This window comes from Rattus rattus, chromosome 6 (genome assembly GCF_011064425.1).
Source record: "Rattus rattus isolate New Zealand chromosome 6, Rrattus_CSIRO_v1, whole genome shotgun sequence".
NCBI classification, from domain to species: Eukaryota; Metazoa; Chordata; class Mammalia; order Rodentia; family Muridae; genus Rattus; species Rattus rattus.
The window spans coordinates 7,439,243-7,511,331 of record NC_046159.1 but is presented as its reverse complement, the minus strand read 5'-3'; the positions used below and the strand labels follow the sequence as shown (position 1 = coordinate 7,511,331).

The 72,089-nt window shown below is 38.7% G+C and overlaps 1 protein-coding gene across 1 annotated transcript; it reads left to right on the top strand.

The window, feature by feature from the left end:
- The first annotated feature begins 17,169 nt into the window (after positions 1–17,169).
- On the top strand, positions 17,170–61,831 carry LOC116903124 (solute carrier organic anion transporter family member 1A1). Its single transcript, XM_032905476.1, has 14 exons — positions 17,170–17,229; positions 22,132–22,273; positions 25,459–25,591; positions 29,122–29,228; positions 29,688–29,834; positions 32,687–32,785; positions 43,610–43,831; positions 47,796–47,960; positions 49,026–49,221; positions 51,063–51,228; positions 54,060–54,232; positions 57,326–57,390; positions 58,824–58,941; positions 61,612–61,831. Exons 1-14 carry the CDS (start codon positions 17,170–17,172, stop codon positions 61,829–61,831), a joined length of 2,013 nt encoding a protein of 670 aa, XP_032761367.1.
- The last annotated feature ends 10,258 nt before the right edge of the window (positions 61,832–72,089 follow it).

The window sequence follows — 72,089 nt, the reverse complement described above, 5'->3', positions numbered from 1 at the left end:
GTTTGTGAGCAGACATCCCATCATATATCTTTAAAATAAAACCAATGAAAGTGGTTAGCAGTTGTGGTGAATTTTGCCTAAGAATGGTTGTGGTGTGCTCCCACCCCTCATGTGGATGCTAAAGAGGGGGAGATATCACACTTTTTCACTCTGCTTTATTAAAAGTACAGTGTGCTGTTTTCATGAGCATTGATGATTGACGTGGATTTATCTGTATGCTCTGTGATCCTGGGAGCAGACGAAATTGTTTAAACAACTCTCTGCTAACAAAGTGACACGTGGATCACTGTGTGCACATTTCTCATTTAGGTTCAATGTAACATGATTCGAAAACACAGGTTTTGCTGAATCAATGAAACAGATATTGTTTTTCCTTGTTTTCATCTTTAAAGTGCATCCGAAAGATATGTTTTCCGTGTAAAAGGTTGTCTGTCACATTAGAGAAAATTTATTAACATTTAATCCGTTTCCAAGTTCCTGGCTTTCTGTGCTTTATTCACAGTCAAGAGACTTGTTTGTAAAACTTCTCTAACACACCAAAAGTGTTTTGAAAGGGATCTTAAAGATGGTGGTTAAAATTACCCCGATGATTACTTAGTGCATAGTGTACATGGAAAGAACTATCCAGTGATCTTCTGAGGGGTGATTTCAGTTTCTTTTGGAAAAAATGAAGACTAGATATTTAGAATGGTTTTATTTTAGTCCACTAAAGAAAGTGAAGACACGTTTTAAATGGGAGTGACTTCTCTCTTTCTGATGGGCAGGGTGTGTAAGTGTTCCATTTTTGAGGAGAAAGGTATCTTGGCAGTTAAGTGCCAAGGATTACCTCAAAGTCATACTGCACAGTAAACATTGCAAATGGATTTATTAGGGCTTTTATACCCCATTTTGTGTTTACTATAATTACAAACACAGCGTACAGGACAGGGCATGAGTAAGTTATCACTAGACCAGTTTATGCTGAAATGGGGCATCAAAGTCCTTGGGACAAATTTTACTTTCATAAGCAATAGATAATTGGAGCTTCTCTGAATTTGGATTCATTTCTAGGGACTGGTAAAACTGTAGTAGCAACTACTTAAAAGTTTGGTTAGAAATCTTTTTGATTGGTTATTGAAGAAATCTAGACAAGAAGTTTATTGGTAGGGTATGACTGCCAATTAAGAAAGGAGGAAGTGGGGTTAAGAAGAGAAATTTCCAAATACATATTGGACTTGTAAGACTCTAAGTGAGTCTTAACTACCAGGAGAGCTCCCAAGTGAGACATAAGAATGGAGTTCAGTGCAAATGCAAGAGGTTTGTTTTCAGGTGAGTGACTAGAAGGCAACCCTGAATGGCTATAACAAGCAGTTTTTCTACTTTTTAGGGATACAGGTTACACCAGCAAGGTTACAGTTAAAACTTATTGGCTAAGCATATTGATCTTTGAATCTATTGATTAGCAAGCATGGGCAGAGTGTGAATGCATTCGAATTCTATCTGGGACCAGAGGGTCAGGTGACTATCAGTCAGTACATTCTGTGGGTTTTTCAGAATATCCCTGTTCCTCCCAGCTGTGGGTGGAGAATGGAAGTAAGCCTAGGCTTGACCAGAGGCAGGAAACTGGAAACTGGAAACTGGTCTAGCCTTTCCCCAAAGTAGGTGGGTGTAAGACTGACGAAAGCCCCTAGGGTCCTTCAGACTATCAATGATCCACTGGTCAGAGGCACAGAGGAGCTGTTTCTGAAATGTTTTTGGAATTCTGTCTGGAGTTGTCAGATCTTGTCTTACTATATCATATTGGTTATGATAGGAGCAACATTCCTCCCTGAAGAAGAAACAAAGGCTACCTACCTCTACTCTAAATCTAATCTCCACTGGCTTTGTAGTACGACAGATACCAGTGAGTCTATTTTACTGTAGTGTAAGAATGGTCTGAGCCACCCATTGGAGATCCCAGATTTACTTTTATGAAATCTGATGGTAATGAGAGGTGAGGTGAGCAAGTCTAGTAGTCCAGTGAGTGAGGCTATAAATTATGGTCATGAGTTTGACTCAGAAAATTAGTTACTTTTGTTTGCCTGCTATAATTGTTATATCTCTGTAGCTTCTGGCTCTTCTGAAAACCTAGACCTAGCTGTGGAAGCTTCTAGCCTCTGTAAAATCTAATGCAGGCCTAGATGTTTTCTGCCTTTGAGACTTGCTTTCTGTGCTCTTACTGGCTGCTTCAACCCAACTGTTTTGGCTCAAAACACTTGTGTAAGCTGACTAATTCGGTGCGACTTTTCTGTCTCTTTGACACTCCTGAGTGTCTCTGCTTGGCCTCAAACTAACATAGGCAATCTGTTCTAATCTTCTGTCTCTTTCTCATATTCTGGTTCTTTTCCTCTTTCCTGTGACTAGATTTTTCTCTCTTCAACCTGTCTTTGTAAACGTCTCCCTATAAAACTGCCTCTTTCCCTCTCTGTACTGCTCTCTTAAGTAGCATTTCCTTCCTCTTTCTTCTGGTTGGGCATATCCTATTCTGTCAAATCTTTCTCTGATTCATAACTTTGTCTGCTACTCTACTGTATATCACTTTCAAACCTGGGCACTTTCTTCTACAAAGTAACTACCTTCATTGTTTCAGACTAGAGGTGTATACTAAGGTTCTGTCTGTATTCCAGCTAGAGGGATTAAAGGTGTGTGCTAAGGGCTGAGCTACAACATAGCTAGAAACAGTTGGCTTTTTTTTTTTTAGTAAATAACACAATGTTGGCATTCACAGTATGATCAAATAACCTTCAAAATTTGGAGTGACTCAACCAGCACTCTCCAAAGTGACCAGGCAGAGTGTTTATTCAGTAGTTGATATGCAACTAGAATGGCCCAGATTGTTCTGTAATATTTTCAGGACAAATGTGGGTAACCAATTTAAATTTGTGGCCACATTTAAGAGTTTTTTTATTTTCTCAGAAAAAAATGGGGAGTTGCAGGGGTCTTAATTGACTTTTGACAGCCTGATATAGAGGAATTTCCAGATGTTTTTATGACAGATAGTTGGTGAGAGACAGAGGTCTCTTGGATATTACACATCCATATGTAATATCTACCCAAGACAGGTATAGATAGGAAGAAACAGAAGAGAGGAGAGAGCAAGTTTAGTTATCAAATCAGCAACTTATTCAAATCAGTTTGAATTGGTGAATTGTACACGTGGCTGAAAGGTGAATATGGCATCCTCTATTACTACTACCTGGAGAGACCTTAGAAAGGAAGTAATGCTTGAAGACTCTTGTATGTTAGAAGAGAGAACAGTTGATGAGGAGAGAAGGCAACAACAGGTGACTCAAAGGTTAACTTCTTTGATTCACATATAAGACACTCAGTTACGGGGTTGGGGATTTAGCTCAGTGATAGAGCACTTGCCTAGGAAGTGCAAGACCCTAGGTTCGGTCCCCAGCCCTGAAAAAAAAAAAAAACCAAAAAAAAAAAAAAAAAAACCAAGACACTCAAGTTACAGACAATGGTACATCCTTATATATGAATGCATGAAGGTATAGTTTTAATAACTTATTAAACAAGCATTGTTTTTAAATTCTATCTTTCATATAGAATTCAGTGACCGAAAAGCCCAGAGATAAATTTTGTACTCTGGACATTACAACAGCCATAGCAAGTGGATGCTGGCAGCTGGCAGCACCAGCAGAGAAAGCAAAACAAAATGAAAAAACACAGAACATAGAAAGCTCACACACTAAAAGAAGACCAGTCAGAAACAAAACATGTAGTGGCTACCATCATTCATATATTCAACTAACCATTCATTCAACCTGATTGATTTTCATCTTATGTGAGTCACATCTCTAGTGACTCACAGAAATGAAAGTTTTACAGCTATAAGAAGAAAGATACCCTGGCAGTTGAAAGCCAAGGAGTACCATAAAGTTTCAATGTACAACAAACCTCACATAAGAGATTTATTGGGAAGGATGAACCCAGGAGGGTGGTTTCTTGTGCTCAGGAGAGAGGTAACAGAAAACTGAGCAGAAGACAGGGTTTCTAATAGAATTTCTTTGGGGTGGAGCATTCAGGGTGGGAATTGGTGGGATTGCAAGTTGAGCTTGGAATTATTATTCTGTAGGATGGGGGTGGGGTCCAGGTCTTAGGACAGTTAGACTATTCAGATGGTAGGACCTTATGTTTGGAGATTCCTGGTGGAAGGGCCTGGTCACTCTCATGTTTCAAGGGACTTATAGGCTGACTCTACCCAGCTCAGGCATGGGCAAGGAGAAACAGAAGAAAGAGAAGGCTAGTGCAAAATTGTACTATGGATTATAAAAATAGAGGCAGGTGAGGGAAGTTGAGAATTTGATGTTTCTTCTATATGTGGTGTAGATTTAAATTATGAGCTGTCTCTGTGCTAAAAATCTCCCCATTGTACCATTCTTACCAACATCAGTATCATGTCCTCTCAGGAAGTTAAGTGAATTTGGATTTATATGTGGGAGCCTTGAGTCTGGCACTTTTACTTGTCAGGCTGTTCAGAACTGCCAAGATAGGTTTTATAATTTTCATTTATATCTTGTGAATTTACAGTCCTATTTACAGAATAAATAAGTTGTACCTCAATTTACATGGCACCGTTCTATCTTGCTGTAGCATGTCTGTCTTTCTGTCTGTCTGTTTGCCTGCCTGCCTCTATCTATCTATCTATCTATCTATCTATCTATCTATCTATCTATCTATCTATAGTAAATTTTAGCTTTCCCAGGAGAAGCATAGTTTCCTAGAGGTCTGGGTCCAAGCAACATTCTCTGGTGACTGAGTCTTTTCTCACTTTTCTATAGAACAGCATAGCTTGTTTGGTAGATCGTGGTGACTTACCCAGTGATAGTCACATAGTAAGTGTTCATTAAGTATTTTTTGGAACTACAGGGTAGTAACAAGAACTGGGTTAATATATAAACACTGAGTGGTGACTAGGATTTGGAACTCTGATAAATATTTAAAATGCTCTATAAATTTAGAGATATTCCAGATCACTTGTTAACTGGATGTGTTCAAAGGATTTTCATAAATCAGTGCTGTGGAGACACCTGAGATATCATCCAGGTATTTTGAGATAAATTGTATAGAGTAAATATGAAAAAAATCCTACTTTCAAGATGAAAAGCTGAATAGAGCTTGCCCCTTTTCTCCATTGCATATAAATACTTGAAATTACATATTACCTATACACAGATAGACATGTCTGTCCATACTTAATATGTAGGCCATTAATACCAATATTCCTCAAACTATTCCATAAGATAGAAACAGAAGGAACACTGCCCTATTCTTTCTATGAAGTGACAATTACTCTAATACTGAAACCACACAAGGACACAACATAAAAAGAGGACTCCAGGCCAATTTCTCTTATGGATATTGATGTAAAAATACTCAATAAAATTCTAGCAAACTGAATCCAAGAACACATCAAAACCACCATTCATCAAGATTAAGTACCCTTTAACCCAGAGATGAAAGATTGTTTCAATATATGAAAAGTCATTAAGGTAACCCATTATATAAACAAACTAAAAGAAAAAAAACCACATGATCATCTCATTAGATGCTGAGAGCATTTGACAAAATTCTATGTCCCTTCATGTTAAAAGTATTGAAGAGATCAGGAATTCAAGGCCCAAAGCTAAAAATAATAAAAGCAATTTACTGCAAACCAACAACCAATATCAAATTAATTGGAGAGATACTTGAATCAATCCCACTAAAATTGGAGACAAGACAAAGATGACCAATCTCCACATATCTATTCAATATAGTACTTGAAGTTCTAGGTATAGCAATAAGAAAACAAAAAGAGATCAAGGGAATAAAAATTTACAAGGAAGAAATAATGGTATCACTATTTGCAGATGATAGAATAGTGTACATAAAAAACCCCAAAATTCTACCAGAGAATTTCTAAAGCTGATAAACAATTTCAGCAAAGTGGTCAGATATAAAATTAATTCAAATAAGCAGTCTTCCTTTATATGAATGATAAACGGGATGAGAAAGAAATTAGGGCAACAACTCGCTTCACACTAGCCAAAAATAAGGTAAAATATCTTGGGGGTAACTCTAACCAAACCAATGAAAGATCTGTATGACAAGAACTTCAAGCCTTTCAAGAGAGAAATAGAAGATCTCAGAAAATGGAGAGATCTCCCATGCTCATGGATTGGCAGTATTAACATAGTAGAAATGGCCATTCCATTAAAGGCAATCTATATATTCAACACAATCCCCATCAAAATCCCAACACAATTCTTCAAAGACTTGGAAAGAACAATTTTTAAATTAATTTGGAAAGGCAAAAAACACAGATTAGCAAAAACAATTCTTTTTTTCCTCCATCTTTATTAAATTGGGTATAACTTATTTACATTTCAATTGTTATTCCCTTTTCGCGGTTTCCAGACCAACATCCCCCTAAACCCTCCCTCTCCTCTTCTACATCGGTATTCCCCTCCCCATCCTCCCCCCATTACCTCCCTCCCCGCAATAATTCAATTCACTGGGGGTTCAGTCTTGGCTGGAACAAGGGCTCTTCCACTGGTGCTCTTACTAGGCTATTCATTGCTACCTATGAATTTGGAGCCCAGGGTCAGTACATGTATAGTCTTTGGGTAGTGGCTTAGTCCCTGGAAGCTCTGGTTGGTTGGCATTGTTGTTCATATGGGTCTCAAGCCCCTTCAGCTCTTTCAGTCCTTTCTCTGATTCCTTCAACAGGAGTCCCGTTCTCAGTTCAGTGGTTTGCTGCTGGCATTTGCCTATGTATTTGCCGTATTCTGGCTGTGTCTCTCAGGAGAGATCTACATCCAGTTCCTGTCAGCCTGCACTTCTTTACTTCATCCATCTTATCTAGTTTGGTGGCTGTATATGTATGGGTCACATGTGGGGCAGGCTCTGAGTGGGCATTCCTTCAGCCTCTGTTCTAAACTTTGCCTCCTTATTCCCTCCCAAGGATATTGTTGTTCCCCTTATAAAGAAGGAGTGAAGCATTCGCATTTTGGTCATTCTTCTTCAGTTTCATGTGTTCTGTGCATCTAGGGTAATTCGAGCATTTGGGCTAATAGCCACTTATTAATGAGTGCATACCATGTGTGTTTTTCTGTGATTATTGGGTTACCTCACTCAGGATATTTTTCAGTTCCATCCATTTGCCTATAAATTTCATAAAGTCATTGTTTTTGATAGCTGAGTAGTATTCCATTGTGTAGATGTACCACATTTTCTGTATCCATTCCTCTGTTGACCGGCATCTGGGTTCTTTCCAGCTTCTGGCTATTATAAATAAGGCTGCTATGAACATAGTGGAGTACGTGTCTTTTTTTATATGTTGGGGCATCTTTTGGGTACATGCCCAAGAGAGGTATAGCTGGGTCCTCAGGTAGTGCAATGTCCAATTTTCTGAGGAACCTCCAGACTGATTTCCAAAATGGTTGTACTAGTCTACAGTCCCACCAACAATGGAAGAGTATTCCTCTTTCTCCACATCCTTGCCAGCATCTGCTGTCGCTAGAGTATTTGATCTTAGTCATTCTGACTGGTGTGAGGTGGAATCTCAGGATTGGTTTGATTTGCATTTCCCTTATGACTAAAGATGTTGAACATTTCTTTACGTGGTTCTCAGCCATTGGCATTCCTCAGCTGTGAATTCCTTGTTTAGCTCCAAACCCCATTTTTAATAGGGTTATTTGTCTCCCTGCAGTCTAACCGTGAGTTCTTTGTATATTTTGGATATAAGCCCTCTATCAGTTGTAGGATTGTTAAAGATCTTTTCCCAATCTGTTGGCTACCGTTTTGTCCTAATGACAGTGCCCTGTGCCTGGCAGAAGCTTTGTAGTTTTATGAGATCCCATTTGTCGACTCTTGATGTTAGAGCATAAGCCATTAGTGTTTTATTCAGGAAATTTTTCTCCAGTGCCCATGTGTTTGAGATTCTTCCCCACTTTTTCTTCTATTAGTTTGAGTGTATCTGGTTTGATGTGGAGGTCCTTGATCCACTTGGACTTAAGTTTTATACAGGGTGATAAGCATGGATCAATCTGCATTCTTCTACATGCTGACCTCCAGTTGAACCAGCACTATTTGCTGAAAATGTTATCTTTTTTTCATTGGATGGTTTTGGCTCCTTTGTCAAAAATCAAGTGACCATAGGTGTGTGGGTTCATTTCTGGGTCTTCAATTCTATTTCACTGGTCTATCTGCCTGTCTCTGTACCAATATCTTACAGTTTTTATCACTATTGCTCTGTAATACTGCTTGAGTTCAGGGATAGTGATTCCCCCTGAAGTCCTTTTATTGTTGAGGATAGTTTTAGCTATCTTGAGTTTTTGTTATTCCAGAGAAATTTGCAAATTGTTCTGTGTAACTCTATGAAGAATTGGATTGGAATTTTGATTGGGATTGCTTTGAATCTGTAGATTGCTTTTGGTAAAATGGCTGGTTTTACTGTATTAATCCTGCTAATCCTTGAGAATGGGAGATCTTTCCATTTTCTGAGATCTTCAATTTCTTTCTTCAGAGACTTAAAGTTCTTATCATACAGATCTTTCACTTGCTTGGTTAAAGTCACACCAAGGGAAACTATAATTACTACAGAATTGATCTTTGGTGCCTCTTTTCACTCTGCTCCAGCAAATAATGAATTTTGGTTTTTTTGGCTAATAAAACTACTGCCATTTGACTTCACTACCTTCCCTTGTTCCACAGTAAATTTGATAATTATAGCCATTCTTGCCAATAGTTTTCAGTTCACTTTTCAATCCAATACTGAGATGATTATGGGCACTCTATGTTTAGAATTCATTGGCCAAAAAGGTACTTGAAGACAATGAAGCATTTCTTAGACAAGGACACAATGATCAGTCATTTTGCCTTTAAAAAATGAAAAAAAAAAAAACCCTCAACAAACCCCTATACGAAATACCCGTCTCCGCAAACCCAAGCAAACCCCTAGCACATAGTCACTATAGACCAGAGTAAAGTTATACCACCTGTTGGAATATCACCCTGTTCCTAACTGATTCTGAATTTATGTGGTCCTCACTATCTTTAAAAAAAACCCAAAAGGAACAACTTGACACAGGAGAGAGACTACAAAGAATTTTGTAGTTAAAAGCTTCTTTTACATATTTTTCCTTTACTTATTGTATTCTACAGCAAAGTGTATATAAAACATATTGAAATTTTGGGGGGTGGTTCAGTAGGTAAAGACAATTGCTACCAAGCCTAGTGACTTGAATTCTACACTTAGAACCCACACAGTCAAAGTGCAAAGCTAATTCCCATGAGTTGTTCTGTAACTTCCAAACACAAGTTGTGTCCACACACTCTCTATATATTTTAGACAGTAATAAAAAATGTGATATATAAGTAAATTTTATTATTCTGTTTAAAAATATACTGTATTAGAATGTTACCTTTGAATGAAAATAATAACCATCTTTTTATATAACATTAAATAAAATAAACACTCTGATATGTAAAGGGGGAAAAAAAGTCACACCAAGGTATTTTATATTATTTGGGACTATGATGAAGGGTGTTGTTTCCCTAATTTCTTTCTCGGCTTGTTTCTCTTTTGTTTAGAGGAAGGTTACTGATTTATTTGAGTTAATTTTATACCCAGCCAATTTGCTGAAGGTGTTTATCAGGTTTAGTAGTTCTCTGGTGGAACTTTTGGGATCACTTAAATATTCTATCATATCATCTGCAAATAGTGATATTTTGACTTCTTCCTTTCCAATCTGTATCCCTTTGATCTCCTTTTGTTGTCTGATTGGTCTGGCTAGGACTTTGAGAAGTATATTGAATAAGTAGGGAGAGAGTGGGCAGCCTTGTCTAGTCCCTGATTTTAGTGGGATTGTTTCAAGTTTCTTTCAATTTAATTTGATATTGGCTATTGGTTTGTGATATGTTGCTTTTATTATGTTTAGGTATGGGCTTTGAATTCATGATTCTCCAAGACTTTTAGCATGAAGGAGTGTTGGATTTTATCCAAAGCTTTTTCAGCTCCTAATGAGATGCTCATGTGATGTTTGTCTTTTAGTTTGTTTATATAGTAGATTATGTTGATGGTTTTCCTTATATTAAACCATCCCTGCATACCTGGGATGAAGCCTACTTGATCATGAAGGATGATTGTTTTGATGTGCTCTTGGATTCGGTTTGCAAGAATTTTATTGAGTATTTTTGTGTTAATATTCATAAGAGAAATTGGTCTTAAGTTCTCTTTCTTTGCTGGGTCTTTGTGTGGTTTAGGTATAAGAGTAAATGCAGCTTCATAGAAGGAATTTAGTAGCACTACATCTGTTTCAATTTTGTGGAAGAGTTTGGATAGTATTGGTATGAGATATTCTTTGATGGTCTGATAGAATTCTGCACTGAATCCATCTGGACCTGGGCTCTTTTTGGTTGGGAGACTTTTAATGACCGCTTCTATTTCTTTAGGAGTTATGGGGCTGTTTAAATGGTTTATCCGTTCCTGACTTTAGTTTTTTACCTGGTATCTGTCTAGGAAATTGTCCATTTCCTGCAGATTTTCAAGTTTTGTTGAATAATGGCTTTTGTAATAGGATCTGATGATTTTTTGAACTTCCTCTGATTCTGTTGTTATGTCTCCCCTTTCATTTCTGATTTTGTTAATTTGGACACACTCTCTGTGTCCTCTCGTTAGTCTGGTTAAGGGTTTATCTATCTTGGTGATTTTCTCAAAGAACCAGCTTTTGGTTCTGTTGATTCTTTGTATAGACTTTTTTCTTTCTACTTGGTTGATTTCAACTCTGAGTTTGATTATTTCCTGCCTTCTACTCCTCCTGGATGTATTTGCTTCTTTTTGTTCTAGAGCTTTTAGGTGTGCTGTCAAGCTGCTGATGTGTGCTCTCTCTTGTTTCTTTCTGCAGGCACTCAGAGCTATGAGTTTTCCTCCTAGCACAACTTTCATTGTGTCCCATAAGTTTGGGTATGTTGTACCTTTATTTTCATTAAATTCTAAGAAGTCTTTAATTTCTTTCTTTATTTCTTCCTTGACCAGCTTATCATTGAGTAGAGCATTGTTCAACTTCCATGTATATGTGGTTGTTCTTTCCTTATTGTTATTGAAGACCAGCTTTAGCCTTTGATGGTCTGATAGGATGCATGGGATTATTTCTATCTTTCTGTATCTGTTGAGACCTGTTTTATGACTGATTATATGGTCAATTTTGGAGAAAGTACCATGAGGTGGTGAGAAGAAGGTGTATCTTTTTGTTTTAGGATAGAATGTTCTATAAATATCTGTTAAGTCCATTTGGTTCATGACTTCTCTTAGTCTGTTTATGTCTCTGTTTATTTTCTGTTTCCATGAGCTGTCCATTGATGAGAGTGGGGTGTTGAAATCTCCTACTATTATTGTATGAGTTGCAATGTGTGCTTTGAGCCTCGGTAATTTTTTTTATGTATGTAGGTGCCCATGTATTTGAAGCATAGATATTTAGGATTAAGAGTTAATCTTGCTGGATTTTTCCTTTGGTGTATATGAAGTTTCTTTCCTTATCTTTTTTGATGACTTTTGGTTGAAAATCAATTTTATTTGATATTAGAATGGCTACTCCAGCTTGCTTCTTCAGACCATTTGCTTGGAAAGTTGTTTTCCAGCCTTTTACTCTGAGGTAGTGTCTGTCTTTTTCTCTGAGGTGTGTTTCCTGTAGGCAGCAAAATGCTGGGTCCTCATTGCATATCCAGTTTGTTAATCTGTGTCTTTTTATTGGGGAATTGAGACCATTCATGTTGAGAGAGATTAAGGAATAGTGATTGTTGCTTCCTGTTATATTTGTATTTGGATGTGAGATTATGTTTTTATGCTTGTCTTCTTTTTATTTTGTTACAAAACGATTAGTTCTTGCTTTTTCTAGGGTGTATCCTGCCTCTTTGTGTTGGGCTTTACCATTTATTATCCTTTGTTGGGCTGGATTTGTAGAAAGATATTGTGTAAATTTGGTTTTGTCATGGAATATCTTGGTTTCTCCATCTATGTTAATTGAGAGTTTTGCTGGATACAGTAACCTAGGCTGGCATTTGTGTTCTCTTAGGGTCTGTATGACATCTGTCCAGAATCTTCTGGTTTTCATAGTCTCTGGTGAGAAGTCTGTTGTAATTCTGATAGGTCTGCCTTTATATGTTACTTGATCATTTTCCCTTACTGCTTTTAGTATTTTTTCTTTGTTTTGTGCATTTGGTGTTTTTACTATTATGTGACAAGAGCAGTTTCTTTTCTGGTCCAATCTATTTGGAGTTCTGTAGGTTTCTTGTATGTTTATGGGTATCTCTTTCTTTAGGTTAGGTAAGTTTTCGTCTATGATTTTGTTGAAGATATTTATTGGTCCTTTGAGTTAGGAGTCTTCACTCTCTTCTATACCTATTATCCTTAGGTTTGATCTCCTCATTGTGTCCTGGATTTCCTGTATGTTTTGAGCCAGTAGCTTTTTCTGTTTTACATTATCTTTGACAGTTGTGTCGATGATTTCTATGGAATCTTCTGTTCCTGAGATTCTCTCTTTTATCTCTTGTATTCTGTTGGTGATGCTTGTCTCTATGGCTCCTTGTCTCTTCCTTTGATTTTTCTATATCCAGGGTTGTATCCCTTTTTGCTTTTTTTATTGCTTCTATTTCCATTTTTAATTCCTTCACCTGTTTGATTATGTTTTCCTGTAATTCTTTCAGGGATTTTTGTGTTTCCTCTCTAAAGGCTTCTCCTTGTTTCTTTGTGTTTTCCTGCATTTCTCCACGGGAGATCTTTATGTCTTTCTTGAAGTCCTCCATCATCATGATCAAATGTGATTTTAAATCTAGATCTTGCTTTTCTGGTGTGTTTGGATGTTCAGTCTTTGCTTTGGTGGGAGAGTTGGGCTCCGATGATGCCATGTAGTCTTGGTTTCTGTTGCTTGGGTTCCTGTGCTTGCCTCTCGCCATCAGGTTGTCTCTGGTGTTACCTTGTTCTCCTCTTTTTGAAAGTGGCTAGACCGTCCTATAGGCCTGTGTATCAGGAGTGCTGTAGACCTTTTCCTGTTTTCTTTCAGCTAGTTATGGGAACAGAGTGTTCTGCTTTCAGACGTGTAGTCATTCCTGTCTACTGGTCTTCAGCTGTTCCTGTGGGCGTGTGTCCTGAGTCTACCAGGCAGGTCACTTGGAATAGAAAAGTTGCTCTTACCTCTGGTCTTGGGCCTGAATTCGGTCTTCTGTGCTGGGTTTCAGCTCTTTGTGAGGGCAGCCACCGGATGGGCCTGCCCCACCTTCTCCTGGGTCCCTGTGCACAGGTGGCCCAGATGATGCTAGGTGTTTTAATCTAGAGTCAGAAATGTAGGCAGAGAGTAGTCTCCTCTGGCTTTCCAGAAATGTCTGCCTCTCCAAAGGTCTAGCTCTTCCTCCCAAAGGATTTGGGTGCACAGAGCTGTTTGGCCAGGTCCCTTCAGATCTGGGCACTGTCTGGACCACAGGGCTCCTGTAGCTTGAGTGCCCCTATCTTCCTGTCCCCAGAGGCCCTATACAGTTTCCTCTTGGGCCATGGATGTGGGCAAGGGTGGGAAATACTGGAAGTCTCTCCTCTTCAGTCTCAGGAATGCCCACCTGTCTGGCCGATAAGCTCTCTCTCCCACAGGGTTTGGGAGCAGGAAGCTGTGGGCCGGGATCAGCTAGGTTCCGTAAAAACAATCCTTAACAATAAAATAACTGCTAGGGGAATCACCATCCCTGACCTAAAACTATACTACAGTGCAATAGTGATAATAACTGTATAGTATTGGTACAAAGACAGACATGTTGATCAATGGAATAGAATTGAAGGTCCAGAAAAAAATCACACCCTATGGACACTTGATCTTTGACCAAGAAGCCAAAAATATACAAGGAAGATGAAAAAGCATCTTCAATAAATGGTGGTGGTCTAACTGGCTGTCTGTATACAGAAAAATGAAAATAGACCCATATTTGTCACCTTGCACAAAACTCAAGTTCAAGTGGTTCAAGGCCCTCAACATAAAACTAGATACACTGAAACTAATAGAAGAGAAAGTGTACCACCTTCCATCAATCAGAATGGCTAAGATCAAAACCCCAGGTGACAGCACAAGTTGGTGAGGATGTGGAGAAAGAGGAACTTCTCCACATCCATCCATTTCCCTCCTTTGCTGGTGGGATTGCAAACCAGTACTACCACTCTGGAAATCAATCTGAAGGTTCCTCAGAAAATTAGAAATAGATCCACCTGAAGACCCAGCTATCTTGGGAGTATACCCAAAAGATGTCCCACCATGCCACAGGGACACATGTTCCACTATGTTCATAGCAGCCTTGCTTGTAGTAGCCAGAAGCTGGAAACAACCCATATGTCCCACAACAGAGTAATGGATACAGAAAATATTTTTCATTTACACAATGGAATTCTACTCAGCTATTAAGAAAGAGGATATCCTGAGTTTTGCAGGCAAATGGATGGAAAATATCATCTTGGTAGGGTAACTCAGATCCAAAAGGACATGCATGGTATATACTCACTAATAAGTGAACATTAGTCAAAAATGTACAGAATACCCAAGATACAGTCCACAGAACTCAAAAAGGTTAAGAAACTGAAGGGGCCAAGAAAGCATGCCTAAATCCCACTTGGGAGAGAGAAGAAAGTAATCACAGGAGGTGGGACAAATGGTGGGGGACTTGGATGAGAAAGGGGACAGGGAGGGGAAGAGAAGAACATGAGCAAGGAATGGGTGGGGGGAAAGGACTGACACCCTGGGGGCCAGCAGGAAGAATGGAAACAGGCAACCTCAGGAAGTAGGAGTTGCTGGGACCCTCCAGAATGTACCAGAGACAAGAGAGGCGAGAGATTCTCAGGACTCAAAGGGAGTCTCAAAAGGACTCAAAAGGACCTTAGATGAAATGCCCTACAGTGGGGAAAAGGAACTTATAGATTCCATCTCCAGCCGAAAGACCAAGCATCAAGTGAGGGATGGGGTTGCTATCCCACAGTCAAAACTCTGATCCATAAATGTTCCTGTCTGAAAGAATTGCAAGGACGAAAATGAAAAAGAGCCTGAGGAAAAGGAAGTTCAGTGACCGGCCCAAAGTGGGATCCAGCTCAAGGGGAGGCCTCAAGGCATGACACTATTACTGAGGCTATGGAGCACTCACAAAAAGGGACTTATCACGACTGCCTTCAGGAAGACCCAACAAACAGCTGAAAGAGTCGGATGCAGATGTTTGCACCCAACCAATGGACAGAAGCTGCAGACGCGTATGGCTGAAATAGGGAAAAGCTGGCGGAAGCTGAGGAGGAGGGCAACCCTGTAAGAGGACCAGCAGTCTCAACTAACCTGAACCTACAAGATGTCTCAGACACTGGACCACCAACCAGGCAGCATACACCAGCTGAGATGAGGCTCCCAACACATATGCAGCAGAGGACTGCTGGGTCTGGGTTTTGTCAGAGAAGATACACCTAACCCTCAAGAGACTGGAGGCTCCAGGGAGTTTAGAGGTTTCCTGGGGTGGAGAGTGAAGAGGTGGGGACATCTTTGTGGAGATTGAAGGTGGGGGATGGGATGTGGAACAGTCAGAGAGTAGACTGGGAGGGGTATAAAACCTGGAATGTAAAACAAAAAAAATAAAATTAGAAAAGTGTAGGTCACAAATAACCATGTAGAGTTCTCTATTTAGGTGTCTGGTCATTTTGTAACCCCTACATTTTTCAAACCTGAATTGCTAGATTCTGCCCCAGATCATAGACTTATTTGTTGTTTTCATGTAGGTTGTTTTTATGATTAAAATGATTCTCTGTCTCCCAGGTTTCTGTGAATCAACATTGCCCCAGAAAGTGTTTCTCTTTCTGAGACTCCAGAGAAGTCTTGGAATGAAAAGAAACAAGGAAGGAAGCCTAGGCTTCTGTGAGGCAGAGGTTTAGTAAATCACAACAAATGTTGTCCCATTTGTAAAGGCAGGAGTCCTGAAGTGAGTTAATCACCTGGGGCTCACGTGCTTTTGCTAAAGAATTGAGAAGCCTGGTTTTAACCACATTGTCATTAGCTTAAGGTCAGAGTTTAACTAGCTCTAAGGGTATCTTTAACATTGCTAAAAGAATCGGCATAGTGTTTTTTTGTCTTTACATTTTCAGTGGAAATCAAACAAATCCAATTCTATCCTGTGCAGTTATTTATAAGGTTTGTCAGAGTAAATAAAAACAAATAGCAAAAAAAAAAAAAAAAAAAAAAATCAAAACAAAAATTCCCTAGGTATTTTTTAAAACATTTCAGGTTAAATTATTCCTATGTGTGTGTGTGTGTGTGTGTGTGTGTGTGTGTGTGTGTGTGTGTGTGTGTGTGTGTGTGTGTGAAGATGCATAGTACAGAAACCAGAAGTCCATGCGAATATCTTCCTATAGAATGTTCTAGTTTATGTTTTATGATGGGGTCTCTTCACTCAACATGTAATTAGAGGGCCCAATCGGCATACTGCACTGATCCCGTTCTTCAGGTCCTCCCAGTGAAGGGCTTACAGGCACATGCAGAAAAGCCCCAATTTTTTACTTGCCTGCTAAGAATTCAGTCAGGGCATCAAGCATAAGAATCAAACACTTTACCACTGAACCACCTCCCTCTCTGTGCTGTACAGTTTTATTGGAACTTGACGTTCACTAGAATAATTTGGGAAGAGGAAAATCAGTTGGAAAAATGTCCCAATGAGATTGCCCTATGGTCTAGCATGTAGTGCATTTTTTTTTCTTTATAATTGATATGTGAGGGCCTAGCTCATGGTAGGTGGGTCTCTGTTTGGTAGGTGGTCCTGAGTTATATAAGCAGACTGACAGGAAGCAGTGTTCCTCCTTGGCTTCTGCATTGGCTCCAGCATCCAGGTTACTGTTTTGGGCTCCTGTCCCAACTTCCCTAAGAGATGAACTTAATATAAAACTGTGAGCTAAAATAAACCCTTTCCTTTTAGTTTCCCTTTGGCCCTGGTATTTTGTCACACCAATAGAAACTCTGACTAAGACACCCTATCCCTAGGAGAGATTTTTTTGAATGGCTTGTTACAGTTCAGAAAATTATTTAACAACTTTCTCCTTTCTTAGAAAGACAGCAAAGCAAAGACTTTTAAAGTGAAGAAGCTGGAAACAATCAGAAGAACACCATGGAAGAAATAGAGAAAAAGATTGCAACACAAGAGGGTAGATTCTTTTCCAAGATCAAGGTATGGCTGTTTCTATGTATTCATGCATATACTCTGGAAAGCCATTTGAAACAAGCATCGAACGTGCTTGTAACATTGCTCAGCTCACACAAAATTTTCCAACACAAATGCTCCTTCACTCAATGTGCTGCTAATTCCTTGCCTTAGAAATGGTTGACTTTATAATGAGGGATGTCTAACCAGTATTATTCATTCAGGAAACAGAATAATTCAGGGCTGCACTTCTCAACTGCTGAGTTCTCAACTTATGGGTCGGATGACCCTTTCACAGGGGTTGCATATCAGTTATCCTGCATATCAGATATTTAAATTACAGCTCATAGAAGTAGCAAAATGAGAGTTAGAAAGTAACGATAAATTTATGATTGGAGTCAGCACAAGAAGAAGAACCGTATTGCATGGTCACAGCATTAGGAAGGTTGAGAACCACTACTGTAGAAGTCCTTAAAGAAGAATGGGGTTTAAAATGTTTTAGATGAGTATTACGTTGTGGTCGGATTTAGTCTTAAGTCAGAGGCTAGCCCAGTGCTCAGCTTCAGAGTCCTGACAGAAGGTGAAGGGTTGTAGCTAGAAATCAGCTCCACAATGCAAGTGCTTTGTTCATTACTATGAAAAGATGGCTCCATGACCTGGCTAGAAAAAAATATTTTCTTCAAGCTTTGGCAACATAACAATCATTGTTTGTAAGAAAGTAGCCCATTCTGCTGGCTGCTTTGGTGGTTTTCAGTATTTTAGAAAGAGCTATTGTTCTCATAGCTCCAGAGGTATCTTTACGTCACAGAATGTGAACTTATATTAACCCAAGAAATTCAAGCATTGGTTAAGTTTCTAGAGAGTTTCTCAAAATGTTCCTCTCTAAGATGTTGCCTCTTAAATCATCCTATTAAAAGCTCATTTTGTCTTTACTTACACATAGTGGAATTTGCATCTTAATGTAAAAGAGGCTTCAGACTCAGCCCAGGGAAAGTGTTTTCACTTGCAATGATGTACTGATAATAGGAAGCCAACCACGGTCAAGGCTCAGGTCAACCTTTAGTTCGTACAGCTTCAGAGGAGCCCAGGTCCTTTGGCTCCTAACCTTCCCAGAGGCTTACTCGGCGTGCCATTTTGGACAGTTTATAAAACCTGTTTATACTTCAGTGTTGTACATTTGAAAAGGGTAATGGTAATCCTATATTTTAAGATTTAAACATTCTTTCTGAGTCCTCACTATGTATGTGTCTGTCTCTCTGTCTGTCTCTGTTACTGTTTTTGTGTGTGCTCACTTTTCCAGGGTTGTCCTACACTGCTGGTATGAAGGATTAAACCCAGGCACTTACACACAGCAGGCAACTTCTCTTCTCCTGCTCTGTACCTCCGTTAAGATGTTTAAAGCATCTTAGAAAGGCTTAAAACACCTTTAAGATGCCTTAATATCTTTACATTTATGTTTTATTTTAGATATGTGGATGCTTTGCTCCCATGTATGTTGGTACACCATTTTTCATTTCTTGTATTTTTGAAGGACAGAAGGTTTTAGATCACCTGAGACTAGAGTTGCAGGTGACTGTGAACTACCATGTGGGCACTTGGAACATAATACAAGTTTTCAACAAGAGCGGCCATTGCTTCTAACTACTGAGCAACAACTCTAGCTTCAAATCTTAGGATAATGATGAGTATTGTGATTACTAGACCGTATTTGGAGAGAGAGGTCATCAGATATCATTATAAACAGTAGTGCTGGATGTTTGTCTTTGTTATTTCTTTCATGGAAACCATATTTATTTATTTATATATTTTTTCTTTTATTGGATATTTTAAATTTACATTTCAAATGTTATTTCCTTTCCTGGTTTCCCAGACATAAGCCCCCTATCCCATCCTCCTCCCCTTCTTCTATAAAGTTGTTTCCCCTCTACTTTCACCCCCACCTGACATTCCCCTACACAGAGGAACACTCCTCCATTGTTGGTGGGATTGCAAGTTGGTACAACCACTCTGAAAATCAGTCTGTCAGTTCCTCAGAAAATTTTGCATTGCACTACCTGAGGACCCAGCTATTCCTCTCCTGGGCATATACCAAAAAGATGCTCCAACATACAGCAAAGACACATGCTCCACTATGTTCATAGCAGTCTTATTCATAATAGCTAGAAGCTGGAAAGAACCCAGATGCCCTTCAATAGAGGAATGGATACAGAAAATGTTAACTGTATTAATGAGGGTTTCTATTACTGTGAAGAGACACCATGATAAGTGCAAATCTTATTAAAAACATTTAATTGGGCTGGCTTACTGGTTCAGTTTTAGTCCACCATGACAATATTGGTGGCATGCAGGCAGATGTGGTGATAGAAAACAAGCTAAGAATCATACATCAAGAGTGATGGGCAGCAGGAAAATTATGTACTGGGCTGGCTTGAACTTCTGAAACCCAAAGCCCATTCCTACTGACACATTTCACCCAACAAGGCCACATCTACTCCAATAGTGTTAGTTCCTGGTGGCCAAGAATTCAAATCTATGATCTTTTGAGGTCTGTTCCTGTTCAAACCACCACAGTTACTCTGGAGTTTAATAATTGTACAAATTGGTGTAAATGTTATGGGAAAATGTTCACACCATGAGTATATAAGACAATATTTAGAGGTAACTTGTTCAAAAATAATTAGACTCTTCTTTGACTTTAGATCTATCTAGAAAGCTGGGGTGGTAAAAAAATCTACTCTGTCAGACTGAAACTTCTTCTTGATAGATACGTCATCATTAGGAAAGGTCTCCCAGGACAAGGAAAACATGGCCTTCATAGCCTCCAAGCAAGCATGCCCTATTGACCTCACCAGGTGCCAATGGATAGTTGTAACCCAGTGTGACCAGACAGATAGCCCTGGTTTAGCTACATGAGTCAACAAAACCAAACCAAAACTCGTGAAGCTTGGAAAAAGACTGTTAGTAACAAAAAGACGTTGATGGGCAAGAGAGAGAAAAAGTTCCATGTATGTATGAAATCAACAGAGTAAATTTAATCAATAAAAATTACTAAAGCAAAGACAGGAACATTTATCAAGGGGATGGGATAGATAACTTGATCAGTAATGTATTTGCATTTGAGGCAGGAGGGCTTGTGTTCAGTCACCAAGTCTATATGGAAAATAGGGATGGCAATGTATAGCTCTAATCTCAGCTTGGAGGGACGGAGTCAGACAAATAGCCGGTGAGCCAGCCTTGCCTTCTAGGTGAATTGTAGGCAGGTGAGACTCAAGGTTTTAAAACAATGTACAAATGTTGAGGAATTTTTCCGAGGTTGTCTTCTGGTCTCCCCATGTACATATTCATACATTAACTCATCCCACATGAGTGTGCAAACACACACAAAGACAGGATGAAAGAAAAAGAGAGAAAAAAAGTAAAACTCCCTTAGAAAGCAGGAGAAGACTGCTCTAAAGGAGTTTGCTGCAGACTCTAGAGTCTTGAGGTAAAAAGTCAGTAGGATTAGATTTTTAAATACAGATGTTACACGGCAGTAGACCTGAATGACTATATCCACTGGTTTCTTTTATTTTCTGCCCAGAGAAAAAGTACTTTAGAGGAAGCACAGAGGAATAAAATGTTTAGCTTTTTGCTTCAAAATATAAATAGAATAAATGATCTCCCCAAATATGAGTTTTTAAAAATTGGTAGACCTTGATTATAATTATACGATCTGAAATATAAAACATGAAAATTATCCCCTCTAAGGGATTTACAGTGAGATGAAGGAACATCTCTGCAAATTGCATTTGGAATCAGAAAACAAATGTCTGTACTTTTGACCTACATTAGTTACTAGTTGTTCGCATTTCACACCCAACTCTTCCTTGTCTTCTTCCTTCCTTCCTTCCTTCCTTCCTTCCTTCCTTCCTTCCTTCCTTCCATCCTTCTTTCCTTCCATCCTTCCTTCCTTCCTTCCTTCCTTTCTATCTCTTTTTTCTTCTTTTTATTTGTATATCTTTCTTCTCTGTTTTAGTCAAGTAAGTTTGCATTTGTGACAATAAATTTACAAGCACTAAATACTAATCAAACATAATAAATTTACATAGTATTTCAGATGAGGCAGTACAGAAATTTTAGAAGTTGGGTGATATTTGCCATCAGTCAGGTGCTAGAAGATAAGTTGGGAAAACAGGAAACTCATTCACTCAAACATCACTCAAAATGAGTTAATTAGTCATAGAAAGGTAGTGAGGTGCATTATTTACATGGCTACCTTTTACCCTGCACATGAGGGACAGCAAAGATGTTTTATTGTTTTTCTATGAATACAACTTTAATGAGATAAAGTGTTACAGAGACTATTGTACCAGGAAGAAATAAAAAAAAAATATGTATCGTTGCTGTGTGGCCATTGACACTAATAGTGAGAATGTAGCTTGTTGTGTCTAAGAATGCTGAAAAAGAGGACAAAGTGTTAAACTGGCCAAGGAAATCCAGAGACCTGTTATTCCTGCAGAGAAGCACTGTAGGCTTACTGCAGACACAATGCCTTGGTATAATTATGTGTTCTGTTCTTTCTTCTCCATAAAGTGGACAGTGTGTGACCTGTAGATAACAACAGAATGCCGACGACCCACCAAAAGCTATCTATGTCTTACGTAGAAAAGCTCCATGTCTTTCTCTATGAATAAGGTACACTGATGAAAATGAAAATCCATAAGTATCTACCAAATTCCCCACTGTTAACCAACTTTTCTAACTTTGCTTTTCCAGAATGAGGACACATGACATACAGAAGAGATTATACTTTAAAGTTTGCTGCATGTTCAAGGACTTTTTATGGTGGATATAATTATTCACCTCATGGAGGAAACTGTTTATCAGTAGATGACAGATACATATTGAAACCAAAAGTTTTTATTTTTTCTTAAATATTTTTCTTCTTAGGTGTTTCTGCTGTCATTAACATGTGCATGTTTAACCAAATCACTATCAGGAGTTTATATGAATTCCATGCTCACACAAATAGAGAGACAATTTGATATCTCCACATCTATAGCTGGATTAATCAATGGGAGCTTTGAGATTGGTGAGTTATTTTTACATTTACTTACCTTTATATATTGATATTTTCTCCTTATTACTTGCAGTAGCCCATTTAATCTAACTGAGTTACATACTTCCTGACATTGACTGAAAAGCCTCATTCGATGTGAACAAACCATTTATTTAAATATCCTCATGACTGCCATATAGCTGGGCACAGTCCCTTTTCTATGAGAAGTAGCAGAAGATTTAGAGTATTAATTCTATCACTTGATAACTCAGAGACAAGCACATGATTTTTCCTTAGCATTTTAGAAGATTGATATAAGAGAAACTTGTGTCCCAAAGGAGAGAGCAAATGTTGCTCTTCCTCTACTGTGTCTGTGAAGTTGCTGGAGACCCTCTCCTATTCACTAGAAGTTTTCCTGTGTTTGACTTCTGTCACACACAATTCCTAAGAAGAGTGGAATAACCTCAACTCCTGATTTTTGGTGATGAGCTTGGATATGAGAGTACCAAGGCTGAAAGACAAAGATTGCCTCTATAAACAAAGTGAGCTGGAAGCATTGCTGCTTCTCTTCTCTAGGTTAATCATAGTTTTCACTTCGTTCAAGGAGAACATCAAAGCAAAATGTGATTGAGCAGAAGCTCACCAATACTGAGGATGCACTGTCTGTCCCTCAGTATCAAGCTCCTTAGTGTTACTATTTCATGCATGTTCTACACCTCCACTGGTGACAGCATGAATGCCTTACATAGACCTTACACAGCTTCTGCTAGTGTTCTGTGTTAAATGAAGCAAGTACAGTCCATTGGTTACCCAAGATCCCACAGGACACATTTGTACTATGGAAGAAAATCTCCTAAAGTAAAGGTTTCTCACACAAAGAAATGGACAGGTTCATTTGGGCAGAAAAGATTTGGGCAGATGGTAAAGCACCAAGCTGTGAGGGGATAGAGTCAGCCCAATTATATGGGAAGTTGAAAGATGTTAGAGCATAAGCTCGGGAGAGGTGCAGGGATGAGGAATAGGTAAAGATTGACTTACTCTTGAGTATGTCTTATATTTCCCAAGTAGCAGAGTGCCAGTATAGGGTGAAATGTAGATACTGTTTTCCTATGCTCATATTCAAAACCCAGTGATATCTGATTTCATGATAATATGTTACTTGCAAAAAATTAAACTATATAGGCAAAGAGGAAACTGGTTATACTGAAGTAAAATTACCAGAACATTTAAACTAGCTGCCAGGAAGAAATATTCGTGCTTTTAACAGCGAGGTAAATTTTAACTAGATCTGATTTTCAAGTAATTATTGGCTCTATGACATTTTGCAGTATTTATAACAACCAATCGTAAGCCACCATTTATAAAGCCTTCTATTTGTAAAAGAATCATTGCTCTTCATATCACTACTGCTTCAGACTTTATGGTGAGCAGAAAATCTAATTCCAAGTTAATGAAATTATTGAATAAGTTCATTATTCAGTAGTGAAATAGGAAGCATTAAGGAGTTTGACCCTGGGAGACTGAATAGTACATCCTCAGTATTGGTGAGTTTCTGCTCAATTACATTTTGCTTTGATGTTTTCATTAAATGCATTAGAGACAATGTCACCTTAAAGGAAGTAAAAACTGTGATTAATTCAGTGAATGATAATTATTATTTGATAATCATTTATATTCAATAATAATTATTTTCAACAATCATCACCTAAGTCCACAAAAATGCTCTAATTTCTCTGAACTCCATAGCTTCTGGACTAAAAGGTTAAAAATTCCTGTTTAAAGTAGAAAACATTAAGTCTTTCTACATCACTGGCTGTGGCAGATGACTTAAAGGGAATTAATTAGAAATACTGGCGAGCAGAAGCGATTCACATTGGCCAGTGGAAGCAGGATTTGGTGGGCATTTCCCCAACAGTTTGGAAGCAGGCTCCTGCTAGCCTACATAACACCTTACTCTCTCCCCAACTCTTCCCAGTGCTTATTAGAGGGATGCAAAAAGGCGATGTAAAAGGTGAATTCAGTCTAATGTAAGGCAGAAGTGTTTTTTCTTCCAATCAATAAAGATTTTGGATAGTATCATTCAGGGGAACACAGCCATATTTTTGAAAGAACTGTAGAGAGTTCCAACGATGGGCATCTTGGGATATTACCTGATGCATGATTATTTCATTGATGGGGTCTTTGGAAATACACAGGCTGTAACAAGGAAAACAAGAATTTAGAAGTGGGGATCAAGCCATTGAATGGCACCTCACATCTCTTCTTCTTAGACAGTAGACTAGAGAGGAATAAAATTGGAAGAAAAGCAAAGTCTTCAGACAGCTTTCAAACAGTTAAGACCACTTAGAGATTTGCTAAGTCATCAAAGAAGAGGGTTTGATTTTTTGCTGATCTTTCCATTATGTGTAATATGAACAGGGTAAACAGCAAACTAGAAAAGGATGTGGTTTGTAGAGAACTTACATCATATTTGGTTCTTTCCAACTCTTTTTCTATGTGACTAATACTGGTGATTGAACCTAGGACCTCAGGCACACTAAGCAAACATTTTCTCAATTGATCCCTCCTTTGCTTAGTACTTTTTATGAAGAAAGTGGCCTTGAACTCACTTTGTAGCCCAGGAAAAATTGAACCTTATAATCATTCTCTCTTGGCATCCCTATAGCTGGGAATGACAGATCCATGCCACCAGGTTCTACAGTCCATTCAACTCTTAAACATTTTTGGCAAAGGTCTCTGTCAGAACAGGGCTTTTCAGTGGGTTTTTTCTTTAACCAAAGCTTTTTTTGAAATGACAAAGAAGAATTTTTAGCTTGATTTCTTCAATCTAGACCTACGACCCATATGGAGCAATAGGACTCATACCATCTCTCTGCTTAACAATATTAACTTGTTTTAAAAAAAATTGAAAATCTAAGCAGACATCCAACTTGGCAATGTTGAGCAATAAAAGAATTTTAAAATAGCAAGTTTACAAAAAATGACCCCATTTGATTCTGCATAGAGTAGGCTTAAGAGGAGAGGTCAGAGGTGACATGAAGGTTGACACCTGCTTTTGTATTCAATGCCAAAAGCAGGATCATCCTGTATAGAGCCTCTAATATTCTCCAAAAACGGAAGAGAACTTTCCTTCCTGGCCATAATTGCTTTACACATAAAGTTTCACTAAGAGTTGCTAGTAATTTACTGAAAAAAAGCATTCTCATTCTCTCAACCAGGAAACCTTTTTTTCATTGTATTTGTGAGTTATTTTGGAACAAAACTGCACAGACCTGTGATGATTGGTATTGGATGTGTGATTATGGGCCTGGGGTGTCTCTTAATGTCATTACCTCATTTCTTCATGGGCATGTGAGTATTCCAATCCTTGATGATATTTTAGGTTCAACTCTAACCTCCAGTAAATGAGACTCAGATTTTCCTATCTGGAAGGAGTATTAGTTCCCCATGTACAGAAGGCTAATATATAAATTAGAAGAAGTTGTGGTTTCTGATCTACCAATATGATCCGTGAACCTTGTGGCCTAGTTTTATTTAAGATCCCATCCAGTCCACTTGTGACATGGTGATTTGAGACATCTCTTTCATGAAGTTGAGACACATGAGCAAATTCTTGGAATCTGCTAACTCTTGTGCTGATTCCTTCAAGACTATTTCGATTCTTTGATTACATAGGGTCCACAGTATGACATAATCATGGATCACCAAGGGATAGATAAATGTCAAGGCTGCTTTTATTTCCATGTTTATCAAAGTAACTTACAGAGAAAACTGTGATAGTATAATTATGTTCAGTTATAGTTTACCCAGTTCCTACTTTCAGGGGCAAGTTTTCAGGTTTGTTTGTTTGCTCGAATGTCTTTAAATGTCTGGTTAGTTGTAAAATACACACAAAATTTACTGTTTATATTAGCATACTATGAAAATGTTCTCTTCCATAGGATCATGCTATTCTTTGTTATAGATTCCATTTTTATCTAGATTTAATAATAGGCTTATTGTTTTAATTTTATATTCTCTGTGTCTTTCATTATACCCCAGGTTCCTCACTGGGGGACAAGGTAACATCAATCAACACAGGTCAGGGGCTTCATGGCTTTTCTGGGAATGCCCCTGGCTGCTGTCTGTTATGTTTCTGTTGCTTAAGAACTACAAACTTCTAGGTTAGCTCAGTGCCATTTCCTTGGAATTCTCCATCATTCTTTTCCTTATGAATTTGTTTTACTTCCTTCCCTCATCTTCTCTTCTTCTTGCCTCCCCCTTCTCTTTTTCACTATTTCTTTCATTTTCTTGTCTTAAAAGATATTTTATATATTTTAGGGTGTGTGTGTGTGTGGTGTGTGTGTGTGTGTGTGTGTGTGTGTGTGTGTGTGTGTAAGCATCTTGCATGTCATGTCTGGTGCATACAGAGATCAGAAGAGGGCATCTAATCCCCTGATTTTGGAGTTATAGATGGCTGTCAGCTACCATGTGGGTGCTGAAAAGTGAACCCATGTCCACTTGAAGATCTGCAAATGTTCTTAACCACAGAGGCAACTTTTCAGTCCTGCTTTGCTTTGCTTTTTTGCAGTTGGGGGTTGATAAGTATCCCAGGCTGGTCTGGAATTTAGTATGTAGCTCAGGCTGACCTCAGACTTTTGATGATTTCTGTAATTCATAAAATAACTAGGACCACCCATGCCAACCTAAGAGCCTGGTATGACAATCTTTTGCTTGCTTCTTGCTGAATGGGGGTGAAGAATTCTCTTCTTGGGGCCAAAGGGGAAATTGGAAAGTTGGTTTTGTCAAAGGAAAGCTAGCTGGTATCATTTGCCACCCAGTCTCTATGTGTTGAGAAGGTTCATGGCTTAGCTGTAATAGTCTGAAAGGTTGGATGGGTGAGATAGCTGTTCTGGAAATGTACTGGAAGCAAGTTTTTAGAGGAAACAGCTTCGATGCAGTTGAGGTAGGACAAATCAGGGAGCTGGAATGGAAGTTACCAGAATATCAGCATCCTAGAGTGTGAATCTTGTAAGAGCTGTCTTTCTGTTCTTCCACTCTGCGATATACAAACCCTAACCATGTTAATAGCAGCAAAGGTTTAAAGAAAGAATTCTTGTCATGTCTGATCTTATCAACTTAGAATAAACCCATACTTTTCTTTTCCTGTGGAAATATATGCATAACCTCTCCCCTAAGCATAACACGTTTCCTGTTTTCCATTCTCACATTAAGAACAGCCTTAAAATAAACAGGCTAGTTGTCAAAGTCTCATTTTTCCTTTTAGCATCAATTCAGAAACCTTTTTTTTCACTTTTTTATTGACTATTTTCTTCATCTACATTTAAAATGTTATCCAGTTCCCCTCTGGAAACCCTGTATCCCATCACACCACACCTTTCCTCCATGAGAATGCTCCCCTACCCACCTATACACTCCCTCCTGCATCCCTGCCCTGGCATTACCATATACTGGGGAATCTAGCCTTCACAGGACTAAGGGCCTCTCCTCTTGTTGCTGCTTGAAAAGGCAATCCTCTACTACATATGCAGCTGGAGCCATGGATAGTTCCACGTGTATTCTTTGGTTGGTGGTTTAGTCCCTGGCATCTCTGGGGGTGGGGTCTAGTTGGTTGATATTGTTGTTCTTCCTATGGGGTTACAAACCCTGTCAGCTACCTCAGTCCCTTCTCTAATTCCTCCATTGGGAACCCATTCTCAGTTCAAAGGTTGGCTGCAAGCATCTGCCTCTGTATTTGTCAGGCTCTGGCAGAGCCTCTCAGGATACAGCTATATCAGGCTTTTGTCAGCTTGCACTTCTTGGTATCCACAATAGTTTCATGGTAACTGCATGTGTGATGAATCTCCATGTGTGGCAGTTTTTGGATGGCCTTTCCTTTCCTTTGTCTCTGTATTTCCTCCTGCGAGTATTTTGTCCCCCCTTCTGAGAAGTACTGAAGCATCTACATTTTTGCCTTTCTTCTTGAGCTTCATGTGGTTTGTGAATTGTATCTTGGGTATTCTGAGCTTTTGGGCTAACATCCACTTATCAGTGAGTGCATATCATGTGTATTCTTTTGTGATTGGGTTTTCTCACTCAGGATATTTTCTAGTTCCATTCATTTGCCTAAGAATTTCATGAAGTCATTGTTTTTCATAGCCGAGTAGTACTCCATTGTGTAAATGTACCACATTTTGAAACTTTCTATGTAGGTTTTTAAGGTTTTATTCTGTTTATGTGTTTAAAATATCTATTCTAAGATATAATCCTTCCTCTGCATAAGAATTCCTACAGGGGAATGAGTAAAAGGCAAGATAACTAAGATGCAGGCCATCTTTGGATTAATAAGATCCTGTATTTTCCTTTCTATCAAAGCTAACTCTTTCTCAGCCTCAGCTGATAATTTTCTCAGGCTAGTTAAATCTTTACCACCTTGTTAAGTTTGGAGTAAATTGCCTAACTCTTGAGTAGCCAAGTCAATTGTAGGCTTCAGCCACTTAATATCTCCTGATAGCTTCTAAAAAGTCTTCAGAGTCCTTAACTGGTTTCTTATGACTTGCATTTTTTGTGACCTAACCTTCTGCAGACTTATTCCGTATCCTAGATAATTCATAGAATCCCCTCTTTGTAATTTTTTTCAGGGGAGATTTGCAATCCCCAGCAAGGGAGGGTTATTTTTTTAAACTTCATCAAACATTCTTCCCAAGATATTTATATCTGAATTATGTAATAGGATATCATCCATATGATGATAAAGAATAGATCGAGGAAATTGTTTATGAATCATCTGCAATCTTTATTGGCTCTGGACATACTGTTTTCAGGGAAATACAAGTTAGTAATCTGCAGATGCTATCCTTGCACTCAGCTCCTCACAGTGAACCTTTCCTTTGTCCACACAGATACGAATATGAAACAACAATTTCACCTACAGGCAACTTGTCCTCAAACAGCTTCTTGTGTATGGAGAACCGAACACAGACCTTAAAGCCAACGCAAGACCCAACAGGTTGACTTCTGCTTCTCATTGCTTTCTGTTCAGACACTTGGCCACAGTGCTTTTTTAATGAAGGGCTTTAATATGAAATTAGGTTCCCTAGACATGTAAGACAAAGGAAAATTTATTTCCATTTTCAGGGACAGGGGATATCTAATAACGTAGAATACTCTCCCACTTGAGTTTGGAAATATGTATTAAGATGCTTTTGTTTCTTAGAGTGTGTATTTTAAAAAAAAAATCAGTCACAGATTTTCCACTTTAGCACTATTGTAGAGGTATTCTACAAGAGAAAATTAATTCAAAAGATGAATTTAGACACACAGTGTGATCTATGTGTTTGGGCTAGTGTACTTTTTCGTTCCTATAATAAAGCACTGACCTGAGAAACATTTACAGAAAACTTTGAACTAACTGTTAGTACCACTTAATCATGAGATAATTATGTGGTTTTCTCTTATTTTAATGCAGAATGTGTGAAAGAAATGAAATCATTAATGTGGATATGTGTAATGGTAGGAAATATTATACGTGGAATTGGTGAAACTCCTATTGTGCCCTTGGGTATCTCTTACATCGAAGACTTTGCCAAATCAGAAAACTCTCCTTTATACATTGGTAAGTTTGAAAATCAGCCTTAGGAAGGTAGAAAGTGATTACTGATTTCATTGGTCAGGTGATTGTTTGAATTGGGGGGAACCACTAGCTTCAGATCCACCAACTCATCAAACAGCTTCTCATTGTTGGGGAGCCATTACATGTACCAGCGAACAGTCCGCTGTTGCTGCCACAGTATCTATAAACTATTAATAGAATTGGCAGAAATTCTTGGAAAATATCCCTTAGGTTCAATTGTTTTGTTTTTCTATTTTTGTAGCTTTTAGGTTCTCATTCCTTTATTTATAAGTTATTGCAATTCCATTGTTGGCCATTTCATGTCTATAGTATTTTAAAATATAGTTTTACTTTCTCTTTCTCTTTCTCTGTCTCTCTGTGTCTCTCTCCCTCTGTGTGTGTGTGTGTGTGTATATGAGAAAGAGAGAGACAGACAGAGATAGAGAGAGAGTCAGAGAAAGAGACACACACAGAGAGAGACAGAGATAGAGTCAGAGAGAGAGAGACACAGAGAGAGACAGACAGAGACAGAGACAGAGACAGAGAGCAAGCCATCTAGCTGGCTCTGTAGTGTTTTCTCTTGTCATGCACTCATAAACATTGCAGTGTTAGTGGACCAGATGCTGTTTTAATCCTTTATTCCCTATCCTGTGTACCATACCAACCATTTTTTTAAATTTACATTTGTTCTCTTTTAATACTGGGGATTCTACACCTTTCTTCTCAATGAAGTTAATGTTACAGTTCCATTCCTTTTAATCCCTCAGTCTAGACAGTTGTTTTTCATCATTTTAATAAATATCTAGATGCATTCTTTTGGTGTATTCCTTGAAATTATCTTTTTAAAAAATGTATGCTCTCCCAAGCAAGAGTAAATTTATCTTCCATCTTCTTATGTTATCTACTAAATGATCTGAATTTAATATGAATGATTTGATTATATTCTTGCATAAATTTATCTGTGGTTGATTTATAAACACATAACTTTGTATGTAGCAGAGGTTCTCAACCTATTGTTGGTATTCACTTTGCAGGTGGTGAATGACCTTTTCAAAGGGATCACATCATAAAAGACAAATATTTACATTGTGATTCATAATAGTAGAAAAAAATCACCATTATAAAGTAGCAAGAAAATTATTTTATGGAAGAACTGTATAAAAGGATTACAGCATTAGGAAGGTTGAGAACCACTGCTGTATAGAGACATTTTAGAATTAATATAGACATAAAAATCAAACAAACAAAAAGAACCAAATAGGGCAAAAGAAGACAGGAAGAGATGTAGGATTAATGAGGATGAATTAAATTTAAAAATAACCTTTGTCCCTTTATGGAGACTTATTTATTTGACAGTAATCTATTCTTGTATTAATTTAGTCATTCTCTTTAGATCTCTTCACATTCATCTAAGAAAAAAATACAAGCACATCCTACAATGATAAATAGATCTTAGAAAATAGAATTATCAAAATTTGAGACAAATTATATACATAAATATATAAACTACAAAAATAACTATATTAAGTGAATAAGATACATAATTTGTGAATCTTATATTTAGTACATAAGTAGCTTAGTTTCTTAAATGAATAGCTATGTAATTATATTAGTGTGTATAATTAAATAAACACAAAACAAATAAGTTAAGAATATAATTTGATACATGGCTCTGTAGCTGAACAGGTATAGAGGCCAAATATAAAAACTGGTAGTTATCTATGTAGACAATAATTTAAATCAAGAAGAAATGAAACGTTCTTGAGAATGCAAAAATGTACTGAATATTCATAAGAATCTACACTTGGGACTCTTCTACTTAGTGGTTAGAATGAGAAGAGGAAAGTTAACAGGGACTATCCATGGGAACAAAGGGAAAAAAAATAAATGTACAGTTTGGAGAAGATGTTAGGAGGAAACAGACAGATGAGGAGTTGGCCAGTAATGTCAAGTAAGTTAAGAGAATAAAGAACAATAGTGGGTAAAACCAATGTAGGTAGCACTCCATTAAGGCTTTCCTCTCAGGTAGTTCTGTGTTGTGCCACGTTGACAATGAAAGCTAGCCATTATAGAGACCCTTTTAAAACATGGCTATGGAAACATCAGAGGACCTTGCTCATGTTGGAGCTTTAAGGAGTCTGATAGTGACACTCTTGCCTTTATCTTAACATAAAAGAGAATTTGTAAGGTTGCTTTAAGCAACAAAGCTTCTGTGTCAGTCAAATTTTCACTTTAAAATATAATTGAGGTAATGGCTATAAAGACAAATAATTCACTTGGCTCACATCTTTGGATGTTTTGATCTATGTTGCTGGACTGTGTGGTTTGGTCATGAAGCAGCAATTATGGCAGAAGGATAAGTGCAGTAAGACCATTCATTCATCTCCTGATGGGAAAACACAACAAAATATGAAAGAGATTATGGTTCTACTCCAGATGAGCTGAAGACTCACCACCATGCCCTGCATGGGAAGGGTTCCATCAGACTCCAGTGGTGCCTTCCTGGGAAACAATTCTCTAATACAAGATCTTCTGAGAATGTTCAATGTTAAAACAATGGAAAATTCTTTCTCAATATTTATAAACACCAAGACAGGTACACTTAACATATGTATGATGGATGTACATTTGTATGTTATATATACATATGAATGTACATGAAACGTAGATACCAAGCATACTTTCTTTATATGTTGAATATATAAAAATTATGTCCAGTTATAAAGCATTTAATCTACAGTTCTTCAAAGGAAGGAAAAGAAATTAAGATAAAGAACAATTCAATCTTATGGCTTTTTATGTGCAAGAAAATTCATGTGTGGTTATGTATATTCCTATCTTTTGTTTACTTCCAGGGATTTTAGAAATGGGGAAGATTGCTGGCCCAATTTTTGGACTTTTGTTGGGATCTTACTGTGCACGAATTTATGTAGACATTGGGTCTGTGAATACAGGTAACACAATGCATTTTATTTACAAAGTACTGTAGAAGTTAAGTCTAGTTCTTCCTTCCAGCCCTATGCTCCCAGAAATAAGACTCAGATTCAAAATACATTTACAAATACTATGACCATGTAGCTTGGCTCTTCTCTGACTAGCTTGTAACTTCAGTCAACCCATTAATTCTAATCTACATTCTGTCACATGTCTGATTTCCTATACTCAAGTACCATGAGTCCATTTTCTCACATCTTCCAGGGTGAATTCCATGTGCCTGGCACTATCCCAGAATCTATTCTACTGATAGAATAGATAGCCCACTTCCTAATTTATATCTGTGACATAGGCCATCAAATTTATTATTGACAGGTGACACATCTATACATACTCAAGATATTTTCTATACAATTCTCCATTTGAGTCTAATAATAGGATCTTCGTTTAAATAAAACTGTATGCAAATATAATAATTATGAAACAATTAAAAAACTATAAGGGAAGATTTACATTTACAATGACCAGCCTATAGAATTTGGGAACTTTTGATACAATTTTATTATCTATCCTATCCTGGCATTTTTAAGGTTTTGTACTTAATTCAATTTCAACCCCTAACTTCTATTATGAACCTAAAAACATCTTATGAAGTCCTAAACAACTTAAGCTTAATTGTGATGTTTTAACTATCTAGTCTTCCACCATATCAGAGATGAGATGAAATAAACATTACCTGAGTAGGGAGGAAATGTAGAAAAGCAACTTGCCATATCATATGAAAGGCAGACATAGTTGGTTACTTGAACAGATTCCCAGAATTGTCTCTGTAACATTGGAAAATCAATCTTCAGCCTTCTGGCCAAGTATATCTGACAGACTTTTTAGTGAAGCAAGATTTATGAAGGACTTCTTACTCTGTCTTGGCAGAGTTTGGCAGTCAACTTTCCTGCACCCATTTGACCTTCCTGGACAGAATTTTTTCTTTCTTCTTTTTCTATTATTTACTTTTTTATTGGATACTTTCTTTACTTACATTTCAAATGTTATCCACTTTTCTGATATCCCCTCTAGGGTTCCCCTATCCCTCCTCCCTCCCCCTGACTCTGTGAGAGTGTTCTCCCATCTACCAACCGACTCCTTACCATCTCCCTGCCCTGGCTTTTCCCTACACAGGGCATTGAGCCTTCACAGGACAAGGGCCTCTCCTCTCATCAATGGCCAATAAGGCCATCCTCTGCTACATATGTGGCTAGAGCCATGGGTCCCTCCATGTGTACTCCTTGGTTGGTGGTTTAGTCTCTGGGAAATCTGGAGTGTCTTGTTGGTTGATATTGTTGCTTGTCATGTGTGGTTGCAAACCCCTTCAGATCTTTCAGTCCTTTCTCTAACTTCTCCATTAGGGACCCCGTTTTCAGTTCAATGGTTGGCTGCGAGCACGTGCCTCTATATTTGTCAGGCTCTGGTAGAGCATGTCTGGAGATAGTTATATCAGGCTCCTGTCAGCATGCACTCCTTGATATCCCTAATATTGTCTGGGTTTGGTGACAGTATATTGGATGGATCCCCAGTGGGGGCAGTCTGTGGATGCCATTTCCTTCAATCTCTGCTCCACACTTTGCCTCTGTATTTCCTCCTGTGAATATTTGGTCTCCCTTGTAAGAAGGACTGAATCATCTATTCTTTTGTCTTCCTACTTATTGAGTTTCATGTGGTCTGTGGACTGTATCTTGGCTATTTTGAGCTTTTGGACTAATATCTGTGTATCAGTGAGTGCATACCATGTATTTTCTTTTGTGATTGGGTTACCTCACTCAGGATATTTTTAAGTTTAGGTATGTTGTGCCTTCATTTTCATTAAATTCTAAAATGTCTTTAATTTCTTTCTTTATTTCTTCCTCAACTAAGTTATCACTTGGTAGAGCATTGTACAGCTTCTATGTGTATGTGGGCTTTCTGTTGCTTTTGCTGTTATTAAAGACCAGCTGTAGTCCATGGTGATCTGATAGGAAGCATGGGATTATTTAAATCTTCTTGTATCTATTGAGGCCTGTTTTGTGACAGATTATATGGTTAGTTTTGGAGAATGTATCATGAGGTGCTGAGAAGAAGGTATATTCTTTTGTTTTAGGATGGAATGTCTTCTAGATATCTGGCAAACCATTTGGTTCGTAACTTCTGTTTGTTTCATTGTGTCTCTGTTTAGTTTCTGTTTCCATGATCTGTCCATTGATGAGAGTGGAGTGTTGAAGTCTCCTACTATTATTGTGTGTGCTGTATTGTATGCTTTGAGCTTTAGTAAGGTTTCTTTTAAGAATGTAGGTGCACTTGCATTTGGAGCATAAATATTCAGAATTGAGAGTTCATCCTGGTAGATTTTTCCTTTGGTGAGTATGAAGTGCCCTTTCTTAGTTTTTTTTTTTTGGCAACTTTTGGTTGAAAGTCACTTTTTATTTGATATTAGAATGGCTACTCCAGCTTGTTTCTTGGAACCATTTGCTTGGAATTTTTTTTCCAGCTTTTCACTCAGAGATAGTGTTTGTCTTTGTCTCTGAGGTGTTTTTGATGCAAGCACCAAAATCCTGGGTTCTGTTTACGTATTCAGTCTGTTAATCTATGTCTTTTCATTGGGGAATTGAGTCCATTGATGTTAAGAGATAGAAAGGAGTAGTGATTGTTGTTTCTTGTTATTTTTTGTTGTTAGAGGTAGAATTATGTTTTTGTTGCTATCTTCTTTTGGGTTTGTTGAACTATGATTAATTTCTTGCTTTTTCTGGTACAGTTTTCCTCCTTGTATTGGAGTTTTCCATCTATTATCCTTGTACGGCAGGATTTGTGTAAAGATATTCTTCAAATTTGATTTTGCCATGGAATATTTTGGTTTCTTCATCTATGGTAATACAGAGTTTTGCTGTATATTGTAGCTTGGGCTGGCATTTGTGTTTTCTTAGGGTCTGTATGACATCTGTTCAGGATCTTCTAGCTTTCATAGTCTCTGTTGAAAAGTCTGGTGTCATTCTGATAGGTCTGCCTTTTTTCTTTTTAATTTATTCACTTAATATCCTGGTTATATCCACCCAAAATCTCTCCCTCATCCCCTCTCCCCTTCTCCTCTAATTGGATGGGGAACCACCGACTATCGCTCCCCACCCTAGCACATCAAGTCTCTTTAGGGCTATGCACATCCTCTCCCACTGAGACCAGATAAGGCAGAAAGAAATCCAGGTAGAAGGGCATATCCTATGGACAAGCAGCAGCCTTTGGGATAGCCCTCATTCTAGTTGTTTGGAACCCTCATGAATACAAGCTTCACATATGTTACATATATATGTGGAGGCCTAGGTATAGCCCATGTATGTATCAGAGAGTTAGTTAAACTGTTTTGGCTCTTGGCAGGTACAGGTCATTGTATCCACTCAAGAACTCTGAATTTGTGAAGGAAAGAAATATGAATGCTAGCTAATTTTGATATGCCTTGACTAGATCAATGGGTGGGCATTTCTGAACCTCCCTGTAGCTAACACACATTCCTATTTGGTATTCTAGAATTAATATTTGCTAAATCTATATTTTATTTCAGCTGCCCCAGGCCCAGTCAGGCAAGTGACTCCTGTTGCCACTTACCTTGGTTCTTACAAGTCAGTGGGCCTTTAAGTTTATTCTCTTTTCTCCCCCATTGTTGTGTCTCTCTTCTTCCCTCCCTCTCTCCCTTGGTTTCTTGCTTGTGAAACCTAAAAGTCCTTCCTGCCCAGCCATTGGCTGTATGGCCATTCTTTATTACCAATCAAAGCCACTTGGGGCAAGGATCTTAAACATTTGGAACTATGACTTTTGGAAGCTAAATTAAGACAAAGCATTATAACCAGTTCCCAACCCTTCTATATTCTGTAATTGGTAGTTCAATCTCTGAGTGCTCCAAGGATCCAGATTAGTTGACTCCATTGATCTTCCTGTGTAGTTCCTATCCCCTTCTGGGTCCTCAGTCCTTCCTCCAACTCTTCTGTAAGACTCCTCAAGCTCTATCCTATGTTTGGTTGTGGGTCTCTGCATCTGTTTCAGTCACCTTCTTGGGAAAGCCTCTCAGAGGACAGTTATGCTAGGTTTCTGTCTGCAAGCATATCAATATCAAAGTGTCAAAGGTTGGTTCTCGTCCATGGGATGGATCTCAAGTTGGATGGTTTATTGATTGGCCATTCCCTCAGTCTCTGCTTTATCCCTCATTTCTGTATTTCTTGTAGACAGGATAAATTTTGGGTCAAAAGTTTTGTGGTTGGGGTAGTATCCCAAACTCTCAAATGGGGTTCCTGCCTGAATATATGAGGTAACCTCATCAGTTTCCAAATCCTCAATGTTGTGAGGCTATAGTTGAAGCATGGGCATGTTTTGCCCAGTGGCTAGCCTGCCACAATTGAACAAACTCCATATGGAGGTTGTTACTGATGCTCGTAATCCTTGAAGTGGAAGGGTGGTACTGTTAGGAGCAGAGTTGTATCCTAGTCAAAAAGACTGCTAATAATGAAACAATGTTAAATGCCTTATTCTGTAGATTTCTGATGTTTTTGAAAACTATTAATAGTATATCTGAATTATCAGACACTATTTATTTTTAGTTATTTGCTATCTGAATAACTTTGAAAATATCTTATTGTAATTAACTAAACTAGGATCTAATATGACTATGAGTTTGACTGAGTATTAATTTGTAGTTTTATTTATCCCTAACAGTTTGTCAGAGCAGCTTTCAAAAGGACTAGAACTTTACATTGCATCTTCAAGAATTATACAATACCTCAAATAAACATTGAAAACCTATACATATTATGTGTAACAAAATAACCTTAAATTTGTATCAATACACAATAACTTATATCAATGTATCAAAACAAAATTTCTGTCACTATACAAAACTTTATACCAATTTAACAAAATATAACCTCAATTTTGCCTCAAACTGTAAAGAGCTCCACCAATGTAAGATTATGGTTATATTTTTTTGTTTGGTTGTGTTTGAGTAAATTCAATAATCTACCTCTTTTTGTCTAATATTCTTGTAATATTTATATGTCTCTCCTTTTCTTTTTAACCCTTTTCTTTTACCTAATAAGGAAAAATGGATAGAAAAAGGAAAAAAAGGAAAAAAGAAATCCCTGAATCTAAGCTCCCCATTTGGTCTTCTTCCAGTCTGAGACCATAACTAATTGTAACCATCCCATATTAAATGAGAACAAACCACCAGCACTCACTGAATGATCAAAAATCCTCCACCTCACCTCTTTGGAATGGGGCTAAGTTTTCTTTTGGGGGGGTCCAAGAAAAATTAGGAAAAATGGTTAAGTCTTAGGAAACCTAGCTGTAGCATTGGTTTCCAGTCTATGTTCCAAGAAAGTTCCGGATTAAGTGAAATCCTGATTCGAACATTCTGTGAGGTTGGACCAGATGAACTAGATGTTATGAAGTTTTCCTAGAAATAAGTCTTTAGAAGAAACAGCATTGATGTAGTCTGAGGTAGTATCAGGCAGGATGCTGGAGTGTTAAGCCTCAGCATCCCAAAGGCAAATCTTGTCATGGCTATCTTTCTGGTTATTTTTTTTTCTATGAACATAAAGCTTTTAGGGATAACATATATTCTCCTATTAACACAATGTATGGAAAGTGCAACATGTGCAGATCAGTTAATGAAGATTCTTCATTTTCTTTCTTTCTCCCTCCCACCTCCCCCCCCTTTTTCTTTGAGCAGGTGAAAAACACCTGTTTTTCTTAAGTTAGTTTGGACTGTATAACCAAACTACAATATAAACCTCCATCAAAGCCTTATGAAAGGATGGCATGTTGAATCTTGAAGGCACTTTAGCCAACAAGATCCATTGGCTATGGATAGCTGAAGTTCTGGTTAGAGACATTTTCCTGTTTCAGCCAGTGTAAGGGCTGTTCCATATCCAGGAGTCAGCAAATCATGTTACCTATTCTGTTTGGTCTTCTTGATTTCTTTCTTCCTGTTCACAGCTAAGATCTTCAGGGGGTCTTCTTCTGTCAAATCTGATCCTTATTACTTTGGGTAAATTCTACCTTTTCTTTTTTCCTATTGATAAATGCACAAATTTTCTCCTCTAGCATAGCATACCTTCTCCCCCTGTCCAGTGGTTTGAAGTCATTATAAGTATAGACTGATCCAATAGCAGTCTCTTTTCTATCCAGGTCTGTTCCATTTTGACTACTCTCAAAGAGGATATATAATATCACCATTACATTGACCATGTAACCATGTTCATATTGACAAATCAAAACAAGACTTATGGTACCCAATATACTCCTCTATAATGAAATATATTTATTATTATTTATTAATACAGGGTTCATCTATGTAGCCCAACAGTTCTAGATTTTCTCTTGAGCTTACAAGGAATATATCTGTTTTTGATTTTTCACCCAAGTATTGGGATCAAAGGCATGAGTATATTTATTTAGCATCTGTGTACTCTTAAAAAGAGTTGAATCAATTTTTATCTCAATCTCCCTTAATTTTTTAGAGATTTACTTTTCTGTAGATATGTCTATTATTCTTTTTTCTCTTACTTCAATGTTCTTCACCATATTCAACTATATTAAATTCCTTTCCATGTCAGTGCTTAAGCACACACTTAAACACATTGCCAAGCAGTACCACACTGTCTCTATGATGTGTATTTATTTGGCTTATTTATCTCCTCTAACAAAAGCCATCTATATTCTTCACTGCCAAGGTGATGAGTAACAAGTACAGTAAATAAACATAACAATGTTATTTTTTTTTCTTTTTTTCGGAGCTGGGGACCGAACCCAGGGCCTTATGCTTGCTAGGCAAGCACTCTACCACTGAGCTAAATCCCCAACCCCAACAATGTTATTTTTTATATGTCTCTTTTACTCCTTTCCTGGGATCTTATTGATCCATCATTTTTCTTTAGATGTTTCTCTTCCCCAGTGGCCTCTGAATTCCTTAGTTGGATAATTTCTTCTCCTTGAAAGATAAAAGCAATAAACTGAGCCCCAATCCTTTTTTTTTTTTCATCTTTATTAACTTGAGTATTTCTTATTTACATTTCGATTGTTATTCCCCTTCCGAGTTTCTGGGCCAACATCCCCCTAGCCCCTCCCCCTCCCCTTCTAGATGGGCTTCCCCTCCCCATCCTCCCCTCATTACCACCCTCCCCCAACAATCACGTTCACTGGGGGTTCTGTCTTGGCAGGACCAAGGACTTTTCCTTCCACTGGTGCTCTTACTAGGCTATTCATTGCTACCTATGCAGTTGGAGCCCAGGGTCAGTCCATGTATATATAGTCTTTGGGTAGTGGCTTAGTCCCTGGAAGCTCTGGTTGGTTGTCAGCCCCAATTCTTACATTAACTAGTAGAATATTTTTACTAAGGCAAAATGCTTTTTGACAACAGAAAAAAAAAGCATTATCTTACAAATTGAAATCTAACATACCTCATGTGGATAAATATACCTATATTCTCTTTCTTTATATAAATTTAAGATTGATATGTACTTATTTTTTAAATTACTAAGGACATTCCTACCTACTATTAAGCAAAAAAAAAGTATCAGTTTTAAACTGTCATTTGGAAGCAGCTTTGTCTATCAGCAGGGGTCCCCACCCTGGCTTCATTGTTTTCTGGGAGCCATTTTGCTCTCCTAGCTCCAACCAGTCCTGGACTGAACTTTTGGGGTTTCTGTCCACTGACAATCTCAAATACATATGTCCTGCCATGTTTGGTGAGGCCCGATCCTCTGGTCTCTGCCTACTCCACGAGTATAGTGGACCTATGGTAGGATAGGGTTAGAGTCTTTAAATTCCTTCCCAACCCTGTGCCTGGAGCTTAGAAACAGCTCATCTCCTCCTCTCTTGAGGTGCACTCTGGTTGTTGCTTGTGCACATCTTTGGGCCTTAGTTGTATGACCCAAACTGAGCTGTTGGTACTATGGAAGGTTGTGTACATTCCCATCCACTACATACTGTTTATAGACCTCCATTCTCCCTAGCTGTAGCCTTTCTATATGCAGGATCCTTCTTTTAGAAAAGTTTTAGGGGTTTGCAACCTTAAAGGAAGAACAATAATATCAATCAACAAGACCCCCCAAATTTCCGATGGATTAAACCATCAACCAAAGAGTACACAGGGGATACCCCATGGCTCCAGCTGGATATGTAGCTGAGGATTGCCTTATTTGGCATCAATGGAAGGGGAGCCACTTGGTGCTGTGGAGGCTTGATAATCCAGGGTAGGGGAATGCTAGGCAGCTGAGGCAGGAGTGGGTGGCTGGGTGGGGAAGCATCCTCATAGAGGCAGGGAGAAGGAAAGAAGGAAGGAAAGAAGGAAGGAAAGAAGGAACTAAGGAAAGAAGGAAGGCATAGGGGGTTTGTGGAGGGGAAAGTGGAATAACATTTGAGATGTAAGTAAAATAACCAATAAAAGTAGAAAAGTTTTAAAGCAATGCTTTTTTTCTTTTCTTTTCTTAAAAAGCAGAGCTTTATAGGTGTTTTGTTTTCACGGAGAATTGATCCCTCTATCCAGAAAGTTATCTCAAGGTAGTTTGGTTCTATGCTGTGGTTGGGTGACATTTGTAGAAGTTAAGTCTGGTTCTTTCTCCCAGCCCCATGCTCCCAGAAAAAAAGACTCAGACTCAAAAAATATCTACAAATACCTTGGCCATACAGTTAGGCCGTTCTCTGACCATCCCATAATTGTCACATCTTCTCAGGCAAATCTCCCATACCTAGCATTATCCCAGAATTCTTCTGTCTCCCAGATGTTCCACTTCCTATTTTCTGCCAAAGCCATAGACCATCCAATTTGTTATTGACAGGTGCCATAAAATATTTATTCTACAAAGTCCATCCTCTAAAGTGTGTGAGAATTATCAGGAATGCTATACCACTGCCTCCCTTGATCATAATTTACATGAACACTGCTTACAGATGGCAGACCTAAGGGATACTGAGCTACGGATAATATGTCAAATTCTGATTCAAAATCCTCCATTCTCTCACCACTTTTCAGCCATATTTTTGTTTTAAAATTTTTACTTACACAGTTTTTATTTTTTCCAATGATGCAGTCACTCTGGATAACAAAACAAATATTCCTGTTATGTGATGGTCACCAATTTATTAAATTTTCACATGACAGACAGAAAAGCTCATTTACTGATGGAAAATATTTTACCACAAACTGCTAGATAAAACTGGATTATTTTTCTTTATTTAATATTTTTATTAATTATGTTTTTTATTTACTTTACATGTCTATCACAGGTTCCCCTCCATCCTCTCTTCCCAGTTCCTCCCTCTTACCTTCTGTCTCCCATCTACTTCCCCCTCCATCCACTCCAAAGATATACCATCCACTTACACAGATATACCTTGGCACAGGAAGTTGCAGTATGACTAGGTGTGCCTTCTTCTATTGAGCTCAATTAGAGGAAAGGGATCCAAAGCAGGCAATGTAGTCAGAAACAGCCCAGGCTCCTGGCTTACAAGACCACATAAAGACCAACCTGTACAACTGTTAACATATGTGCAGAGGGCCTAGATTCATCTCATGCACGCACACTGGCTGGCAGTTCAGTATCTAGGAGCACCTATGGACCCAGGTTAATTTGTTCTGCAGGATTTTTTGTTGTGTCACCCCATCTGGCTCATTTGATCCTTCGTCCCCCTCTTCCACAGGATTCCCTAAGCTCCGATTAATGTTTGGTTGTGGCTCTCTGCATCTGTTTTGATTATTTGCTGGGTATGCCTCTCTGATTACAAATATATTAGGTTCCATTCTGCTACTATAGCAGAGTATCATTTATAGTGTCAGGGTTGGGCTCTCTCTCATGTTGGCTCATCCCTCAAATTCTTCTCCATCTCTTATCAGTGCATATCTTGCAGGCAGAACAAATTGTGGGTGTAAGCATTTGTGAGTGGGTTGGTCCCCAATCCCATCATTGGAAGTCTTTGCTGGTTATGGGAGATGATGAATTCAGGCTTCATATCCCACATTACTGGGAGTCTTAGGAATGTTATCCTCATTGATTCCTGGGAACTTTCATTGTCCTAGGTTTCTAGTTCATCCCAGAGATGACTTCCAATTCTAGGTGTCTCTACAAGACCCCTCTCCCTCTCACCTCCCCGAACTTCATCCCTCCTGTTCTCATCCCCATTTCTTCCCCAAATAGTTAATTTTTAATGAATACACAAAATGAAAAAAAAATAATTGGAAACCATGTATCTTGTTTTGTTAATTTTATGTATATGTGTATGTCTAATTGTTTGTGGAGGTGCCTGCTGAGATCAGAAGTCAGATCTCCTGAAATCAGAATTACAGGCAAAAGCATAAGTAACTCTTGGTACTGAACTGTCTCTCTGGTTCCTTCCTCACCCACTGTGGTGTTTTAAGACCTGAATACATCAGAATAAACCTGGTTCCTTTAATATATCTTGTTTCTGTCTTTTTGAGATAAACTTTTTCCCCATAATTTCTTTTGTAATTTTAATTGATTATTAACTATTACTACATGTACCACTTCAGACCCCTTTCTTCTCACTTAATTTAACTTCACAGAATAGATCAACCTCAGATACTTTTTCTAAAGGTCTGAATTAGCCCAGTGAGGTGGTAGATCCCTGCCATCCCAGCACGTGGGAAGCAGATAAAGATGATCACAAGTTCAAGGCACAAACAAGAATGATAACAAATCTGTGAATGGTGAATAATTATATATAAAGATTATGTTTAGATGAATATGAATCAAAAATGTTTCTATAGTTTACTGAGGAAAAATTATGCAAACTAATACAATATTATCATTTCTTTACAGATGACCTGACCATAACACCCAGTGATACACGCTGGGTTGGTGCTTGGTGGATTGGCTTTTTGATCTGTGCAGGAGTGAATATCCTGACCAGCATCCCCTTTTTCTTTTTGCCGAAAGCACTTCCAAAGAAAGGACAACAGGAGAATGTCGCTGTGACTAAAGATGGCAAAGTTGAGAAATATAGAGGACAAGCCAGAGAGGAAAATCTTGGAATCACTAAAGGCAAACATGAAAACTTTAAATTCTATTTGGTTTACATGGATCGGTGTTTAGTGGGCACCTGTCACTTTTGCTGAGTTAAGACAATTTGTCCTTAAATGTCCCTACTCAGATGTATTAAATATCTTCCACGGTCACCACTTGAAATGATAGGGAACCTGGCTTATTTTAGATTAGATTAATAAAAAGTTTAAGTCAATCTACACACTCAATGAGCAAATATATTTTCCCATCTGTTTTGGCAGTCCTATTTTACAAAAAAAATTACAAAAAAATTAGTCCAAGTTAAAAAAATAATCAGAAGTCAAAGATAAAGACAAAGATAAAAAACTGTTTGATAAGAATAACATTTAGCTATGAGCATCCTTGAAGTCAAGGTTGAGAGATGATACAATCCTCTATATTTGAAGGTATATGGTAGTTTATGGGAGTATTGTTCCCTTATAATGAACTGTCCTAAAATCAGCAGGAATGCTACTAACTGACTATTCAGAGTAGAGATGCTGCTTTGAGATACTATGGTGGGCCAGCAGAGTGTTGTTCAACAGTGCCCATTCTTAAAACATGGCACTGTTTTCACAGTTGTGTAGTATTCTCCAGAAGTCAGAGTTAGGATGTAAGGGCTTGGGCTCTGGAATTCTGAAAGTGTGTAACTGGAAGACCGGGACACCAGAGATTTACCTGTCAAATGAAGGTAGTAGCGAGTTATAGCCTGGGTTTCTGTGTTGTTCTGGCACAAACTCCTATGGTGGGCATTTTATTTATGACATTGCTATTTTCCCGACCATACACAACCTCCAACAGCAATGTGAGCTGAATGGTCACATGTCTTAAAGCATTAGAGACCATGGCTGAGGAGACAGTCATACTATGAGTCAGTGCAGAGGCTTGAACCTACTTAGAATCATAGTCATGTTTAAGATTCTCCAGAAAATACAAATGTTCACATGTGTACAACTTTGTGGTCTACCAGATCAACCTAAACTTCAATACTATGAAAGAGCTTAGCAGAGAATAAGACGCACAGAAAATAACTGTGAACCTTGGAGATTCGTTTAGGAGGTCAGGGATGTCAACAAACATGGGTGAGTCCAGAAGCTCCCAGGAAAACTGACTGCAACCATATCATACACTCACAAAGATGGGTTTTGCCACGAGAAACCATTTCATTTTATTAAACTGCTATGTCTCTACCGATAAGTGTTTTATTCTTGGCACTTTTATCAAAATGAAACTTGAGGCAATTTATGAAGGGTAGTATAAAATTAGAAAAATCAAGACAGAAGACATGAAAAAGAAAAAGACTGTTAATCGTGGATTTCAGTCAAATTATCTTTAGTGAGAGCCAATCCATTCCCTAGAGACAGGCTACAAACTCGACTTTCTGCTTCTTTTGTTTTTCTTTCTTTTTTATTGGGTATTTTCTTTATTTACATTTCAAATGTTATCCCCTTTCATAGTTTCCCCTTTGGACCCCCCTATCACATTCCCCAACACTTGCCTCTCCTCCACCCAACCACCTACTCCCTCCCACCTCCCTGCCCTGGCATTCACCTACACTAGGGCATGAAGGCTCCAGAGGACCAAGGTCCTCTCCTCCCATTGATGCCCAACAAGGCCATCCTCTGTTACATATGCACCTGGAGCCATGGGTTGCTCCATGTCTACTCTTTTGTTGGTGGTTTAGTCCCTGGAACCTCTGGGGTGTCTGGTAGGTTGATACCGTTGTTCTTCCTATGGGGTTGTAAACCCCTTCAGCTACTTCAGACCTTTCTTTAACTCTTCCATTTGGGACCTGGTTCACAGTCCAATGGGTGGTTGCAAGCCTCTGGCTCTGTATTTGTCCACCTCTTACAGAAAATCTCAGGAGACAGCCATATCAGTCTCTCGTCAGCCTGCACTTCTTGGCATCCCCAATATTGTCTGGGTTTGGTTACTGTATGTGTGTTGGATCACCAGTTGTGGCAGTCTCTGGATGGCCTTTCCTTCAGTCTCTGCTCTCACCTTGTCTCTGTATTTCCTCCTGTGAGTATTTTGTTCCCCCTTCTAAGAAGGACTGAAGCATCCACACTTTGGTCTTCCTTCTTCTTGAGCTTCATGTGGTCTGTGAATCATATCTTGGGTACTCTCAGCCTTTGAGGTAATATCTATTTATCGGTGAATATATATCATGTGTGTTCTTTTGTGATTGTGTTACCCTCACTCAGGATGGTATTTTCTAGTTCAATTCATTTACTTAATAATTTCATGAAGTCATTGTTTTTAATAACAGAGTAGTACTACATTGTGTAAATGTACCACATTTTCTGTATCCATTCCTCTTTTGAAAGACATCTGGGCTCTTTCCATCTTCTAGCTATTATAAATAAGGCTGCTGTGAATATAGTGGAGCATGTGCCCTTGTTATATGTTGGAGCATCTTTTGGGTATATGCCCAGGAGTGGTATGGCTGGGTCCTCAGATAATATTATGCCCAATTTTCTGAGGAACCTCCAGACTGATTTCCAGAGTGGTTGTACCAGCTTGCAATCCCACCAAAAATGGAGGAATATTCCTCTTTCTCCACATCCTCACCAGCATCTGCTATCAACTGAGTTTTTGATCTTAGCCATTCTAATTGGTGTGAGGTGCAATCTCAGGGTTGTTTTGATTTGCATTTTCCTGATGACTAAGGATGTTGAACATTTCTTTAGGTGCTTCTCTGCCAATCAATATTACTCTGCTGAGAATTCTTTCTTTAGCTCTGTACCCCATTTTTTAATAGGGATATTTGTCTCTTTGGAGTCTAACTCCTTGAGTTCTTTGTATATAATGTATAGTAGTCCTCTATTGGATGTAGTATTGGTAAAGACCTTTTCCCAATTGTTGGTTGCCTTTTTGTTAAATTGACAGTGTCCTTTGCGTTACAGAAGCTTTGCAGTTTTATAAAGTCCCATTTGTCTATTCTTGATCTTAGAGCATAAGCCATTGGTGTTTTGTTCAGGAAATTTTCTCCAGTGCCCATGTGTTCAAGGTGCTTCCCCACTTTCTTTTCTATTAGTTTTTTCAGTGTATCTGGTGTTATGTGGAGGTCCTTGATCCACTTGTACTTGAGCTTGGTACAAGGGGATAAAAATGGATCATTTTGCATTCTTCTACATGCTAACTGCCAGTTGATAGTGAAAACTATTCTCAACAATAAACAAAAAATTCTGTGAGAATAACCATTCCTAACCTCAAGTTGTATTATAGAGCAATAGCGATAAAAACTATATGGTATTGGTACAGAGACAGACAGGTAGATCTATGGAATAGAAGATCTAGAAATGAAGACCCAGAAATGAACCCACACACCCATCTTTACTTGATCTTTGATAAAGGTGCTAAAACCATCCAGTGGAAAAACACTTTCAGCTTCTTAAAGAGGGAAAACTTGGAAGGTTCCTGATATACATAAACTGACTGGCATTACTTACAGTGAGACTTTTGAATTGTGGCATTTATGATAATCAATATATGCTTCTAATGTGTGTCCTCTGAAGATCTGGTAAGATGCTGGGGTTGTCTGGGCTGTAGGGTGATTCCTGGAGTATTCATAATCTGTTAGCTTATTCATTCTTGCATTAAGGTGTGATACCATCAGAACCAGAAATGCAACTTCATCAAACTCCATTCCTCACTGATTCCAGAAAACAGACATCACTCTTTGGTGAATGCCTGAGAAGGAAGGGAGAGAGAAGCAAATGAAAGTGTGGCCAGAGACACAATCCCATCTTTTAATCATTTTGTTTGTTCTCACAGTTGTGCTTTGATTCATATATAGCCTGTTGTGTCACTAACTTCAACATGACTTAAACAATGATATAGAACTTTAGTTCCAAATTCTAAAGATGTGTTACAATAAAGAATCAGTGATATTTCAGAGGATCGCTGGGCACAGAATGCAAGGCTGAGTTAGGTTGGTGGTCTGTATGCTTACTTGTTTCAGATTTCTTGACGTTCATGAAGAGGCTCTTCTGCAATCCGATTTACATGCTTTTCATCCTTACAAGTGTGCTCCAGGTGAATGGCTTTATTAATACATTTACGTTCTTGCCCAAATACCTGGAACAGCAGTATGGAAAATCTACTGCAGAGGCAATATTCCTCATAGGTATGTATGTTCATTTATTACTTAGTAGCACCTACCCCTCACACAAGGACATGTTTAACAGTAAGATAATGTAATTAGGAGAATACAAGGAAATGAAATATCTTAGGATAGCCTTGTAAATGTCTTCCTTCTAATCTCCAAGAAAATCTAGAAAGGATAAAAGAAGAAAAAGCCTGAAATTCCCTCTCTGATTTTTCTCTGAACTGAAAGGAAATTATCATGATTATAGAAATCTTAGGAGGTGCTCATATTAGTCAGTTTTCAAATATCAATATGTTGATTCAAAGAGGAATATAGAGTTAACTCACTTGGCTTTTACATCTTATACTCACATTTTCCATCTGGACTGCAGTTCTTGATCTCCACATTCCTCCTAATTCACCGTCTCAGACCCCTGTTGGTCTGGGTAGCCACACTGCTTTTCTTGTTAGTTATACGAAAGTCAGGGACCCTACTTTACCCTTGAAAACTGAGGATCATGGGCTGCCACATAATCTAAAATTATCTAAAAGTACAAATCCCAATCCTCACCCTAAGTTGAAAAAAATTAACTGGAGCTGTAGAAGATGGGGCTAGTGCTGTGTGAATCTATCCTACACAGGCTTTCTTCTTTCTCTCTCTCTATCTCCTTCTTTGGAAAGAGAGTCAGGGAGGAAAAATGCTGGACATCAATGATGCACACAATGTTTGACACTTGATAAATACAGACTCAGTAGCAACCTTCAAAATCACCTGGAGCAAAGTCAAATTCCCAATACACAGAGTGGAAAGAAACAAGTGAAATATTTAATATTGTGTGTGTGTGTGTGTGTGTGTGTGTGTATGTGTGTGTGTGTGTGATGCTCATAAAGGTGTTTATAACCTTCTGCAAATGATTAAGTAAATGTGTTTTTAAAGTGGTGTTATGGGCATTTGTAAACCTCATTTTATATAATACATGAGTGAATAGGGGTAGAGTGAAGATAGATTTAAGATAAATGGTTTCTTGTGTAAAATGTATTGGACAAATAGATGACATTTACTTTTCTGATGTTCTTATGAATACTGCTTCACTTGTGTTTACAGGTGTTTATAGCTTACCTCCCGTATGCCTCGGGTATTTAATTGGTGGCTTTATTATGAAGAAGTTTAAGATTACTGTCAAGAAAGCTGCATACCTAGCATTTTGCCTATCGGTGTTTGAATATCTTCTTTTTCTTTGTCACTTTATGTTGACCTGTGACAATGCAGCAGTTGCTGGATTAACCACCTCTTACAAAGGGTACGTTGTTTCCTAACGAAGATCAAAACAATCTCACAATTGCTGGTTCAATCTCTTCATCGACAGATCACTTTATTATCACTCTATGGCAGCGATCCATGGTTATTTTATATTTTCTCCCATTCATCAATCTTATGCCATCTCATGCAAGGTGTGAGCTTATTAAAGAGACCTGAAGACTATCAGTGTGTAAGTTTATTCCACATTCATGTGGATGGTTGGTGATACCCTAGTCTGCTGTAAAGTGTAACAAAGCCTGAGGCTATGTAGCCTAGATTATTCATGTATTTCATACTCCTATAAAGAGGTAGCTTTAAAGTTGACTGTGCAGGCTGCAAGCCTTCATAAGTATCTACAATGGGCTCAAATTTAACATAATTGAATCTAATACATAAGTCAATTAATGTGTATGCTTATAAATGTCACTGCTATAAGTATATCACATTCTATAATCTTAAATTTTGCGTTTTATGTGTTTCCTGGCCATATTATATATTAGCTTGAGAAATTTAAAACTTAATTTAGGGCATAGTTATAAGATCAACCAATCAGTTAAAATGAAGTAAACCATATACTTGAGGTCTCTTTCAGAATGCCAGGGAACACAGCAGTAAAGATTCATGCAAAGGGACCTGAGTTCAGATCCACAGAACCCATTTAAAGTAGACTTTGTAGGGTATCTATAATCCCAGAACTCCTGCAGTGAGCTGAGTGGCACAGGGAGGAAACCTTAAAGTTCATGAATCTGCTAATCTGGCATTTTGCAGCAAGCAGTGAACAACAGGGGACTCTGTCTCTAACAAGTGGAAGATTATCTACTGATTACCGCATGCACACATGCACACATGCATGCTGTTGTAAACCTGTTCCTACATACAAACTGCCCCCCCAAAACACTCATGACAGAGAGGGAACGTGAAAAAGAGACAGAGAGATTAAAATTAAAATTTCTTTCAACATTCTTAAGAATTATAGTATTTAAATGATTTCAAATATAAAATAAGTATTTATATATTGTATAATTATATACAACATATAAACATATATGTATATATATACATATATGTATATATATATATAAAATCTGATTTTATTTAATTTTCATATAGGAAATTTTCCATCACTTTGGAGATGTGCAAATTGAAATTCAGGGTGTGAGGATTAGTGTGTTTAAAGAAAATGGCTCCAACACCACCAGAGTAGAGTTGTACATACTGAGTCCATCTCCTGTCATGCTGACTCCATGGTGGGTTTGGGAAACAGGATTTAAATTCAGCCTCCAGACTCCCACATTTTCCTTTTTAAATCTCATCGTCAGTGCTGTGCACTTTCTATCTCAGAAGAGCATGTGTGGTCAGTCAAACATTCCATTTTAGGAGCTAAGAGTTTCTTATAAATGGAAGTTGCAGAGTTTGTTTATATCATTCCTCTTTCATTATATCCTGTCATGCAGATCAATGAGATATTAGCCCTTTTTAATTTAGCTCTGACAGCAGAATGTTTTCCCATAGGGTAGGCACTTTATTTTTGGTTTGGATGTAACTAAAAATTACATTCATGAGATCATGGGAAAAAATAACTTGTGCGGTGAAATCATACTATAAGGACCACATGTTGATATGTGAATGATTTTAGTTTCTGTTCTGGGGAAAAGATGACAATCTCTCTCTCTCTCTCTCTCTCTCTCTCTCTCTCTCTCTCTCTCTCTCTCCCCCACCCCCATGTGTGTGTGTGTATGTGTGTGTGTGTGTGTGTGTGTGTGTACATACTGAGAAAAAAAAGAAAATAAAGTGCTTGGGTAGATTTTTCAGCATTCATACCATTATTTTAAATCATTTTAGAGTTCAGCACCAACTACATGTGGAGAGCAAGGTCCTTGCTGACTGCAACACAAGGTGTAGCTGCTCAACGAACACATGGGATCCAGTGTGTGGAGACAATGGTGTAGCATACATGTCAGCCTGCCTTGCGGGCTGTAAGAAGTTTGTTGGAACTGGAACCAACATGGTAAATATCCTTTTAGTGTTTGGGCTGAGTTAACCTGTGCTATGACCTAAACCTTCCTCTGCTAAAAAGCAAAGTATAGTCTTTGCTTAAAATAGATTGATATTTTTTGAGAACAACTCAATTTCCTCTGTATATGCATACTTGATGTTACAAATCCCAGAGATTATATAAAACATTGACAGAGTTTTTTAGCTTTATTTTGTAATTACCAAGAGTTGAAATCATTATTCAAGTGATCTGAGTTTAAATGCTCTAAATGGGTTGGAGAGATAACTTAGGTATAAAGAGCAGTTGCTGCTCATTCAGAGGACATATTTAGTTCCCTCAACACAGAAGGTGCAGCTCAGAATTCCAGCTCCAGGATATCTGACACTCTTCTGACTTTCTTAGACAACAGCACGAACCTGTTTGTATCAACACAGATACAGAAGCATACATAAAAATCAACATTAAAGTTGATAAATTACTCCGCACAGAATTTTCCCTTTGTTGAGATAGGGTTTCATGATTCCCAGGATGACCTCAGACTTGCTGTGTAGTTGAGGTTGGCAAAAAACTTTTCATATCATGAGCTTTTTGTCAACTATCTATCTATTAATCTATCTTTTAATCTATCTTTTAATCTATCTATTAATCTATCTATCTATCTATCTATTAATCTATCTATCTATCTATCCATTTATTGTGGGTACGCGTATGTGGTATGCAGGAGCATGTGCCTATGGACCCCAAAAGGTGAGTACCCCTTGACTTTCAGATCACATGTATTTTGTGCTTCTGAGACAGGAACTCAGTGTCCTAGAATTTTCTGGTTCTGCTAAGCTGCCTGGCAAGTGAATCCAGGGAGTTGTAGAGTTGTTAGCCCCTATCTGACACTGGGCACAGCTACTTGGTGGGGTGAAACTTGGGGAGTTTGACTGCATTTACCCCATGCTTCCACTGACAGAGCTCCAGGGGTGGAGAAGCTCAGTCTGAGACTAACCCTAGTTCAGGGTTCCCCGGGCCTGTGTTAGAGCCAGGGCTGTGGGGTTCTCAGGCTTTTGGACATCCAGGTACCCTTGGGGGCCATGAAGAGCTGAGAATGAGAGTTGGGTATCCATAGGCTGGGGACAGTGTCTAGCCCAGGTTGTGGGGGCAAGGAGGGGAGAAGGGGGATTTCTGTCTAGCTTGTCCCAGCAGAAAGATTGACCTTTGTTTGGTGGCAGTTGTGGCAGGGAGCACAGAGAGGCCTACTACAGGAGACTAGGATGTGCCTCTGCAGACAATGGCCTTCTCCATGGCACCTAATAGCAGATCTTGATGAAAAGAGACAGTTCATGGTTCCAAACAGATTACTGTCATGGTGGAAAGTGGATGCATAAAACCGTACCCCACTTCTCAGGGTGGGCATGGGATTAGATATCTTTTGCAGGGAGGAATATCTGGGGACAGAAGCTCATTGGCAACGCCCTCTAGGCCTCTAGGTACCTCATTAGCATGGAGAAGTCTATTTTGAGCCTACTTGACTGTGGTCACATTTCTTTTCCTATTGTCTTGGTCTGAGATGTAAGGGATGCCCCTACATGTGGAAGGGTTTGGGGGCGTTGCCCTTATGCGACTGATGGCCACAAATCTCTCTATTGGGGGCTGTGGGTACATAACTGGGGCCTGGTGCTGGGAGCAGGCAAAGCTCCCACTGTCCCTTCAGGGTCTCTAGGGCTTCTAGCCTTTAGCTTGACTTTATCACGCTTCCTTTCATGGTCCACCACCCCACAGAGAGTCACCTGTTCCCACCTTCAGAGCACCAGTGAATCCAGCTCATCCTCTATTCATGCATTTTCCCATGTGTGCTGGGATAAGAACTCAGGTTCTCATGCTTCTATAGGACTATAGGACGTTACTGACTGTTCCATCTCCCCAGTCCCCCATCATGATAGTTTAGCATGACAAAGAATCAAGCATCTTTCCTTTCCTTAAACATGTTAAAATACTTAGAGGTGGTTGGTAATCAGACTTGGAAACATAACAATTCAAAAAATATTGGCTTTATTTTTCAAGTAAACACTTCTCTTTGGGGACATAACTTCATTCATCAGTAAGTTCCTAACTATTCCATCAACATTCTGAGACACATGATATTTTAGTACTTAATAGAAGGTAAAAACAAACAAGGACATTTTATTTAATTAAAAAAAATAATTATCTACAAGCTAGAAATTTGGCTAACTGGGTAAGGGCATTTGTCACCAAGTCTTACTACCAGAATCATATTCTGGGTTCCACATGAGAGAATGAGAGAACATACATTGTTTCCTGACTTCTAGATGCATGCCATGGCACAGAAATATGCCGACATAGATACATACATGCACATGCATGCACACCACACACATACACACAGCACATGTACATGCACACACATAAAAGTAAAAACCAAACAAATAAAAATAAGGTAAAGATAAAGTGTGAATTCAAAATAAGTGAATTTTTACAAATTTACTTAGTGTGCTTAAAACATACCAAATTTTAAAATCTACCTTTTATATTTTAATGACAAAATCTGAGATACCGAGAGAGAGAGAGAGAGAGAGAGAGAGAGAGAGAGAGAGAGAGAGAGAGAGAGAGAGAGAGAGAGAAGACAATTAGCCTGCATTTTAATTATTTTAGTGTTTTTTTTTTTTATTTAATGGCATTTGTGCCCAAACTCAGGTCCTCATTTAGATTATGTGAGTGCTCTTCCGCTGAGTCATGTCATTGACCCAATGCTCTCCATTTTGATCCAACTGTCTGTGCAGACAATACTGAAAATTAGGCTTAAATTTAAGCCTAATATTGTTGTTCTTTTTTGACAGGTGTTTCAGGATTGCAGCTGCATTCAGTCATTAGGAAACTCGTCTGCAGTCCTGGGTCTGTGTAAAAAAGGTCCTGAGTGTGCCAACAGGCTGCAGTACTTTTTAATCTTAACAATAATTATCAGTTTCATCTACTCACTTACAGCCATACCTGGGTACATGGTTTTTCTGAGGTAATAAGTAAACCCTTCATTTAGTTTTCTCTCTTTCGTCCTTAGTAGTGGGTGCATATGGGAGTGTATGTATGCTATGTGTGCACATGTGTGCATGGTGTGGACTCCTATGTGCTTCCAAGAATGCAGACAGGCCAACACGTTGGGGAAACTGTTCTCTCCTTTCACCTTCTATTTGAGGCATGATCTTTCTTGGTATTCCTACTGTTGTGCTGCCTGTGTACTCCTGCTGACCTGCCCAAGGTTACAAGCAATTCTGTTTTCTCTTATTTCACTGAGGGAATTAGATATGCATTCCACTGAATTGGGCTTTTTATTTTAATTTTTTTACATATATTCCTGGACTCTAGAGACTGAACATGGATCAGTAAGCCTTTGAGGCAAGCATGTTCACCCACTGTCCCATGCAAATGAGCCATCTAGGTTTATTCTTGTCATTTATTAAATTTATTTTTTCCTGAAGAAAGGCCCGTGGAGTCATGACTCCAAGAACCTCAATGTTCTAAGTAAGATTCCTTTATTAAGACTGTTACAGTAAGGACTGCTAAATTTAATGGTAATTTAAAGTTTTCTGAAAAATTTCCTTCCTGTCCTTTCCTATCTCCTTCCTTTATTAAGCCGAAATGAACAGACTTCTTGTTTAGGCAACTGAGGGTAGCTGTCTAGCACTCAGTGAACTGACTGGCAGAGTGTGAAACTCTCTGTGTAAAAAGGTCCAATCCTCCCTGACATCCTGAGCCCAATCAGTCTTTAACAAAAGCCACGAAGGCAATAATAGATATTCTTTAAGCAGGAGGTACATGAATGCAATGATAGACATTAAATTCTCACACAAACTGAGCAAGTCGCACAGCCAACTTCAAATTTTTATATTATTAGTAGATGTTTTTACCAGTCTATCAAACTTCACACCCACTAGCAAGAGGAAGGAGTTCAACCCCATCTTTTCCTATCTCATTGGCATTGAGAAGCAAAGTTGAATTAACCAAGGTGTGTGATTCATAACACTTTATCCTTTTGAGTGAACCAAGGTTGTCATTTCTCCCTTCTCTTTCTCTTTGCCCTGGGCTTTTCCATTTCCTTTTCCACATTCTTTCTGTGCCCTCCACCCCCATCCTTCTTACCCAAACCTCTTTTTCCTTTCCTTCTCCATTGCTTCCCTCTTTTTCTCCCCTCACATCTGTTTTCATTTCTTCCTTTCCTTTCTCCTATCTTTCCTTCCCACTCCTCCCTGAGCCTAAACTACACTATCCTACCCTTCCTCCCACCTCTGCTCTCTTCTCCTCTCTTCTCTTTTCTTCTCTCTCATTGTCTAACCCTTCCTTTCCCTATCCTTTCTTCATTTCACCTGCTTCTATTCATTATATACACTCACTGGAATAGATATATGCCCTTTTTCATTCATTAATTCATTTTCCATTGTAAGATGTTATATTTTGAATATTCACCAAATGGAGATGTGCTATATGCCTTGTTCATAAGTTCATGGACAGATGAAGGCATCAGGATTGCTAGTGAATAAGACAAGAATTATTCTTGAAAGTGAGGGTCATTTGTCTGTGACATCTGTCACTCTATCACCTGCCAGGCAGATTTAGCTGATGTGGTTAAATGATTCTTTCTCCCTCACTACTCCAGGTGCCTCGGTTCCAAAGCTGCAGGATCAGTTAGTTGATAAAGATGAATTTTACTCACAGAGGAGGACAGTCTTAGGTGAAGTTCAGCTGAACTCTTCTGTTAGAGTGTGCAAAGTGCTCTCATGCTTGCTTCATGCCTGCTCTAACTTCTATCCCTCACTTTTTGAATTATCTTACATTTTGATGTTGACTCTTCCACTGGTTGTGGGGGGGCAAACAACCTAGGTTAATTGATATTTTAATATATGATTATTTAAAACATTTTCTGTGTACCTGAATCTGTGAGTGTGTGTGTGTGTGTGTGTGCGTGTGTGTGTGTGTATTTCAACAGCCATGGCATTCATATTGAAATAAGAGATCATCTCTCAGAAGTTGGTTCTCTTTTCACCATGTGGGTTCCACATATTGAAATAGTTTGTCCAGCTTGGAGGCAAGAAGCTTACTCACTGAGCAATCTTTTAGCCCAAATGTGTGATTTCTTGATGTACCAAGGTTATGGTCTATTCTAATTATTATTCTTGTATTTCTTCGCTTTTTCTTGCTGAATTTGATGATTGCAATGTGAATGATGGATAAAGCGTTTGTTTTCCATCCTGACTCTTCTACACTGTTGTGTTTTCTTGAACTCCTTGATGGAGTCACTCCCTAAATGAAATTCCAAGTTGCATGTATTATGATTTTCTTACCCAAGGGTGTACTAGGTTGGAAAAGACCACATTTTTAAAAGGGATTCTGTATTCCTAATTTACAAGATTATTTTTCAGTTTGTGTTTAATAGGCCTCCACTTTGTATTTAATTCTCAAAACCACCTAAAGTCTATTATTTGACAGTACAAGGGAAAAAACACCTAAGGTCAATAATTCTATATGACAAAGTCATTTTCTTAATGTCCTAATGTGCATAATGGATTCTTTCTCTGTTTTGTTGGACTGCATTTGCCATATTTCCAATTTGCTTTTATGGCATGCGCTTGCTTTATCACCAACAAAAGGCCTGGACAGAAACAAACCAAACCAAAACAAAGTAAGAACAGCACCCCAAAACTTAAGGGAATAATGATTTATTTGTTTTCTGGTTTCAAAGGTTTGGGGTATCATGGGTATGGCATGGCATCTTCCATGGTAACCAGGAAACTGTTCATCTGAGTTAGCAGACAACGTCTGTTAAAGGGCTCAGCCCTGCTTTAGGTGTGTGGAGCTCAGAGGCGAGACGACCTTCTTCTGTATGGGCTTCACAGAGGTAGAGCTGTAACATTCTCACTTCAGGATGAAAATCTTAAGCATTATAATCATGAAGTACCATTGTCATTGGGAGGATCCTAGGACAGATATGAATTTGCCTAATGAACTTGTATGTATATATGTATGTATGTATATATGTATATGTATGTGTGTATGTATGTATATATGTATGTATATATGTATATGTATGTGTGTATGAATGTATTTCTTTCAGGTCTGTCAAGTCTGAAGAGAAGTCACTTGGAGTTGGATTACATACATTTTGCACACGAGTATTTGGTATGAATAATTTCCTCAACATATCAGACCAATATTAAGAGCTTAGTAACCAATTACTTTTTTTCTGATACGAAGATAACCTTTACCTGAGTCTTAGGGTAAAGGGTTTCCATTGCTGTGGACAAACACCATGACCAAGGCAGCACTTAGAAAGGAAAACATTTAACTAGGGCTGCCTTACACTTTCAGAGGTCCAGTCCATTATGATCATGGCAGGAAGCACGGCAGCATTGCTGGCAGTGCTAGAGGAGCCAAGAGTTCTGTATATTGATCTGACTTCAGCCAGGAAAGACTGTCTCGTGGGAAGCTAGGAGGAGGGTCTCATCACCCACTCCCACAGTGACCTACTTCCTCCAACAAGGCCACACCTAGGCCAACGAGGCTACACCTAGTGGTGCTTTCAGAGTCAATCAGAGTCAAACCACCACACATTGTCAACCCCAAACACACCCTTTACCTTAAAGAGAATAAGGGTTTTAGTCTGGAATCAAATATCATGTTAGAACATGAGAGCTATTTTGTGATGTTTATAGTTAGAGAAAAAGGAATCCACATACAAGGTACTTCTCAAAGATATCTGTAAGAATGTCAGGTACGTTGGTTACAGAAAAGCAGGAATTTCTGTGCTGTAGACTCAGATGCTACCTGTTGGCATTCTTAGTGTTTGTGTGGGTGGAGGCTAGATACTGTAAGGCCTCTTTCCTATACTGCCTCTTAAGTCAAGATATTTCCCCAAAGGCTTCATGCAATAGCCACAGGGACATAAAGACAGACACAGAAATGGGACAATGAATTATCAATAAAAGAGGTAAAGATAATTTGTCTTTCGATCTGCAATAGTCTAAGTATCCATATGCAGGAAAGTCCCACAAACATGAAATCTCTTTTACATAGGTGGGTTCTGATCACACTACTTTGAACTTCAGTTTACAAGCCTTTGTGTTTGGAACTGGCTACTGGTAATTTGTCTGAAAATGAAGTAGTCATAGAAATAAAAATGTTTCTCTTGTTTTTAAAGAACTTACCTAAACTTAGTTAACCTTTATCTTTTAGTAGATTCAATAAAAAATCAGTAGGAAATGGTTTTTGTTAGTTGGACACACAGAAACACAACACAAGACATTTCAGAAAATACATGAGGTTCATATCTATGAACTCATGGAATAATTTCTTAGCATCTTATCCATAGTTTTCATTTGTTGTGATCTAGAAACTTTGCACTAACTTATAATTCCTAAAAGCAAGTTTATAACATTTCATTCATAATTTGTTATATTGTTTTCTTAAATAGGAAAATTGAAATGTTTTCAAGTAAAATGGCAACTTCTTCCCCATCTCATTTCTTCCTCTTAATGGGCTTGGGTTTTGTTTTTGTGGTCGTTGATTTGTTTGTTTGTCTGTTTTGTTTTGAAAAAATTCTCTCTTCATTGCAGCTGGTATTCCTGCACCTGTTTACTTTGGCGCTTTGCTAGACAGAACCTGTTTACATTGGGGAACCCTGAAATGTGGTCAGCGAGGGGCATGCAGGATGTATGACATAAACAGTTTCAGGTAATGATAACACTTGAGGTCTACTTTCATAGTATAGAATGCTCTCATTCCTATTTAAAATTTTCTTGAAAAATAAGATTATATTTGGCTTCATTTTTAGAATGCGCATGGGTAGAATACTTTCCTTTTTATATATTTTAAAATTTTCCCATCATTTCTATAGTGCTTAATTTAAGCATGAGTGAGTTTCCTAACACACCCCATCAAAAATATTTTAGAAAGAAAAGAGGTATCTGCTTAGAGTCCCTGGATTGGGAGGGGAAAAGCTACATCTTGAGCTAAGCGAGCGTGGCAGAATGCTGGATATAGGAAGGAAGATTCAGAGACCTAGAACAAGGGTGCTGTAGGGGGAAGAAAATCTTCTCATTTCCTATCAACCCATATCTAGGTTCAGAAAAGGGGAACTCCTTCCTTATGTAGGGGTTGGTATAACAAAGTCCTAGCATATTCAGGCAGCATAGATTCTGACATTCCAGCTCCTGGAAAGCTCACAGCCCTCTCACGCTTGCAGCCTGACTCAGTGAGAACCTCAAATCTGCGTAGGACCATGCAGTTTAACAAAATGTGCCAGATGCTATAGCCAGGGGTTATCTTGAAAAGGCACCTGGTATCTACATTTCACTGTTGGTCACATCTCTGGGAAACCACTGGATTTATGAGTTAGCAGCCTCATTAACACAACTTGGCTCAGTAAAGTGGTTATGCTACAAGCCTGCTGAGAGTGTTGCATGGGGAATGATAGAATAACTGGAGGTATTACCCTTAAGAACCATGAGACCAAGGAGCCAGCCCTCTGAGATCAGGTCGCACCCGGTTGTGTGTGGCTTCATGCTGCCGTTTTGACTTAAAGTAATTATGTGTCTATTTCCCACCACTCTGAGTGCTACTCAGGCAGCTGCCATTAACACTACAGTGAAAGAACTGTGGGTTCACTGCTTCCCCATCCTTAGGGATCATGTTAGGCTGACTCTGCAACAGACTCCCTCTGTTACCTTCCTTGCCCTCTAGGGCAGCAGGCCCAAGGAATAGGAAAAAGGACCTTTGTTTGCTACAGACCGCAATGTAGCAAAGATTCCCCCATTGCTCCTAAAGCCTCTTCAGCCAAAAGAAATTTTACCCCTGCCTAGGTATGATCCACTCATGCTGTATTTCTAGATGGGTGAGCATTATAATAAAAATATGTGGGAGTGAAAAGTGCTGGCATGCCCTGTCCCAAGTGTGTATGTTGGGGAATAGCTGAGATCTCATTCCTAGAAGGACTCAACTACTGTCAATGTGTTTGTGTTGGTAAAAGTTCCCAATCCCTTAACATCCCCACAATGGTGATATCCTGGAACTGTGAGACAATTTAGCGTCTGTCAAAGTCTTTTATAATGCTCGCAGGAAACTAATATATTTTTAAACCTACTTCTCATCTAGAACAAAAATCAGTTATATTTCTGGATTATTACATGAGAAGTCTTGAGCATCTATGTTACATACTAACACTTTGTCTTGGCAGAAACAGCTGTGAACATTTTCTCTTCAAATGTAGTCAAGTCCGGGATTTTCCAGCTAAAGAATGGTGCCACCAATTGTTGGCTTGGTGTTCTCACCTCAGTTAATGTAAACAGAGCAATGTCTCAGGATATGTTCACAGGACCACATAATCTACAAAAGCCTTCACTGAAACTATCTTTCCAGAAGATTCTAGGTTGTATGTAGTTGAAAACACTATTCATCACACCAGATTTTATTATTAATGTGTTGAGAACATAAAGGAAGACATTTATAATTATTTAGAAACATGCATATGACAAATATAAGTACTTCCCAACACATTAATTCCAGAAACCTTAAGGCATCTTTTAGCCTTTAGAGAAAGATTAGATACTTATAAAAGTATATAAGTTATTGTAAGAAATCCTGAAAGTGAAAATTACCCAATTCATCTCACAAAATGTGTACCGACTTCATGCTGATGCATGCAAAATTAAGCATGAAAAGGAACAAATTGAATATATATATGTATATATATGACTAATAGGACTTAATTTTTACATACAAAGATTTCAGTATCACAAAAATGCATTCACGGACACACAGTATGTCAATGCTGAGTAGGAGAGAAAACTTGAAAAGTGACTTTATGTCATTTTATATGTGTATGAACAGAAGAGAAAAGAAGAGTTCCCTGAATGTGGGGTTCTGACTAGGTCTTTCAGAGAACAGGCCAAAATGGCAGAGGACACACTGTGGCCAAGTGTGGCCACATTTGGTGGCATGATGAGTTTGAGTAATCTGGTCGTGTTGCATGTTCTATCAGGAAGCAGCACATGATAGAATACCAAAGAATGGTTCTCACATTCACAGTAGGAGTTCATCCTCAGCTAAACTTGTTTGAAAGCAACATCTTTATAGACACACCCAGTAGTGAATTTCCATAATGACCCTAAATCTAATAAAGTTGACAATGAAAACTAGCCATCACCCCAATGATGAAATAGGTTTAAATTTTTATATTGGAAATTATTTGACATTTTAACAAGCATAGTTAATAACTCAGTAAAGAACATGAGCAAAATAATCCCTAGATGCTTTTCTTTAAAGAGTAAAGGATCTGTAAGAATATACAAAATTAGCTTTCACTAAAAATGTTAAGATGTAATACAGATTAGTTCTTTTCTATAGGCACATTTACCTGGGGTTGCCTATAGCACTAAGAGGATCAAGCTATCTCCCTGCACTCTTCATTCTGATACTTATGAGGAAATTCCAGTTCCCCGGGGACATTGACTCTCCAGCAACTGATCATACAGAGATGATGCTCACAGAGAAGGAAAGTGAGTGCACAGATGTGCATGGAAGTCCTCAGGTCGAGAATGACGGAGAACTGAAAACGAAGCTGTAATGAGTTTTCTACCTCCCTGTTCAAGGCCATGAACAGAATACACACTTCCCTTCCTCGGAATCCTGAGAGATACAATAGGAACCTTCTCTTTAAGGACCTCAACAATTGATTTTCTCACTATAAAAATAATTGCTGATATCATTTTCAGAACTTCAGGGTGATACTTAAGATTTCCCTGGGGAAGACTTTTATGGTGACCCACACACTACACTTTAAAGCTTCCTTCATTTTCACATAGCATTTTCTCTTAATTCAATCAAGGGAAGTATGTGTTTCCCACACATCTTCAAATGAGTTTAAAACTTATCTATTCCTGAAACACTATTTAATTTCATTGAATTTATGGTTCACAGTTGGAAGTATTTAGAGCTGAAAAGATACATTCTCATTAAGTCACATTGAAAAGTTAACTGTTCTATGTTCAAGATGTCTCCATATGTCTATATGTAGGAGTTGTCAAATATTTTTATTATTGTAGACATGATGCTTCTGAGATTAGACTTCTCACTCCTGTGTCATTTCCTGTTTCTAGTCCCTTCTTTCATTACTCCTTTCACACAGTTGAATGTTTTGTTTAGAGCACTGAGAAACTTAATCAGGTTATTAAAAATCACATTAGAAAGATTGTTGGAACCATTCTTCCCTAGCATTTCAAAGCTGTTCATGAAACTCTTAAAAGCAACAATTTGAGAAAGCCAGTTCTTTCAAAGGTCCTTTGTAAATATGGAGTTGTATCTCAGTGGTACACTGGTTGCTTATCATATCCTTCATTGAACCAAAAGGTAAACTACTGATGACATAAGATAAAATAAAATAAAATATGAAATAAATGAAAATAAACCAGGCTGTGGTGCAGTATGAGATATTCTCAAAGGCTACTTTCTTATACTCAGGATGCTTCTTTGACGCAGTAAGCGTTTTTTCTGTGCCTCAAAACACATGAAAAAATGAAAACATGTTTAAAAGTATATTAAATTATAATAAACTTATAAATTTATAATCAAACTATAACATGAATAAAAATAACCTGGCTATTAACTTTCAAAATCCGAGTCAAAACTCTAAAGGGAGACCAGGCAGGTAGTTCAATGAAAAGTGGTGCTTGCCACCAAGCCTGACAAGGTAGCTTTGATCTCTGGGACCAACATGGTAGAAGAAGAAACAAACTCTTACAAGCCTTCTAATGCTGTACTATGCTGTAAATACATACATACATACATACATACATACATACATACATACATACATACATACATATGTGTGTGTAATATATACATATATATGTATATATTATATACACATATGGAGAGAGAGGGGGTAGAGAGGGGAGGGGAGAGAATTTTAAGCAGTGACTCTTGCTGAAAGGAAATTTGGCTTAGTAAAATTCAAAGTATTTGTAAAAAACAAAATCAATTTGTATTGGTTTGAATACAAAGTGCCCCTTCTTGGTTAGGGCAATAGGGCACCAGGACATTTCATTTCTTGTTGATACTGCTACTTGGGAAGGATTGGGTGGGTACATCCTTGAACGAGGAAATAATCACTGGAATGAGCTTTGATGTATAAAAGCCTCACCCTACTTCCAGTTCATACTCTGCATTGTTCTTTGAGGTTATGAAATCTTGGCTTCCTGCTTCAGTCAGAGTACCTGCTCCTTGTTATCATGCCTCCATGCCATGAAGGATGACAGTCCCTCTGGAATCATAAGCCAAAAATAAATTCTTTGTTTTAAAGGTTGCCTTGAAGTGTTTTATCACAGCAGTAAAAAGTGACTGATACTGAAGTCATCTTAGTCATCTTACTTTTGAGCCTGATAAAGAGTGATGTGATTTTAAGGAACAAAGAACCTCACTGGTAATTTAGCGTTGTGGCTCAAGATGATAGCGTGGCCATAGCTATTCTCTTTTGTTCCTCACCATCCTTCCCTTTGCAATGAAAGTGAATAATATAAACATGAAATGAATCCCTAAAGATGGGGAGGATGAAATAAGGGAGATGAGGAGTGGAGGTCAACATAATACGATTCCTTATGCACAGTACAATGAGAATATCTACAGGCTCGGGCAGAATGAAGGTGGGTACAATCTCAGCAGCCCCTCGTGGGAGCCAGACTGTTCACCTTGACAGCTCTCTGCTACTTGAACTGTAACCAATCTATTTCCAAGAGGGAAAGGTTTATTTCACTCTTGCTTCCAGAGGTCTTAGGCCATAATCACTTGGCCCTGTAGAGAGAATATCTCATTTACTGTATGGAGGTATCACCTGTTAATAAAAATTTGATGGCCAATGAGCTGAGGCAGGATTAGAAGGTGGGGCATCCAGCAGAGAGAGATAGTCAGGGGAAGGATGTTCCCTATTCTGACTTGGAAGAGTTAGAGGCATGAAACGGAAGAGAATTAACTAAAAATATGTTACCTATAGAATAGTTTGAATGGGTTAATATAAGTTATAAGCTAGTCATGGAAGAAGCCCAAGCTTATATTCTAGGCATTCATTCACAAAAAGTTAATTCTCAGAGTTGCTATTTGGGAACTGGTGCCCTGGTGAAAAGCCTCCAGTTACATGGCCCTGCTGCTTTGGGCCAATGCCTATGCGGCAGCACATTGGGGAAGAAACTCACAGGAAGTGAGCTGTTCACTTCACACTGGCTGGAAAGCAGAAAGAGAGAGATGATGGAAAGGGTCAAGGATCTTGTATCTCTTCCAAGGGTTTCTTCTTATGGGCTCAAATTCTCTCCTAGGCCCCATCTTTTCCTGCTTTCAGCAACATTCAATAGCACTTTGCTGAAGACTGAAATTTTAACACACGGGCCATGGGGGTGGTCCAAACCCAAAACCATGGCAAAGAGAAAGCAGACAACCTAATCACAGAGCTTTCTAGAGTCATCTTCCAACTGTTATGATTTCCTGAATTAGCTAATGCGTATTATAAATGTAAAGTTTCATAGGGATGGAGAGACGGCTCAGCAGTTATGAGCAGGTACTGCTCTTGCTCAGGTTCTGAGTTTGTTTCCCATCACCCACACCAAGAGACTCCCAACTACCTCTGACCCCAGCTCTGCCTGATCTGATGCTTCTGTCCTCCCAGGTACCTGTGCTCACATGTACATATCCAGTGCCTGGGGCTTACCCTTATGAAGGAGGTCGTCCTATACTTAAGGGAAAGGAATCCAAAAATATAGGCAGTGGAGTACTTGGGGATTTCCTCGTGGTGTTCCTGAGGTCTGAGAAGGTGGGTTATTGTTCTGAGCTGTATTCTCAACTGTGTGAGATCAGGGCACAGCAGACAAATGGTGAGGAAAGCAAGAGAAGAGACAGGGAGTCCTGTCAGTGAATCAGTTTTCCACTTAGCACTGTGATGTATCTAAATTGAATAGCACACAGAAGAATATATCACTGGGTGAGCAATAATCCCAATGGAACTAATACTGCAGAAATTAAAACATAATTCCAAAACCACAGAAGCTGGGAAAAGAAACAGAAGGGAAGGAGAGGCAATAACTGTGCATGTTTGCCATGGCATGGAACTGAACTTAATAAGTTATGTTCTGTCAGATGGGTTGGTTAGCACAGTTCAGTTCAATACAAAAGGAACCAAATAGAGGTTTACAAGACTACAAGTGGTTGTGTCCAGGCTATTGTGAGAGAAAGCAGGAAGAACAATGGCCTATATGTTGGTCTTTCATTTTAATTTATGTCTTTGATTTTTTTTCCTCAGTGCAAACATACCTGATTAGAGACAATTTTCATCAAGAACTATGTATAATTGAAAGTGAAATAAGTAATACCTTTTATAGATGAGAAAGAAACTGGGTCCCTCATTTATTGGTTTTTGATATCTAAATGATTGCAAAGGAAGAGCGGAGCTGTTCCCGTAGTGAAGACACACTGTGCTGATTCCTAGAATGGTTATTTTTTATTGGAAAGCTATCAGTCTCGTTCTCAGTGTCTGAACAGGTTAAGAGGTTGAGTCTATTATCTTCATGATGGGATAAATGAGGTATACAGGGAGACTTGGTGCTGGGGAAGGAGCTGAGATTTCTTCATCTGGATCAGGAGGTGAAAGAGAGGAGAGAGAGAGAGAGAGAGAGAGAGAGAGAGAGAGAGAGAGAGAGAGAGAGAGAGAGAGAGGCCTGGCTTGAGCACCTAAAACCTCAAAGCCTATCCACAGTGACATGCTTTCTTCAACAATGCCACATATCCAAATGGTGCCACTTCCTATGAGCCTATGAGGGCCATTTTCAATCAAATTACCTCGATTGGCTAGAGAGTCTGTGAAATACAATCAAGTTAGGTACTGAGAGGCATTGTTATATAGTTCTTGATTGCTGAGAAAAGACCAAAAAGATTTATTGATTACTGCTAGCAGGACAACAGTCGCTGAACAAATCTTGAGTTTTCCATGAGGAAGGGTGGTGGTAAGAAAAATTGTTTTTAAAGGTAAAAACCACAAGAATACCTTGAGTGTCTGCACAAGCGAGCTAAGACCTGTTTTGGTCTGCCAAGATTATGTAGTCACGATGATCTGAATGTCATCATAAGCAGGTTACAGAAGACAAAAAGCAGTTAGTCATAACATGACAAGTACACGCTCATGGGTGTGCATTTCTGAGTTGGGGATGGATCACTTAGTCAGAGTTACTGGGAATTTATGTCCAGAGCCTGGAGTCAGAGACAAATAAGTAGTAGGTACTAAGACAGATGTCTAGCATGAAATAGGTTCCTTCCTTCCTTCCTTCCTTCCTTCCTTCCTTCCTTCCTTCCTTCCTTCCTCTCTACTTTTAGATATCATATTCATTACTGGCTCTAGAACAGAAGAATCAAAGCATTGATTCACATTTATGTAGTGCTAAAGGTTGGTATCTTAATTGTGTTGATACATACACACATGCATGTATGTATGTACGTATGTATGTATGTATGTACGTACGTATGTATGTATGTATGTATGTATATATGTATGTATGCATGTATGTATGTATTTGTAACTGAAGTAGCCTGAGGGCCAGCATGAGTTTTGTATTCCAATAGGCACCATGAATAGTCATTTGTCCCTTTTGAAAGTGACGTAGAAATGGCTCCTTTGGTATAGAGGAACTGGATTCCTTTGGACCTAATTTTGCAGCCATCTGTCAACTTTAAGTGGTGATATATTTTGTTCTATAACTGCTTTTCAGCTGTAATTAGAAAGTGGTTGTCAGGGCCAAGGGTGGCTGGAATGCCAATCAGTGGTCAGGAGGGTGCAGAGCGATGCACTTTGCATTCCAGGTCCTGTCCAACCAGCAAAGTGCAGGTAGCTTTGGGCAATCCAGAATGCTGGTCTGAAGCTCGGGGTCAAGTTGGCACAACATTGCATCAGAAATGTGGGGTTTTGTCAGCTTTTTAGAAAGTCCAGCGCTTGCTAGTTTTAAATGACCACCTGAGGCTGACATTTTTGCATGGCTTGCAATGTTTAGTTGAATAGAAATTGCTGGGGCCTATGTAGACTAGGGATAGAGGATAAAGCTAAGTAGCTTATGGGGAAATAGTTATCTTGGTATATACTTGAAACTTCTAGGTCTGAGGTCATGATAGCTGGGCCAGGGGAAAGTCTCAAGACCAGGGAAATGAGAGAACACATCCTTAGGAGCAGGCAATAATCAGGGAAGCTCAGGCAGTTGCCCTACATGATAGGATAATCATCTGGGTTACTTTTGACTTATTACAGGTAGATCCAACATATGACTCCATGGAGCTTACATCAATTATTTAAGTTTACAAAAAGAGATAATACACACACACACACACACACACACACACACACACACACACACACTACCATAGTTTGTAATTTGTCCAGAAATCCTCACTGTAGAAAAAAAGTTAGCACATGTCCGTAAACAGCTAGAGTAGACTCATGTCTTTGAATCTTAGCAAAAGCTTGGAGAGCTGTACAAATGATTATGATTTTGGGTTAAGACATGAACATTTTTACCCTCTGTCCCGAGGGCTGGATATATATATTTACACAAAGAGCAGTGCCTTTCAGTTCATATTTAGAAGAAAGCCAAAGAAAGTTTAAATGTCGGAAACTGTCACTGTGATAATAACAGGACTGAAGAGCTCACTAAGAGGCCCACGTATGGCAAACACCTACTGAGCACGGCAAATGTGGCATCGATACATCTCCCCTCTACCCCTTGTCCCTCTTGCTGAAAACCGTTATATTACATTCATAAAGCTAACCCCAAGCTCCATTCCATTATTTGCCATTCCTGGGACAAAATCCAAGTCCTCTAACAATCAAAATCCACTATTTGTTTAATATGTCCAATGAGGACTCACCAACTCACACTAGCATAAACTCCCCATTTTCTTCTTAACAAAACGCGTTTCTGAGAAACGCTGTTACTCTTTGCTGTTTGCCTTTCTAAGCCCCCTTCCTCTTGCCCCCTAGGGTAATAAATTTTCTCTGTGTTGAGAACTTGGTGTCTGGGTGTGCCATCTCTAGATTCTAAGGGAGCCAATCTACCTTTCGGTGGTGGTGTAACTTGGACAATGACTCAGTCAATTTTAAACAAGCCCCCAGCCCAGTTCTTTGCACAGCAGCAATTGCCTATTCGCTTCATCCAAGAGTGACTAATGGGTGAGTTTTACCTCATTAACATCCTAAACATTCCCACAAGACACCAGGCAAGGACAGTTTATTATTCAAAATGTCTCGTCAGGAAGGTGAGAAGAGAGTCCACCCACCACGGACGGACTTCAGCTGCCACAGTGGCCTCATTTGCATGGACATTAGGCACATTTCGATCAGCTCAGTTTGATTGGCAGTTTTCCATCTGCTTTTGATGATCTCCACCGGGATCCTGTGTCTAATCCTAAATGTCTGAAAATCCTGTGGATGGGTGCCAGATTTCCCTTTGGAACTACTGTGTTGACCACTTAGTGACAGAACTTGGGTGACAAACCCCTCCTTCACAGAGGCATCCTTATCAGTTGCTGAAAATTCAGGAGAGGCCCTGGGCTCCCTGTTACTAGTAGCGAAGTAAATCTGTTTTCTCCATCTTAACTGAAAAGTTCAACACATACCCAACCATTACCAGCACATCCTAACACTCAATAATAGACTTTATACTCCCTTGAAAACAGAACAAAATGGCATCCTTTACAATTTCATGGGCACAATGACTGAAGTAAGGTGATATAGTCCCTTAGCTTTACAGTATGGGGAAGGCTACTGCTCCTACTGCCCACCCTGTGAGCCAGAGACTGCTGTGCTGTACTGTGCATACCCTGTCAGTCATGCTCTCACTAGTTCCGGCTCCAGCCAGTCATTGGAACTAGCACTAATTTATTTCAGTGGCTCTATGCTGCTGCCAAGTACTCTCTGACCGAGGTGGGTCACTGCCACGCCAGTTTCATACAGAGACCACTTATCTCACCACTCTCTTACTGTGGACTCGGTTCACATTTCCAGCATCCATCCCCTTGGTCTCAGAAGAAGCTACCCTCTCATGTAACTCTCTGCCGCTGCTCTGTTTACATTCCCAACATCTGTCCCCTAATAGTTATGGTATAAACTCTCAAACTGTTAAAATCAAGACTCAACAAACTGCAGCCCAACAATCAGATTTATATGTTAAATTCTCAATCCACAATACATCCACACAATAAACTTACAACCTATTGGTAAGGATGTAAACCGCCCACCAAGATAAGATAAATTTGCCTACAGAAATCCATCCCAACTACATTGGCAACTCAAAACCACCTGGATCTGGGTCATCCTTCCCCGTCTCCATCTTGATTCTCCTTCCTTCTCTACTCTTGTCTTATAGACTTTGTCCTTGCCTTATTTTTTTACTGTCCAGTCATGGTCACCGCCTTGACTCAACTTGTGGCAGCCTTCACCAGCGTATAGACATCAACCTACAGGGACAGCACCTTTCCCGGGTTTTCCCTTTCCCGGGTTTTCCCTTCCAGTAAAACTCTTATTTGAGGTTTGTTGTTCTGTGCGACTTTGTGGTATTCCTCAACTCCTGATTGCCAGAATACCTCTCTGAGCAAAGGTATAACACTTTTGCTGGGGAGACCATCCCTTCCTGGAACGGGATTGTTACACATTTTTCTGGGGTAACCATCCACACCTGGAGCAGAACTTTTATATTTGCATTATGGAAACCTTCCCCTGCAGCCCCCAGAGCAGAGCAATCAGACAACAAAAGGAGGTCAAAAAGGATACAAATGGCAAAGAAGAAGTCAAGGTATCACTATTTGCAAATGAGATGATCGTACACATAAGTGACGCCAAAAATTCTACCAAAGAACTTCTACAGCAGATAAACAATTTCAAGAGTGGCTGGATACAAAATTAACTCAAACAAATCAGTAGCCTTCCTTTATACAAATAATAAATGGGCTAAGAAAGGAAACAGGGAAACAACACCCTTTGAAATAGTCACAAATAATATAAAATATCTTCAGGTAACTCTAAGCAAACAAGTGAAAGATCTGTATGACAAGAACTTCAAGTCTCTCAAGAAAGAAATTGAGGAAGACCTCAGAAAATGATGCATGCTTATGGATTGGTAGGATTAACATAGTAAAAATGGCCATCCTACCAAAAGTAATCTACAGATTCAATGCAATCCCATAAAAATTCCAACACAATTCTTCACAGACATGGAAAGAACAATTCTCAATATCATATGATCAAACAAAAACCACAGGTATAGCAAAAATGATCCTTAACAATAAAAGAACTTCTGGGGGAATCACCATCACTGATGTCAAGATATACTACAGAAGAACAGTGATAACAACTGGTATTGGTGCAGAGACAGACAGGTTGATCAATGGAATAGAACTGAAGACCCAGAAATACACCCCTACGCTTATGAACACTTGAGCTTTGACAAAGAAGCCAAAAATATACAACGGTAAAAAGAAAACATCTTCAATAAATGGTGCTGGTCTTACTGGCAGTTGGTATGTAGAAAAGTGAAAATAGATCTATACTTGTCACCTTGCACAAAGCTCTGTTTGAGTGGATCAAGGACCTCAACTTAAATCCAGACACTGAATCCAATAGAAGAGAAAGTAGGGCAGGGGAGGGGTGGATTTCCTAAACAGAGCTCAGATGGCTCAAGCTCTAAGATCATGAGTTGATAAATGGGACCTCATGAAACTGAAAAGCTTCTGTAAGTCAAAGGACACTGTCAATAGGAAAAATCAGCAACCTACATATTGGGAAAATATCTTCACTAACTCCACATCTGATAGAGGGCTAAAATCCAAAATATAAAAAGAACTCAAGAAGCTAACCTCCAAATAATCAAACAACCCAATCAAAAACTAGGGGATAGATCTTAACAGAGAATTTGCAACAAAGGAATCTCAAATGGCAGAGAAGAAATGTGCAGCCTATAGTCATTTAGCGAAATGCAAGTCAAAATGACCTGAGATTTTACATTATACCAATCAGAATGGCTAAGATCAAAAACTCAGGTGACAGTATATGTTGGTGGGGATGTGGAGAAAGAGGAACATTTCTCCATTGCTGGTGGGATTGCAAACTGGCACAATCACTTTGGAAATCAATCTGGAAATTCCTCAGAAAATTGGAAATAGATATACCTGAAGACCCAGTTATATCATTTTTGGGCATATATCCAAAAGATGCCCCACCATATCTCAGGGGCATCTCCACTATGAACATACTCCACTATGTTCATTGAGGCCTTATCTGTGATAGCCAGAAGCTGGAAACATCCCAGATGTCCAACAATAGCATAATGGATACAGAAAATGTGGTTAATTTATGCAATGAAATACTCTTCAGCTATTAAAAATAAGGATGTCATGTATTTGCAGACAAACAAATGGAAGTAGGAAATATTATCCTGAGTGAGGTAACTCAGACCCAAAAGGACATGTATCATATGTACCCACTACTAAGTAGATATTAGCCAAAAAGGTACAGAGTACCTAGTATGCAATCCACAGAACTATGGAAGGATAACAAGCAGAAGGGCCTAAGTGAGGATGCTTGAATCCCACTTTGGAAGGAGGAAACAATAATCATGGAAGCAGAGGGAAGGAGGGACCTGGGTGAGAGAGGGAAGGGGAACATTATCAGGTATGGGGGTGGGCAGAAGAGAATCCCTGAGGGCCAAAATAATAAATGGAAGTGTGCAACCTTGGGGGGTGTTAGTAGCAGTTGGGGAGACCCTCTAGAAGTTACCAGAGATCTGGGAGGTGAGAGACTCTCAGGATTC

Coding starts and splice junctions, on each gene's coding strand:
- LOC116903124 (XM_032905476.1), top strand. CDS start 17,170: ATGGAAGAAATAGAGAAAAAGATTGCAACACAAGAGGGTAGATTCTTT. Junction 43,832..47,795: donor AAATCTTGGAATCACTAAAG/GCAAACATGAAA, acceptor TACTTGTTTCAG/ATTTCTTGACGTTCATGAAG. Junction 57,391..58,823: donor ATTTTGCACACGAGTATTTG/GTATGAATAATT, acceptor TCTTCATTGCAG/CTGGTATTCCTGCACCTGTT.